Here is a 58,804-nt window from a genome sequence, read left to right as displayed (position 1 = left end):
GAAGAGACTGGTCACTCAGCACTGCAGCCTACATTAACTTTAAGAAACTGGGCTCTGTACTCCATTTGTTGAGCCACCTTGATGGTGAGGCTTCTTGAAGTTTTAGTATTGTATTGACCCTGAATAGCTGCCAATGAGGATTTCAAAATAAATACTGTTATACCTTTTCTGCTCAACTTTGGAATAAAGGAGTATCTTCAGACACAAATTCCAGTTTAAAAGTACACACAAGATGTGCATTTTTTTGGGCCTTTGCAAGATTGTTCCAGTGAGCTTTAAAAAAAGCCTCCGTAGCTGTTGCTGGACAGCAAATTACTTCCATTTTCTTTGGAAATCAAAGACCTTCAGACAAACAACATAGTGACTTGGGTAAGCATACTGGAAAACAAACAAAAATTGACATACCCGCTAATAACCAATGAATGCTGTTATAATAATTGATATTTCCAGCAGCAATAATGTTTTGTGTGGCTTACTGGCTGCATTAAATGATATAATTGTCCTGTTTGGTTGGTGTAAAAGATCAGATTTTGGCCTTTGACCTGATGGATGATGGGGTGAGCATCTTATTATTTTGAGTTCTTGGAGGACAAGGTCCAAAATAATATTGAATTTGGCATTATCTTCTCCGTTGAGGTTAAGGGATGTTTTTCTTGATCTAGATACTACATTGTTCACAATTGAAAAAACAAATTCTAAATCATTAAATGTTACCTCAAAATAGCAAATACTTAGATACCTTCTTTGCTATCTGATGCATTTCCACTTGGGCTATGAAGTTGTTAGATTTGTTTAGACTTGTCAATGAAGCCAGCTAAATTTTAGATAAATTGGATTTGTAATATGAAGCTGCGGGATGGTAATGGATGTTAATTATGGCTTTTTCAGAACAGTAATGAGCAAGTGTAGCTGGGCCAACATGTACTATCTCAAGCGCTGTACCTCAGATATTCAAAAAGTGGTTTCCAGATCGATTTATGGTAAATAAAGTTGCTTTATGCATCTGAGGGGAGGGGGTGCTGGGATGGGCTAGGGGGTGGTGAAAGAAGAGGAGAAGAGCTGAACCAGGGAAGAGGAAGATGGGAGAGGAGGGGAGAAGGGCCAGGACAGGAGAGAAGAAATGGGGAGGGGAGGGGAAGGGAGCTGGGTAGGGGGACAGTGGAGAAGAGGAGGAGAGGAGCGGAGAGGGTAGGCGAGGCAGAGAAGGGCCATGAGAGGAGCTAGGAGGGGGCAGGATGAGCCGGAATGGGACAGGACAGGAGAGGGGAGAGAGGAAAGGAGCTGGGAAGGCAGAAGGGAAGGGGAGAAGCGGAGAGGGAATGCTGTCTGGGAACTTAAGGTTCTCCAGCAGACTTCCAATGTTGTTGGTAGATCAGATTATGAAGGGAAGAAGCAAAGTCAATACTCAGGATAATTTGTCTCTTTAATACTCAAGTATTAGAGAACTAATGCATGAACTGTACATGGGGTGCATAGTATGAAAATGCATTTGTAACAAATGTATTTAATCACCTAATCAGCTCCTGATGTCTATATACAACAATGCCAAGGATTGGTTTGTAACGTATGTAGTACTGAGCAATTCTGTGACAAAATATAACCTACTGCCCTCAGCTGCAAATGGCCTGTTTGCCATCAGGTTACATGCCCTGATGTTATTAGTACCATGATCCTGTCTCTTTAGATATTTTGCATACAAGCTAAGAGACATAATTGCAGCTGCCACTTTCACATAGTCTTAGAGCAACACTACACATAAGTGACTTGTTAAATGTTCTTAATCTTATTCCACAAGCGAACTGCAGTCAATCTTAACTGCATCTAATGTTAGTTTCCCTCCATAGGGGATTTCCATCCTAGCCAAGGAAGGAAGAGGCATGAATGAAAATGAATCTTCTAAAATTTCATCATTATTCTCTGTTGCATTGTCCATCACATGTAGGAAGTTGGAAGGAATGTAACTGGTATTTTGGTTTATTGTGGGTTTATTTGAATCGGAATGCTGGTTAATGTCCACTGTGGGCACCTCTTCAATATATAAACAAGGGAGTTGGCACTTGTAATCCAGAATGTTCTCTTCACTGTTCCTTGGTGAGAGATCTCCTTGGCTGAGTTCCATTTGCTGTTGCAATTCAGTAGCTGTGGACTGAATTGGTAATAGTGATTGAAATCTACACTGATCTGGATCAACAATTTCCATATTGAAACAGAATTCCTGCTCTGGTGATATTTCCTCTACTTGCAGAGTCTCAGGATCTTCATAAGTTAATGATGATTCACTTTGGAAGTCAGAGTATGATAAATCCATCTTGCCCTGTAGTGAGAAAATTAAGCAAACTCAGGAACAGTACAGGAAGATATGATATCTTGAAGTGTAACTAATTATGTTTAAAATTGTAACAAATATATTTAATCACCTATTCATTTGGCAACATGGGGGCTAATAGGTTGTCTGGATTTTGTAATCAGTGTCAAAAGTGATAGCATTTGCCACTGACTTCCAAAAGCAGCCATCAGATCTATTGTGTGTGGATGCACAGATAGTTTGAACCTGGCACCAAGTCAATGACCTGAAACTGTGATGTTATCAAGTAGGGTCACTCAGTGAAACAAGCAAAGCTGGAAGTTAAATGCATAGATTATCAAAAAGAGAGAAATACATTGGTGTCTCTCACTTGGAATGAAGATAAAAATTGATACAATAATAAGAGATATCATGTCTTTAAAGCTTGAGAAGTTTGACATCCTGCAAAGAGTTCACAAAGCATCTCTATCGGTATCATATTTAATTTTGAATTTAATATGCTGTTAGAAACGGTTCCTGCTCATTCAACAAAATCCAATATTTGCAAGGCTCTTGAGCACAATGCAGGCTGACACTCCCATACTGAAAGGATGTAATCTTTTAGATGCTGTGTTACACAGTGCCCTTAGTTGGCTGTAACAGTTTCAATTGCATGATTTAAGACCTTACAAATAAACTACAAACTTATTTCTTTGTGACACCTTAGTCTGACAATTAGCTGCTGTAATAAGGGAATTGCAGCAATGCTACCTTGGGAACAATAGTCCCCAAGTCAAAAGGAAGGTAAAGATTTTAGCACGACAGGAATAAGCTATGGGTCTGATGTGGAGATACAATGCTAGAGCTTGGGCCCAAAGTAACTGAAGACACAATTGCTTATGATTGGGGGTGGAGGGTGGTCAGAGAAAAAAAGACGGTAGGGAGGTGGCTTAGACAAAGGAATACATAATGTCACCCTTTTCCTTTCTTAGGGATTAGTTTTTTTAAAAAAAAGCTTTTGTTTGTGCTTTCTTCATCAGTTTTGCTGCTGCTTTAGGCAGTCTCTCCTCTTCCCCCCCCCCCCCATTATGGAAAATATTCTGCAACATTAACAACTGTGAACTCTATAATTAAAGCAGCTACAAATGGATGATGACTGCTTTCTCCCCTCCTTCCTGGTTTGGAGTGGATAACACTTTGCATAGTGCTCCATCTAGTGACCAAAATGTTCAAAGGGCTACAAGAGGAGTGCCTTTAACAACTATGTTTGACCTAAAGAAACTGCAACTGAAGAACTTGACAGTATAATCAGGGTTGTAATGAGGCAGCCAGCCAATCAGCACACACTATTGTAATGGCAATACATCCTTCAAATCAGTATCACAAAAACAGCTTAAGTCCATGATGCCTTCCACATAGCACTGTTTTGATCCTTTACAGCTGTTTGAAAGGATATATGGAGGTCTCTGTTTATCTTGCACAAAGGACAAAACACAGTGGAAATGAAAGAAGCATTCTCCAACTAACTTATAATTACTATTGCAACTAATGCTAGCATAGAATGCAATATTCTTAGAACAAACCATTACCTTAATTGCAGTATATTCCTTTGCCCAAGTGCAATTAGCTGGATCAGGAATGTTTCTTACATATAGTTGAGCTAAGAGTTTCGACAATATAGACCATATCCTGCAGTAATATGTAATATAAATGAGGTCAGTATCTTGTGTATTCATGTAAATTAAATTTGAGCAAAGGCATTATATTGTCCATTCCCTAGTAACTTTCATTGTGGGAGTCATTTGTCAGTGCCACCTATAGGTAAAACAGTGACTGCATATGCAGAAACACAAGTTTGCAATGCCATTTGCAAAGATAGTAATTTCATTATTTTTTTCTTGTATTTCTAATTGCAGACTAAAATGAGAAAAGAAAAGAAATGTTAAAAACCAGTAGTATTGTTGCATATTTGAAAGCAATATAACTGGACACTCCTTGACGGCACCATTTACATAGCTGCTTGACCAAGCACTGGTTGCAGACAAACTGAAGCTGAGGGATTATAACCAAATGAAGCATAGGCTGGTACAAGTAGAACAGACTGAGCTAAGGCTAGTGACCAGTTACAAACAACGAAGGCCCTCTGTGATAAGTTCTCAGATAGTTAGGGCTGTGAACAAGGAGAAGCCTTCAGATCACCCTAGAAGCATTGTTTGCAGTAGTGAAAAAAAAAATACATGGAGCCTGAAGACCATCCGTTTACCTTTCCTTCAGCAACTGCTGTAAGCTGTGACTTTAAAAGTCAACCAGGCACCCAGCAGAAGCATCCAGAGAAGCACAAATGACAAGCAGTGGATTCTTTCTCTGGTCAGAATAATATGGGCTACAGTGGCTCCATGATCTCTGTGATCCAGGAACATCATGCACAAACACATCCTGGCTGAGAGAGGGGTGTCATGGTTGAGATGTCAGCTGTGCCGTCTGCAATCTTTGCCAGTTATCTTAGCATTGGCACCACTGGTTCAGTGAGTTATGGGTTAAATGACAATTAATTTAAGAATTGTATGTAGCTACTGCCCAGATACTGTAAGCCAATATGGAGTCCAATGCATGTTGGTACTTAGTGTAGCTAAGAATCATTATGAAACTTGGCAGGTTGCCAAACTGGAATTGGAAAATTGGTTGGAGTACCTGAATGTGATTCACCTCTAGCAACATTTTAAAACAAAAAAAAAAAGAGGGGGGATGTAAATATTTGGAATTAAAACAAGCAAGCTTTACTTCTGACCTGGAAAGTGTTTATATTAAAATCAGGTTCATTCTTCCTCCTTTGATAATGCTTTGCTTGTTCAGGTACGTAAGCAAGACTAGGCCACTCAGCCCTTCAAACTTGATCTGCCATTCAATAAGATCAAAGCTGAATTGATTTTAACCTCAATTCCACATTCCAGCATACTGTTGATAAAAAGACAAATGTTCATTCCCTTGGTAAATCAAGAACTTTTCTATCTCTGCCTTAAAGATATTTGAAGATTCTACATCAACTTCCTTCTGAGGAAGGGAATTCCAAAGATTTACAACCTTCAAATTCTGTTCCCCCTCATTTGTCCCATCTTGAGATCTTAGTGAAGGTCATTCAGAAGATACCATCAAATTAAGTTTCTTCTTCACTAATCAGTACAATTAAACAAAATTAAAGAAGCAATTCTTGATTGCTTTGAAAGACTGCAAGATGCTGAATAGTAAATCAGTGTTTAAAATCAAGTACTGCTTTATTTAATCTGCTGTTGGTCCTTTTATGAAGCCAGAAATTCACAACTGATAAACTGTAGGGAGAATTGCATTTAAAAAATAAAGGTGAATTATTTCACAATGAGTAAAGCACATTTTCAGATTTATTACCTGTTCCTCACTGATTGCCATAAACAAAATCCAGAAGCTACGACAGCAAATAAGAATGTTAACGCAACGACCACCATTATGATAGACTTGCCATCAGAGTGTGGAGGAATACCTGAAGGAAAAAGAACATTTCAGTTTAAATTCACTGATCAAAATAAACAACTTCAGCGAGCTAACCAACCTCATTCCAACTTAAGTTTCTAATTCAAAATGTTGAACTCCTTTGCCCTTCAACATTGAGAACTGGTTCCTCTTCTGCTCAAACAATTTTCTCCACTCCTCCTAAACCACTAAAGACATTTGATCAATGCTGGAATATGTCCACGCTCTGACATTTCATCTAACTGGTTGCCTTTCTCTCAAATATGGAGGGTTGCAGATGCTGGATAATTGCCCATCCACAGTTTGGCACACAGTCAATGTCAGGACAGAGGTCCCAATGTGTATCTCTCAGAGTACACCGAGTCATACAGCATGGAAGCAGACCCCTTGGGCCAACTTGTCCACACTAACCTGCTATCCCAATCTGATCTTGGCCTTTCTTATTCATAAACCCATCCAGATGTCTTTTAAATTTTGTAATTGTACCCCCTTTGTACATCTGGGCTCTGATGATCCAGAGATGGGAAGATAGGTATCTTATTCATACTTTTGTTTGATGTAGTTAGTGATCAAATAGTGTAATCTAGGAGTAAAATGGGGACGGGGGAGGAGGTAGTGCAGTGGGGGAACGTTTGTACTACACAACCACATGCTAAACATGCACATTTGTTCACATTTGAAACATTCAGCATTGTTACACTCACTCACTTTCACGGCTGTAATAAAACCTGTGATGTTCTCCATTTTTCCCTTCACCAGCTCTAGTTACTGCTGTCATCCACACAATATATCCTGTTCCAGGTTTCAAGTTTGGGATTGTGTAATTCTTGCTGTTTGGGTCAATAGACCCTATAATAAAAAAAATGATAAATAGATTATAGATTCTTAAATGAGTCTGTGCCACTATGTTCTTCTGCTGGCTTCACTGTTACATGAATTCATCTCCCCTTCCCTTCTGGTTAATGGTGACTCATGATCCTCTTGCACAGCAAGTTTGATCAGTAGAATCGGAAAGCTGCACAATTTATTTTTCTTCTGAGGTCACTGAAGTGAACTCTAATATCTCAACTTCTATCTGGAATAAAAGTCTGCACAGAGCGTTAATTGAACCTGGGAGCTTCCTCATCTGTATGACTAATCATTCGATCATGTAAGGGGGATACAGAGTCATGGGGCACCTCATTTCCATTTTTGTTTTGCATTCCAATATTAGTGAATTTTGTTTAAACCTATTTTCACTTTTCTCCCTTTTAGGTCACCACAGGTTTTGCAGTGTAACCAGCTGAAAGAATAGGTTGTGATCTAATCTGACTATTACAAACACCACAGAGAACAGAAAAGCTGAACTGTATTTTACTGAATGGCAACATGGTTTCTGCTGTTCAAAAAGGTACACGTGCAATGCTTGTAAGTCATTACTTTCTCCATACTTTGAAACAAATCTATTTTCAACCCAACTTCTTGTTCATGTACTTGATGAGCTGCCAGTGTGAAACATGCAATTAGTTAGTTGAAGGCTACTGGTTAGTAGATACTTTGTCTAGAACCTTCCCTCCTGTGACATCACGGGTCGATTTAGTGGCTTGTGGGTCAACTCTCTATTAATGATATCACATGCAGGGAAATTCCACACTCACTTGGGTACTTTTTAAATGAGTTGTTATCTGAAAGGAAAACAGGGAGGAAACTCAATCTTTCAGTAAGGCCTGCTAACTGAGGTTCTCTTCAATCCAGCACAATGTCTCTGATTTCTTTCATAAACCTTTAGATTATAAAAATGTGTAACAAGTGACTGAGAAATATTACTGGCTATAATTCAATTGAATTTCTATTTGGTCATAAAGCTTACAGATTGAATGTGTTCACCAAAATTTAGTTTCTCGTTAAAACTAAACAAAGGCCACATTTCTAACAATATCATACAAATCATTTTGAAATAAAAGGAATGATTACTAATTGAATAATTAATCATTTACGAAGTCACTATATTAAACGTAGTCATTAAACAACTGAGTAATGCAGTCTATTCAAAACGTTTTGCCTTTTTGGAATCTACCTCATGATGTGACAGAAGTGTTGTCCTCTGCTGATTGTGGACATGTTATCTGAAGTGATTCACCAAAATCTCAACCTAATTCATGCACACACTCACACTTGAGATCTTTAACTTCCCAGTTATGACAGGCAACACAAGTGGAGTCATCACTCTGGGTCACAACTAGGACAAGCTTGCATTTAATTCAAACGTTGGACACAATTTGTAGGAGAAATATTCCATTACCACCATCCCAGCCGCTTTAAGAAAAAAGAAAAAAAAAAAAACTTAAAATTTTGCTTACTTCCAAGGCAAATTAAAATCTATTTTACTTGTTTTAATTTTATTTTCAATATCATATATAATATTTTTGGAATTTTCCATTATGTTTCAGATGTCACAATTTGCATCAAACCCAAGAGATTCATTTTAAAAATGCATCGTGAGAAGTGAAAGCATTCACTGAACTTTTTTTCAGGAAGTGACAAAGATAATTGATTAGGATAGGACAGTGGATGTAGTGTCCATGGTGAAGCAATTGACAAGTTCATGGTAGGCTGGTCCAGAAGATTAAGTCACATGGGATCTATGGCAAGTTGGTAAGTTGGATACGAAGTTGCATTGGTCGTAGAGGCTAATTGCGGAGGGTGTTCAACAAGGATCAGAGTTGGGAATCTCTTGTTCAAAACGTTTGGATGAAAACACATGTGGTCTGATTAGTAAGTTTCAGACAACATGGAGTTGTGGATAGTGAGGAAGGTTGTCAAAGGGTACAGCAGGATATAGATCCATTGGGAAGTTGGGTGCAAAAATGGCAGATGGAATTTAATCCAGACAATGTGAGGTGATGAATTTTTGGGAGGTTAAATGCAAGAGGAAAGTATGTAGTAAATCTTAAAGTAAATATGCAAGCCAAGTTTTAATTTTAGAAACAGAGGGTGGTAGGTGCCTGGAATACGTTGCCAGGAGACGTGATGGCAACAGATTCAATAGCAAAGTTTAAGAGGTATTTAGACAGACACACAAATAGGGAGGGCAGAGGGATGTAGACCATAAGCAGGCAGATGAGATTAATTGAGAATGGCACCATAATTGGTGCAGACATGGTGGGCCAACGGGCCTGTTCATGTTCCAATTGACTTCCAAACTTACATTAAATCATTTCTTCTATATCGGGAGACCAGGTTAGCAGCTCAACATCACAATTTGGGTCCGGACCCAATGTGAAACATTTTTTGGAGGGGAGGGGTAACAGGGCAAGAAGAGATTAAACCTTTTGGACTCACTGGAACATGCGGGTGATGGGTAGTTGCACATGGCATATCTGGAGTTGAGTTTACCCACCCACATGCTGTGGAGTTGCTTCCACCTCAAGACAGTAAGACATGGGAGCAGAAGCCAGTTATTCAACCCATCAAGTCTGCTCTGACATTTAATAAGATCACAGCTGATCGCATTATCCTTAACTCCACTCTCCTGCCTTTCCCCCAAACCCTCTATTACCGAACAAAAATGCCTGCTTCAGCACGGAATATACTTAATGACCCAGCCTCAATAACCTTCCATAGTAAAGAACTCCACAGATTCTTTACCTCCTCAACTGTCTTAATGTTATTCTTGCCCAGGGTAAAGAACTTCTCTGCATCTACTCTGTCAAGTCCCCCCCAAGAATCCTCTATTCCTTGATAAGGTTGCCTCTCATTCTTCTGTATTCCAACAAGTAAAAGACCAGTCTATTCAACCTCTCATTTGACAGTCCCTTCATATCCCTCATACCAACTCAGTATATGAACATGGACGGAGGATTGTCTTTTACTTCTTAGCTAACCTCTAGCACCATGGCTCTTTTATTAATGCATGGTTTCCAATCAGATGCCTTAAAATGCAAATAAAGTACTGCTTCACCTTAAGTCGATCCTGCTTGTTTACCTCCTCAAAGAATTCTTATTAATTTGTCAGTCGTGATTTCCTCTTCATGAAGCCATGCTGAATCTGCTTGATCATATTACGTATTTCTAAATGCTCTGCTTGTATATCCTTTATAATAAATTAACATATAATTGACAGACTTTATGATTGTGGGTTGGAGATGAAACGGGAGGGCCAAGGAACTCCGAGCTCCAGATCCAGGGGCGAGAGGACATTAATGGGCAGTCTTAGGAACAGAGGGTGGACAGGGGAGTGTCATTGGGAAGAGGAGAGGATTTGGTGGCATGAAGCAAGGAAAAAAAAAAAGTGGATATTGGAGGAGAAGAGGAGGTGGTGGCAGAGGCAACAAAGAAACCAGTCTCTGAATAGTAAGAGGAAGTCATGGGTTGAGGCATGGAAAAGAAGAGGGTAGTAGTTGAAGGACAGGTAAAGGGTTGGGGAGAAGAATGGTAGTCAGAGAACAGTTAAGTGGGAAGCCACATCTGCACCTAGCAGTCCCCTGCCTCCTTAAAAAATTTTGTGCCTGGTTTCTTAAGGCCTTAAGAGTTAAATTGCTGCCCCTATTGTTTTTTCCAGTTGGAGCAGGTAACAATGCTGTTTTGGGATTGGACCTTTGTGGATCTCATGGCTCATTCCCACTCAATCATGAATCATGCTCTGAGCTGTCCAGTGAACCTTCAGACAAATTAATTCAGTTTAAAACAAAGGGAAGGGTGTTGTTGGAGTGATGAGAGAAATCACATTTCCTCTGGTCGAGAAGCTAGTGATAAAGATTCATGAATTCAGACTAACCCAAAAAATAATCACAAGGATTTGAAGATGTTTCTTTACAAAAATAAAAAGAGGGTTGTTTGAACAAGAAGATGCTTGTATATGGAGTTCTTGAAGCAAATTGGACAAATATTCAAAGTAAAGGAAGATTCAAAGCTGCCTATTGAGAATATGGCACGGAAATTAGTTTTAGATTATTCCAGCAAAGAATCAACAGTCCCAATGGGCTGATTAATCATTTAGGTTACTGACATCCATGTTTCTATACATTTCTAAGATCCGGATTTCCATTCACATAGATGTTTCTTTCTCTATAGGATGGGGGAGGAAAGCAGCATTAAGTGAAGTTCACCCATATTCTCATTGAATGCTAGAGCATGCACAAGGGTCCAGAAGGTCAATCCTGATGTTCTTAAAAATTTCTCTGGTGTACATACGATAAATTGAAGGGGGTAGCTCAGAATTTTCATCCCGCAAGTAGATGGTGTAGCTCTCTATGCAACCTTCTTTCTGGTCATGTGGAACATTCTTCCAGAATATTACAGCAGTGTTGTGCTTGGTGAAGGCTATAGGTCCTGACATTGGTGCTGCTGAATAAAAATTTGTTACAAATCTTGATTAAAGTATTCTCTCAATACCACTAGCACATGCTGGTAATTTTTCAAAGTTTTAATTTAATCACTACTTTAATTACCTTCTTGTGCTGAATAGCTTTGAGTTGACAGTGGTCTTCCGGCCCCACTTTCATAAATGGCATAAACAGAAATCTGAAAGCAAGCCTTGGGCTTTATATTTTCTGTAAAACAGTAGGATAAATAGTTATACTCAGAAGTATTCCTTTCTGTCTAAAGTATAGCATGGTTGGGGGTGGGGGGGGAGGTGGGAAAAAAAAGGAGAGAATGTGTGACAGCTGCAAAAAAAAAACAAAAATCATGCTATTGCTTAATTCTGCTGGGTGGGTTGTTATAGGGACACCAGGCAATTGCTCAGGCCCCTGAATGTGTTCTGCCATCTAATCAGATCACATGGACGGTCTAATCTCTACCTTCCCCTCTTAGTTCTATAACCCTTCATACAATTGCCTTACAAAAACAAACTTTGTTCTGGAATTTTCAATTGATAACTTCACGTTTATTTTGTGTGAACTTCTACTTTAAGTTAGCTTTCCTCGCTGCTCATTAAAAGGCTACAACAGAAAAAGAATGATGTCTCTGTGTTTTATCAATGTTATTACTGTCATTGTTTCTCTTAACTTTGCTCAATCATCACTCCCAAGCCCCAGATACATGTGCTTCCTCTTCTCCTGCACTTTTACTGTGTTCAAGTCAAAAGTGACTTGCTTATACCAACTCATTAAGGTTCTTGTACTGAGACAATTATGAAGATTCTCTATCAGAAGATCACTAAGTGAAAAACAGAACAAATCAATGTGGCAAACATGTATTTGTTTGTCTGATCAGGGTCACAAATGAGGACTCTGATCTGTAAAACCTGGGCCATAATTGATCTCCCTCAGTGTATTGTAAAATAATTCTTCAGGCTTTCAATCCTGAAGTTTAGAAACACTCCCAGCTGGTTGCTCAATTGAAGAGAAACATAGAAAATTTGGCCCCTCAACCCTGCATTAAATATGTTCATGGTTCATCATCCAACTCCATACCCTGGCCCTGCTTTCCCACTATTCCTTTTGATCCCTGCTCAAAGAACTATTTAATGGGTAGGGTGAGTGCAGATACTGAATGGGGATGATAGTGAAGCAGCAAAGAAGTTGCCTCAGGCAGAATCAATGGGCAGGATTGTCTTGAACTGTTTTTTTTTAAAAGAAATGTATATTTTTAACAACGGTCACTGCTACAACCTCACTCTGCTTAGCATTCCTAGGAATGTTGAATCCCAGAAGAACCCCATTTCCATTGTCGAGCCAAGTTATACATCAGGTCCATTGTTTTTTATTCACTTGCAAATTGTAGACGTTGCTAGCTGGCCAGCATTTAATGCCCACTCCTAGTTGCCTTTGAGAAGGTGGTGAGCTGCCTCCTTGAACACTATAGTCCACATGCTGTAGGTGGACCCACAATGCCTTTAGGCAGGGAATTCCAGGTTTTTGACCCAGCGACAGAGTGTAGAAACAGTGATATATTTCCAAGTCAGAAATGACAAGTGGCTTGGTGGGGAACCTGCAGGTGGTGGTGTTCCCACGTATCTGCTGCTCTTGTCCTTCTAGATGGAAGCAGTCATGGGTTTATAAGAGGCCATCTGAAGATCTTAGGTGAATTTCTGCAGTGCATTTTGTAAATAGTACACACTGCTGCTGAGATTTGGTACAGGAGGTATTGGATGTTTGTGGACATGGTGCCAATCAAGTGGGCCGTTTTGTGCTGGATGGTGTCAAGCTTCTTGTGGAATTGTAGCTGAACCCATCCTGGCAAGTAGGAAGTACTTTACAATATTCCTGACTTGTGCTTTGTAGATGATGGGAAGGCTTTGGGGAGTCAGGAGTGAGTTACTTGCTATAGTATTCCTAGCCTCTGAACTGCTTTGTAGCCACTGCATTTATAATGAGTTCAGTTGAGTTTGTGCTCAATGGTAACCCTACAATGTTGATAGTGGGTGATTCACTGATTGCCAAGGGGTAGAGACTAGTTTGTTTGGACCTATCTGGGCAACGTCTGACATTATTAGGTAGATACTAGTGTTGTAACTGTATTGGAATAGTTTGGCTAGAGGAGCTGTAAGTTTTAGAGCACAAGTTTTTGATACTGTTGCCGGAGTGTTGTCAGAGCCCTTAGCCTCTGCAGTATCCAGTGCCTCCAACTGTTTCTTCATATCATGTGGAGTGAATCAAATTGGCTGAAGACTGGCATCTCTGACATTGGGCGCCACTGGAGGAGGCCGAGATGCATCATCCACTTGGCACCTCTGCTAAAAATTGTTGCAATACTTTCAGCCTTATCTTTTGCATCAATGTGCTGGGGTCTTTCATCATTGAGGATGGGGATATTTATGCAGCCTACCATTCCAGTGAGTTAAAATTGTCCACCACCATTCATGATGGGATGTGGCAGGACTGCAGAGCTTAGATCTGATCTGTTGGTTGTGGGATCACTTAGCTCTGTTAATCACTTGCTGCTTATGCTGTTTGGTAGTCCTGTTTAGTAGCCTCAACAGGTTGATACCTTGTTAAGGTTTGCCTGGTGCTGCTCTTGGCATGCTTCCTGCACTCACATTGAAACAGGGTTGATCCCCTGGCTTGATAGTAATGATTGAGTGGGGCTTATGCCAGGCCATGAGGTTACAGATTATGCTGGAGTACAATTCTGCTGTTTTCGATGGCCCACAGTGCCTCATGGATGTCCAGTCATAATTTGCAAGATCTGTTCGAAGTCTGTCGCATTTAGTACAGTTATGATATCACACAACACTATGGAGAGTATTCTCAATGTGAAAGTGGGAATTTGTCTCCACAAGGATTGTGTGGTGGCCACTCTTACCAACATGGTCATGGACAGATTCATCTGCAGCTGGCAGATTGGTAAGGATGAGGTCAAGTATGTTTTTTCCTCGCCACCCACCACAGACCCAGTCTAGCAGCTATGTCCTTTAGGACCTGACCAGCGACTCTTAGGGGTAGACATTGGAATTTGAATTCAATAAACATCTGGAACTAAGAGTCTAATGATGACCATGAAACCATTGTCAATTGTTGGGAAAAACCCATCTGGTTCACAAATGATCTTTGGGGAAGGGAACTGCCATCCTTACCTGGTCTGGCCTACATGTGAGCCCAGACCCACAGCAATGAAGTTGACTCTGAACTGCCCTCTGGGCAATTAAGAGTGGGCAATAAATGTTGGCCTTGCCAGTGACACCTACATCCTATAATTGCCATGTACACTTGATTTGTTTTGTGATATACATATTTACTGTCCACTCCAGGAATGTAAGAGCAGAGTCATCTGGTTTTCTGCCCAACTGAAACAAGGCAATCTTGCCATTAAAATGAAGTTAACCCACTCATTACCTCCATTACTGGCTGTGGTGATGCACCCATGCTGGCCTACTGCTGTGCAGCCTTGGTCAGACAACAGTTCAATTTAGCTGCAGTTCAATTCATCCATTGTTTTCCAGACAATATTTCACCTCTTGCTAAGTGTTGCCAACCTTTCCTGTTTTTGTTTCATATTGCCAGCACCTGAGATACTTTGTTTTTGAATGAATTGAGCTGACTATCCTGTGTTAAGTGCTTTTCTTTCCAAACTCTGACAAGATGAAAAGTCAGGTCCATTTAATAAAATTACTTTTCTAACCTTCCCCCGCAAATCCTTGGTACTACAAGTTGGCAATAAAAAAAGAATCTCTTTGCTGGAACAGCAAAAACATAAATTTGTCACACAATAAAATGTGGGGAGCAACTCATTAGAAATAAGAGGTCAGACAATCAACTTTGAAGTTTTGTCACATACCACACCCAGTATAGTCTATTACAATTTAGAGAATCTTAAGACCTGAAAATGAACAGATGTTTGATCTATCACTCTCATTGTATAGAATTTGGTCATCAAAATCATGATGGTGCTTGACTGGGACAGATTGGGTGAAGGAGTCAATTGCTTCAACAAAAAAAAACTTTACCTGTTAATGTTGCTGAATGATTTTGAGGAGAAAGCTTCTTCCAATTTATTTTCAGATGATCTTTGCTATTGATATCTGCCCATTCCACTACATATCCTTGGATTGGAGTTCTTCGGAGATGTTTTTCAGGCTCCATCCACTTGACTAAGAACTGGTTGTTTCCAGCGTACGTAGCTGAGATATTTCTTGGTGCAGGAAGATCTGTCCGTAAATATATCCGTAGATTACAAATGAGTGAGGTTCTTTAGACACCATTTATTCTGTCATACAATGCACATAAGAGACTGACTCCTGTATCTGGTCTGTGGCAAATTATTTCAGCTAGTGCATGGTTAATATTATTGTTAATAACCTCAGCATCAACAGTTTGGGAGGGGAATTCAGATAGGCAACAATGCTGATTGATCATAGGAAATAGGAGCAAGAGTAGACCATCCAATTATCCGTACTTCAAAAAAGCATGACTAGGAAGCAATTGAACAAAGAGTTAATTGTTTTTCTTCCCCAACACTTGCCTCTCATCCTCCATCAAAATTAATACACTAGGCTTCTTTGCAAAATTGTAAAAACCATGGACTTTCTTTTACCTGTGAGATACGACACATGGAGTTGAGTAGGTGGAGAGTTTCCCTTGGAGTTATAAGCAGACACTGTAATGGTACAGTCTGTCCTGGGGATTTCAATAATATGCCAGGTGTTTGATGTCTGTTCCCAAATAGTTGTGTTTTTCTCTGTGCTTTTCTGAAGTGTTATATTGTAACCCAGGATTCTTCCTCTGCTTTCAAGCATCTTGAGGGGCTGTGATAGTAAAAGAAACTAAGTTTTCTTTAGGATTCAAGTTTTAAAAGATACTATATCACATTATTTTTTAAATGAATACTGTCTACATCTTTCCAAACCTCAATAATACTGTCCCTTCTAAGGATGTATATAAATAAATAAACAAACAAACAAACCTCACACAAACCAATCGAGTTTTCAGTATTTTTCCTCAAATGTGGTGAAAGAACTGTAGAATCACAAATATTACATCATTTGAAATGAGGCTGTACAGATAAACCTAGCAATTATGGACCAGACCAATCAGTTTCACTTCAGCAGTGGGGAAACTTCAAGAAACAAATACTCGGGAAAGAAACAAATACTCGGGAAAGAATCAACAGTCACATGTAAAAATGTGTGTTGATTAGGAAGAGGATCATCATATCAGCCATGATGACATTATATGGTGGAACAGACTCTGATAGGTGATATTCTGGATTTTTAAAAGGTGAAATGGAGACTAATTAACCTGAAGTTTTTGAAGAGGTACCAGGAAGGCTTAATTAAGTTAATGCTGTTGAAATGGCATACATGGATTTCTAAAAGGCATTTGACACAGTATCACAAATAGATTTGAGCCAAGTTATAACTCTCAGAATGCAAGGGACAGAAGCAACATGAATACAAAATTGGCTGAATGATAGGAACCAGTAGTGTCAATGGATACTCTTCAGGCTGGAGGAGGGTTTGTAGTGGAGTTCCCAGAAATCCGGATTCAGAACCTTGCTTTTCTGGACATATATTGATGATCTAGATCATAGTAAGCAGGGCACAGTTTCAAAGTTTGCAGATGAAATATTACTTCGAAACATTGTAAACTGTCAGTATCGTTAATTAGCCAATCTTCTATCCATTTTGATATACACTGCCTCCAACGCCATTGGCTTTGTCAGATTTCCCCTTCATGAAGCATTGTTGAATCTGCCTGATCATATAATGGTTTCTAAATGCTCAGTTATTACACCTTTTATAATAGATTAACATTTTCCCAACAATAGATGTTAAGCTAACTGGACTATAGTTACCAACTTTTTATCTCCTTCCGCTTCTAAATAAAAAGTATTAGATGGTTGTTTTAGGATTCTCTGGGACTTTTCCAGAAATAAAGGACCACAGGATTACTACCAGTGCTATGTCTGCAACTACTTTTTTTAATATCCCAGGATGCAATCCATCAGGTGAGTCTTTAGCCCCATTAGTTTCCATGGTACTTTTTCTCTAGTGATAGGAATTGTATTTATTTCTTCTTCCACCTTTGCCCCTTCATTCAGTAGTTTTGGAATGCTATTAGTGTCTCATGCTATTAGCGCTGTAGTGAATGCTCTCAAGTATCTGCTGCCCTTGTACTTCCAGGTATCATGTATTTGTAAGACACTGTTGAAGGAATATTGGTGAGCTAGCTCTAATTGGAATTATATCATAAGACCATAAAATACAGTAGCAGAATTAGGCCATTCAGCCCATCAAGTCTGGTCCACCATTCAATCATTGCTGATATATATTTCTTAAATGCATTCTCCTGCCTTCTCCCTGGTACCCTTGATCCCCTTACTAATCAAGAACCTCTCTGTCTTAAATCAACTCAATTACTTGGCTTTCATAGCTGTCTGAGGCAATGGGTTTCAAAGATTAACCACCCTCTGGCTGAAGAAACTCCTCTTCGTCTTAGTTCTAAAGGGTCATCCCTTTGGGTCCTTGTCTCTCCTACTACTGGAAACATCTTCTCCACATCCACTCTATACAGGCCTCTCCATAAAGTTTCCTTCAGATCTCACCTCATCCTTCTAAAGCTATCAACTCCAGACACAGCAACCTCAACCACTTCTCGTATGACAAGTCCTTCATCTCCAGATCATTTTTGTAAACCACCTCTGGAATCCCTCCAACACCAGTACATCCTTCCTTAGATATAGGGCTCAAAACTGCCCACAATATTCCACATGTGGTCTGACGAGACCCTCACGCAGCCTCAGCAGTACATTTTTGCTTTTATATTCTGGCTGTTTTGAAATGAATACTAACATTGCATTTGACTTCTTAATCACTAACTGAATCTGCATGTTAACCTTGAGAATCCTCAACTTGGACTCCCAAGTCCCTTTGTGCTTCAGATTTCTGAAGCCTTTCCCCATTTTGAAAATAGTCTACACCTTTATCCCTCCTATAAAAGTGCATAACCTCACACTTTCCCCCATTGTATTTCATCTGCTACTTCTTTGCCCATTCTCCTAGCCTGCCTCAAGTCCTTCTGCAGCCTCCTTGCTTCCTCAACACCACCCATCGCTCCACCTATCTTTGTGTGATCTGCAAACTTAACAACAATGCCCTTAGTTCCTTCATGCAGAATGTTAATAATATAACGTGAATAGTTATGGTCACAAAACTAACTTGTACAGAATTCCTCTCGTCACCGGCTGCCATTCTGGAAAAGACCCTTTTATCCCCACTCGCTGCCTTTTGCGAGTTAGCCAACTGTCTATCTATGCCAGTACCTTGCCCCTAACACCACGGGCTCATATCTTATTTATTTCCTGCATGGCACCTTGTCAAAGTTCTTTTGGAAATGCAAATAGATCATGACCACTGGCTCTGCTTTGTCAACTTGCTTGTTAGTTTCTCAAATTTGAGCAGGCATGACCTCCCCTTGACAACAGTATGCTGAGTCCAACCTATTTTACTATGCAGTTCCAAGTAATACACACAGTCTCATCCATAACAATTGACTCTAAAATTTTACCAACAACTGAGGTCACGCTAACTCGCCTATAAATTTCCTCTCTTCTGCCTTCCTCCCTTCTTAAACAGGGGTGTTAAATAGCCATTTTCCAGTTGTCTGGCACCCTCCCTGACTCCAGTGATTCCTGAAATATCACCATCAATGCCTCTACAATCTCCTCAGTTACCTTCTTCAGAACTCTGGGGAGTAGCCCATCTAGTCCAGATGATTTATCCACCTTCAGGCTTTTTAGCTTCCCCAGCACCTTCTCCTTAGTGACGGCCACTACATTCACCTCTCACCCCTAACTCTCTCGAAGTTCTGGTATGTTGCTGGTATCTTGCACTGGGAAACATTATACAAGGTACCTATTCAGCTTCTCCACCATTTCTTTCATCCCTATTTTGATTTCTTCAGCCTCATTTTCCAGCAGTTCACTGTCCACACTTGCCTCTGTCTTACCTTTTAGATATTTATACTCTTGCAATCATCTTTTATACTACTAGGTAGCTTACTCAACACACTTGGTCCTGTAATAACTGCCGTCTTCTCATGGTTGTCCTCTTTTCTGCTGTACCTGAAGTTAGATTCCTGACCCTTTCCAGACTGTCCAATTTCTTGTTCTGGAAACTTAACTTCAGCTGAGTCTTCCCCTCCTTTAACTTTTTCCGTTATTTTCCATTCAACTGAATCCATCCCACTGCAATTTAAAGCCCTATCCACAGCCCAACTTATGATTTGCAAGAACTCCAATCCCAGCATGTTTCACGTGGAGCCCGTCCCATTGGAACAGCCCCCGGAGATGGAAACTCGGAGTTCTAACTTAGTTTGGTTCTACAAAGGGCAGTGCTGTAGAATGGAGGACAAAATTCTGCTCTAAAGACTCTCCACGAATATAGATATGGTCTTACTATATTTGATATTGGAAGGCAAACTGCTTTTCACTTTAGGAATAAAAAAAAATCAGTGGAAGAAACACAGTCAGAAAAGATAAACAGTATACTTGAAATAACAGAAACAGTAGAGGTCCAAAAGACTTGGCATACACATACGCAAGTCATTAGCCTTTCATGAACAAGTACAGAAAACATAAAAAATATTGTACTCTATCCATCTAGATACAAAAGTCAAAGGGGTTAAAAGTCACACTTCATCCCTAGTTGCCCTGATGAGACTTGGCATCACCTCAGAAAGATGTATTGTTCCATGGAGTGCAACCCAGATTTACCAAAATGATACTTGAATTAATCTAACAAGAGGTTGGACTGCATTTGGAATTCCCTTCCTCAAAAGGCAGTGGGTTCAGAACCTTTAAATATTTTTAAGGCAGATGTAGATAGATTCTTAATTACCAACGGAATGAAAGATTCGAGGATATGCAGGAATGTAGAGTTGAGATTGAGGTTAAAATCAGGTCAGCTGTGAGTTTGAGTGTTGGAGCAGACTTGAAGGGCCAAGTAGCCAACTCTTGTTTCTTCTTGGTTTTGTATGTCAGTAGGAGATCTAAAGATGGAGACTGTTTCCATTTTATAAAGACAGACTTCCATATACTTCCTCTTTTGTATCATTCCGATAGAAATCAGGAATTTATAAAATGCACCAGCTAAGCTTCAACCTCCCAGATCAAAACTTCCTACCAATTCTTTTTTCTCTAAATTAAGAACCTTTAATATTTGAGCTCAGGATCACCAAATTGTTTAGTTGCTGATTTACCTTTTTGTAATCTTTTCTACTCAAGTATCAGTTGCTTAACTGTTCATCCAGGAACTTTTAAAATTGACTGAAGAATATGGTGCTATATATCCATGTGGAGTTGTTTTATTTCTTCCACAAGGATTTAATTTTATCCTGAAAGAACAATTTTTGAAACTCTGGTCAATTGCAGTATCATTTGAAATGAGAGAAGGTAATGGTAAATTTCGATGTAAGCAGGTTGCTGCATTAAGTTGTGAACACTGAAGTGCATAAAAACTATAAATCTCACATAGAAGACATTTTTCCGTTTGTCATTGTCTAGTTGGTCATGTTAAGTTTGTTAATATCTTTTCTAATGTTATGTAGAAACTTTATCATTAATTAGTGGCTATTAATTGTGTGAGCACACGGATCTAGGAAGCACTAAGGGCAAGGGGTGGATGTAAACAAGAATGAGTACTAAAGGGAGATGACTTGGTTTCTGTCTCACCGACCAGCTGGAATTGAAATTGATATTAATAGCAAGGGATTGTTGCCTAAAGGTGAGGATTGGAAATGGAGTTCTTTTCAGGCAGAAGGTTGCAATTTCAGTTGTGTTTGAAAAGAAAACCAGAAACCAAGTGTACAAGTGTCAGGTTATGATGTCCCACCAACATCTGTGAATAGAATACAGAAAAGAATAAAAAATTGTAACGTACTTTTACATGAAAAATACAGTGATGGGTTTCATAAGTCGCCCACCATGGCGCCTACATTAATGACACAAGTCATACAGTAGAATTTTTTAAAAAAAAGTTAAAATTAAGCTAAAGTTCATCACAGTTCAGTCAACAGTTGCTGGGCTCGGGGAAAACCGATGAAGGAACAATGGAATACCCTGAAGATGCAGTCCGGACAAGAGGTCATGCCGGGCTGCTGGAATACTGGGCCTGAAGCCTCTGAAGAAAACAGCCATGCCAGGCCGAGACCTGGAGGAGACTGCCTGCCAGGTTGCTAGAATACCTGGAAGATGAAGACCTCCATGCTGACAAGACTGCCACTTCTGGGTGCCTGAAGGAGGAGGCCTAGCCACAGACCTGCAGCCTTAGCCTAGCCCGCGAGTCTGGGCCATGTGAGTTGGGCCTGGGGAGGCAGTCCAGGACCTGGTCCTCACTCGCCAGGCTGGGGTGGAGCCATATCTGGTTCATTCTGGTGTTGTCACTGGAGTTCTCATCCCTCAACCACCACTCTCCAGACTGAAAGAATGAAGAAGAAAGGGGAAGAAGAAGAAAGAGAGCTAAACAAAAAAAAAAGAGAAATGAAAGCCGACAGGAGCGGATGAGCCTTGGACTCATCCCATCATCTTTGGATAAGAGAAGCTAAATCTTATGGTCAGTGGGAAAATTGAAGTGCCTATGTGGGTTTCTGCCATGTGATCTGGTTTCGTCCCACCGTTCAAAGATTAGGTTGATTAACCATGCCAAATTGTCCCATGGTGTTTAGGGACGTGCGGGCTAGATGGATTAGCCATGGTAAGTATGGAGTCATGAGGACAGGCAGGATTCTCTTCAGATTCAATGGGCCAAATGGCTTCTTTCAGCACTGTAGGGGTACTACACTTATATGGACATGGACACAGACTCCATGCTTATTAAAGAAAAACAAAAAGAGGACTGGTTGTGGCACTGGATCTCTCCCTACTAAAAGCAAAATTAGCTGCAAAGTATTGAGTTTGGGGCTCAAAGTTCGGCCATGGAGGAAGGTTTGGATGATTTAACATTTATGGACAACACTTACAAAATAGATTATTTATTAAATTCATGTGAGTTGGGCCAGACTTTGACAAATACTATTACATTTACACTTCTACAGAATTGAGAATGTAATTTTGAAAATAGTTATTCCAGTTAGGATAATGATATTTCAAGTCATATCTAAAACATCTGTTGATCACACAGTGGCCATTCCTCAGGTTCATCAATTATAATAAGTATATATTAGAACACATATTGTGCTAAGTTTAACAGACCAATGAAAGATTACAAAAATTCTACTTGGAAATTCCTAACCCACTGTTTGCCTTTCAATGCTGGACTATACCAAAAGGTGTCAAACTTGGATAGACTCCTGTTATTAACTAGTCAGATTTTTAGAAAGAAAGGAATAAACACACTTGAGTCAGAAAGGTCAAAAACCTTCAAAAAAGTAAAGTCCTCGGAAAACATTCATTCCAAGCATGAATCATGATTCCAACGAGTCATTTAGCAGCAGTATGAAGAATGGTAGTAGCAATGCGAGATTGCCCAGATACCAGCTCTAAGTGTCAATACAGAAGCAGAATCATAACTAAAAAGGCATGAGGATAGGAGGCGCCTCTAGGAATTACAGCAGACAATAAGAACTAAGGAGCTATAACAGATCAAAGACCTGGGGTTCATCTATCTTTATGATGTGCACTGATGATTTTCTGTGAGGGGGTTACATGGAATTTGGGCAATAAAATGAAATGTAACATAAATGAGGAGTTTAAAGATTGGTAGCCAAACTTCAGGGACCTTTAAATACATAGCATTAGATATCAAGCAGAACATGTTCAGAACATGTAAAAATCAGCAATTTTATTTAGAAAAAGTCAACAAATAGGACCAGGAATTTCACTTAAAAAAAAAAGATTCTACGTCCGAGGTGGAGTCAGACAAGTTACGTTCGGTCAGTTGAACTGGATGAGATCCATTACTACTTATGACCTATGGAATAGAGTACCATATTAAATCATGGTTCGGGAGGTTCTGAGAGCAAATTAAATATTAAAAAGGAACTAAATTTGGATAAATGTAATCTAAAGTATCCAGTATTGGGTGATCCAGAAGATTTGAAGCTCTTCACTTTTAAGCAACGTTTCACACACCAACCTTGCAGAAAGATATCCTAGAATGGCAGGGTTCATTGTATTCTTGGTGGGAATGAATAATGAATGTTGCTCTTTGGCCTGGGCAGCCAAGGCTATAAAAGATGGATAAAAAACACTTTAACTACTGAAACACTGGCACTAGTAGTAGCAATAAACTATGCAAGTATACGTGTCTTATATATTATGCAGATAATCACTCTTTGGAACAATTTTCATTTGATACGAGGTATTGCAAAGAAAAATTTGAGAATGGATCTCATGAGTGTAAATGAAATATTGGAAAGAGATTTCAAGAAAGTATGTTGACACAAGTCACCAAGTGTCAGACTGTTTTGGAAAGAAAAGAGAAATGCTTGGCCTAAGCAATTTAGATATCCCTGAAGAGTGATATGTTGTGTTATCATGAGAAGAACATTGATCACGTTACAAGAATAAGGTTAACAATTTTTTATTTAATTACTTGTATATATTTTCTGCAAAAAAGTTTAATAAGTTAAAATTAGCTAATATGGGATTTGTTAATGATTATAATAATGTGTCTCAAAGAAAAAAATAATTACATTTTTAAGAACTTTTGGGAAGACTATAATTAAAAAAGTTTGATTTTAAGAAGTGAGGAACCTGTTAATGTATAGTTAATTGGATTCAGTTGGTATTTTCCTTATTTATAGAGTCTAAGGGTCAGAGTTATACAACACAGAAACAGACCTTTGTCTAACTTGTCTGCACCAGCTATTGCAAACTGATCTCGTCCCATTTGCCAGCATTTGGCCCATATACGTCTAAACCCTTCCCATTCAATATACCCATTCAGATGCCTTTTAAATTTTGCGATTGTACCAGAGTCCTCCACCTTCTCTGGCAGCTTTTCATACACACACCATCCTCTGCATGAAAAAGTTACTTGTCGGTCCCCTTTCAATCCTTCCTGTCTCACCTTAAACCCTATGCCCCCTAGTTTCGGAGCCCCCTACCCTGGGATAAAGATCTTGGCTATTTACCCTAACCATGCCCCTGATGATTTCATAAAAGCTCTATAAAAGATCACCACCATCAGCCTCCAATGCTCTGGGTGAGTGGGGGGGAAGCCCCAGCCTATTCGACCTCTCCGTATAGCTCAAACCCTCCAATCCTGGCAAGATCCTCGTAAATCTTTTCTGAACCCTTTCAAGTTTAACAACATCTTTCCTGTAGCAGAGAGCCCAGAGTTGAATGCAGTATTCTAAAAGTGGCCTCACCAATGTCCTCTAAAGCCACAATATGACATCCCAACTCCTATATTCAATGCAGTGATCAATGAAGGCAAGCGTGCCAAATGCCTTTTTCACCACTCTGTCTACCTGTTCGACAACACTCCCCTTAGCCCTACTATTAAGTGTATAAGTCCTGACCTGATTTGCCTGTCCAAAATGCAGCACCTCACATTTATCTAAATTAAACTCCATCTGCCACTCCTTGGCCCATTGGCCCATCTGGTCAAGGTTCCATTGTACTGAGATAACCTTCTTCACTGTCTACTATACCACCAATTTTGGCGTCGTCTGCAAACTTACTAACCGTACCTTCTATATTCACACACAGATCATTTATGTAAATGACAAAAAGCAGTGGATCCAGCACCAATCCTTGGGGCACACTGCTGGTCACAGTCCTCCAGTCCAAAAAGCAACCCTCCACCACCACCCTCTGTCTCCTACCTTCAAGCCAATTTTGTACTCAATTGGCTAGATCCCCCAGACTTCAAGTGATCTAACCTTGCTAACTAATCTACCACGTGGAACCCTGTTGAACACCTTGCTGAAGTCCATATAGACAATGCCTACCACTCTGCCTTCAATCTTCTTTGTCACCTCTTCAAAAAACTCAACCAAGTCAATGAGACATGATTTCCCATGCACCATGCCATGCTGACTGTTCCTAATCAGTCCTTGATTTTCTACTTGCATGTACATCCTGGCCCTCAGAATCCTCTCCAACAACTTACATAAGACGGACAAAAGGCTCACTGGTCTGTAATTCCCTGGCTTTTCCTGACCACTTTTCTTAAATAATGGCCCTTATACTCCTCTAGGGATTCACTCAATCCCAGATGTCCACACCTGACATATGCCTCCTCCTTTTTCTTGACCAGAACCTCAATTTTTCTAGTCATCTAGCATTTCCTACACCTACCAGCCTCACCCTTTACCAACAGGAACATACGGTCTCTGAACTTTCACTGTCTCATTTTTGAAGGCCTCCCATTTTCCAACCATCCCTTTACCTGCAAACAGCCTCCCACACATCAATTTCTGAACGTTCCTGCCTAATACCATCAAAATTGGCCTTCCTCCAATTTAAAACTTTAACTTTTTGATCAGGTCTATCCTTTTCCATCATTATTTTAAAACTAAGAATTATGATCACTTGTCCCACAGTGCTCTCCCACTGACACCTCAGTCACTTACCCTGCCTTATTTTCCAAGAGAATGTCAAGTACTGCTTATGTTCTAGTTGGTACTTCCACATATTGAATAAGAAAATTTCCTTGTACACACTTTACAAATCCATCTCCATCCATGCCCTTAACATTATCACAGTCACAGTCTATGTTTGGAAAGTTAAAGCCCTTACCAATACAACCCTATTATTCTTGCAAATATCAGAGATCTCCTTACACATCTGCTTCTTAATTTCCCCACTGGCTATTGGGAGAACCTATAGTACAATCCCAACAAGGTAACCATCCCTTTCATATTTCTCAGCTCCACCCATATAACCTCACTGGACCTTCTCCCATGAATAGTCTCCCCTAAGTACAACCGTAATATTATCCTTAACCAATAATGCCACACTCCCTCCTTTCTTGTCCACCCATAGCATCGACACCCAAGAACATTGAACTGCCAGTCCTGCCCCTCCCTGAGCCATGTTTCTGTAATAGCTACGATATCCCAGTCCCATGTTCTGAAGCATAGAACATAGAACAGTACAGCACAGTACAGGCCCTTCGGCCCACGATGTTGTGCCAAACTTTTACCCTAATCCTAAGGTTGTCCAAGTTAAGCTGCTTTACCTGCCAGGCCTCTTGTCTTGAAATAAATGCAGTTTAATTTATCATTCTTGTTACGTTCTCTGTTGTGCTTTTGCCTGCCTTGACTATTTAACTTGCTCCCTTTATCTATTGTATCAGCCTCAGGCTTCTTTCTTTGGGTACCCTTCTTAGTAGTTTAAAGCCTCCCGAGTAGCACTAGTAAGTCACCCCTTCCAATTCAGATGCAATTTGTCTCTTATACAGGTCATTTTTACCCCAAAAGAGATCCCATGGTTAACCATGATTTAGAAACGACAGCGATGGCTATTAATTGCCTGAGGAGACATAGGGGTGGGGATGTTGGTCGTGACAGAAGCTGTAACATTGAGCTTATTGACGACTCAATCCACAAAAGGAAAAAAAAATTTTGTTTTTAGTTTCATCAACTGTCTTGTATCCAAACTGACACTACAGAGTAGGAGTCCTGATAAAGGGTCTAGGCCCGAAACGTTGATTCTCCTACTCCTCTAATGCTGCCTGACTTGCTGTGTTCCTCCAGCCCCATGCAGTATCGACTCTGATGCCAGCATCTGCAGTTCATGCTATCTTCTAGGGCAGAAGAGTGCTGGTGTACTTGTGTGTTCCTAAGCAAGTAATGTAGAGGCCCACACTAACACAGCAATTTAGGATACAGGAATTTTAGGATACAGTAACGTTGAGCCAGAAAATATAGGTTCAAGTTCCACCTGTCTTGGAATGTACAAATAAAATACCCAAGCCATACTAGTCTGAAAAACAAACCACATCTGAGCTTAAAAGCTAAACAGACTCAGGTCTGGTTAGAACTTAAATCGATACCTGAGAATACCATGTGCATGAGGCTTGGGGTGGAGACAATGTTGCATGCAGCAGTCCTGTGCTGATGCAAGCAAAAACTACACATTCATATTTGCAAGCAACTATAAACTGAAAGGCTCTCTGGTTTGGATTTACACCAAGAAGTTACAGAACACTTGGTGAAATTCATCACCTGATCTTTAATATGATCCGAGTGTGAATCTAATCTTCAGCAGTATCTTAATTTCAGATGATAAGAATTGTTACTTTTAACAAAGGGCTCTTTTGCTAAATGAACAATTTTTACAAAGTTTACATCTAGTGCTTATCAGATGGAATGCTGACAAACACTCAATCTTCTAAATTTCTATTAATCCTGTAAAGGTCAGTTCAAGACATTTTTTTCATATACACAATTACTGTCAGCATAGCTCCAGGTCTGAAGGATTTCCTAACATAGCTTTGAGTCTTGGGAATTGAAGTCTCATGGACTGTCAGCTATAGGGGTGGAAAAATGAAGTATGAGGTTGTAAAAGTTGGTGAAAGGTGGCGACTACACATCAAGGGGAAGGAGGCAGCTACATTTGGTGAAAAAGGAGGTGGCTTTAAGAGAGGGAGGGCAAAGAAGGAAGTTGCAGTATGGAGGCAAAGCAGGGACTGCAAAGCAGGGGGAACAGGGAAAATGGCAAGTAAATGGCACTAAATCAATGTTCGTTGAAGAGCCAGTGCAGATACAATAGACTGAACAGTCTCCTTCTGTGCAGTAACAATTTTGTGATAACAGTCAAACAATCTAGTATGGATTGAGGGCTAAATATTTGGCCAGTGCACTGAAGTTAAGACCCCTGAACTTTTTACCATGGACTCATCAAGTCCAATTAGATAGGGGTCTCACTTTAATGTCACAAAACAGACAGACAGCACCTCTGACAGTGCAGCATTTCCTCAATACTTAAAATGGTTTGAACAGCCTCTTACACTATATCAGTGTCTTGTAGGACAACAGGAAAGATTTGCAGGGAAAAAAAAACTGCAAGAAAATAAGAGATGGAATCACAGAATTGTTACAGTGCAGAAGCAGATCATTCCACCCATCACATCCACATGTGACTAGGTAGGATGATTCTGCAGAAATGGAAGATAAAAAAGGTTTTTTGACACTGGACTGAATCCTCCCAGAAACAACAGGTACAGCAAGGTCAGACAGAAGATGCTAACAGATCACTGCTGTGAGCACAATCCCAACAAGATTTGGATTAAAATGCAACAGGAGACCGCAGGCCTCAGGCCTCAAGAAAAGCTGCCAGGCAGAAACATTATTTTGTTTATAAAACAACTTTCTTTAGATAACCTCAAAATGTCTTACAGTATATTATGAAGTACCTTTGAAGTGGTCACTGATGCAATGTAAAATTTACAGAATGACTTAATAGCAAGTAGCTACCTCCTTCAAACCAGGTCATACAAACATTGAACTGCTTATAATGCATTATATGGCAGCAATGGCACAACCGCACATCCCAAAACCTGGGACGGCTACTACTGTTAAAGATACTTCACACAACAAATCCTGTTCATGCCAACCTCAGTGCACGATGCATACTTACTAAAGCTCACATTGATGTTTTGAGCATTTTGATCACATCAAGATGTTGCAATTTTAAAAAGGCACCCAATATTAATATCTCCAGGATATTAGGGCAGCACAGTGGCTCAGTGGTTAACACTGCTGCCTCATAGCACCAGGGACTCGGGTTCAATTCCACCCTCGGACGACTGTCTGAGTGGAGTTTGCACATTCTCCCCGTGTCTGTGTGGGTTTCCTCCAGGTGCTCCGGTTTCCTCCCACAGTCCAAAGATGTGCAGGCTAGGTAGATTGGCCATGCTAAACTGCCCGTAGTGTTCAGGGGTATGTACATTAGGTGGGTTATAGGGAGAGGAGTTTGGGTGGGGTGCTCTGTGGGTCAGTGTGGGCTTGTTGGGTTGAAGGTCCTGTTTCCAAACTGTAGGGATTCTATGATTTCTATGATAATCAAAGGCAGATGAGCTGAATTGGAGAAGGATCTAGGAATTGGTTCACTTTGTGGTGGCACCATTGGTTACAAGAGCATGGAGGGAACAGTGGATTGGTAAAAGACCCTGACTACAACCATTTGTCACTTGTCCATGCGATCACTAACCAAATTACAGTCAGGCTTGGTATTTAATAGACTGAACTATTCCTGTGAAACTAAATCACAGGAATGAATCCCCTCTCAACATTACTCTTTACTTTTATTTACTTGGTAAGTATAACTAGGCATTAAGTTATTTTATAAGTGATTCAATATAATAATTGAAATATCTTACTTTCCACATAAGTGTGACTTGCAGATGGTTGGTATCTGACAGATCTGTTGTGTACCAGACATCCAGTTGCCCTGTGGGAACTATGTAAAGACAAAAACAAAAGGAACCTACTGAAATATCATAATCTGAAGTAAAAAGTTTATTTATGTTCATTGTAAATGTCCAACATGTAAGCTTTACCACACCTCACCTTCGAAACACAGTAATCCTACACTATCAGTTTTGATAGTGATAAAATAGAAGGATCAATCAACATCAGGCATATTTATGTACAATGTCAATAACTTAGCCATCTTTCTTTTTGATATGGAAGCAAGGTTAGACAGTGATAGGAACTTCCCCTCAAAATATTGACAAAAATCGGGTGCGACAAGCAAGGCTGGTGCATACTTGCTGTGACATCTCTATTCATGACTAGTAGGACTACTGCTATATTCTGCACAGGATATCACATTTGGAATGCATTCTGATATGCAGATGGATTTCAAATTTTAGACGTCAGCATACGCATGCATTGCTGCAGTTATTGGATTATACATCAGAATTGACAGGAATTGAATTACACCCACTAAATTCCAGTGTATTTACTGACCACAGTGTGATTTTACTACAGCATTACAAAGTCAAAAGAATTAATAATGAAAGAAGTGTTTTAAATGTGTTTCACACCTTTGGTCAAATCATTAATTACTGCATCATAAGGAAACTAACAAGGTCAGCAATTTGTTTTGTAACTGATCAGGAGTTTCTGAGTCAGGAGACAGGGTGTGAAAAGTACAGTACAATGCCTCTTTGGAGGTCATTTCAGCTAGTACCATTCCCTGAAACCTACCCTCTAGGGTTTTGTTCCCTCACCTAGAAAACCCTAACATTTCTGAAGCTTAAATTTTACAGAAATTTTGATGCCTCATCTGATTCTTTATGCATGAGCCAATACTTTGAACATTGGCAGAACGTGTTTATTGAGAGCATAATCTGCTCCACACCTAAGCTCCAACATACACGTTCCAGGAAGACTCAAAACGGTAAGGATTAGAAGCAGGAACCCAGGGACACTATGTCCCAATCAACAGATCAGTTACTTCAATGAAAACAAAAAAAAAACTGAAGTCATCTTGCCGTGCGTAGCCCCTTAGCACTAAGCTTATAGCAGATATGTTCTCCAATTTCCTTTTGTCTATTTTTCTTGTAGAATAAAAAAAAGTCGATGCACATATTCATCAACAAGATAGATTGATGCTCACACAATAAAGGAATTATTCCATTGAATTGGTTTTGCATCAACTCCAACAGCACAGCAATGGTGGGGAACTTTACCTGCCTCTGGTGTCTTGCTTACAAAGGAAGGGCTCCACTCACTCCATTGTCCTTGGAACTGATCAAACTTAGAGCGAACCTGGAACTCATATTCTGTGTAATGCTCCAAATCAAACACATCGCAATGTGTAAAATTGATTAAGAATTTCTGAAATCAAAACAGAAGAAGAAGTAATTATAAATGGAACCTGGATGAAGAGTTGTTTGAGTCTCAAACAAGACTGCACATTTTGGCTTAATAAAACATATTTCAATAAATTCTTTGCAATGCTTGGCAGTTGCTTCCACTTGGTGGAATAAATGGCAGCAATGCAAGAGATGACATGGTGGATTTTGTAAACAATGGCATGTTAGTGGTGGAAACAGGACTGATCAAGGAGTGGCCAAAGATACCAATCATAAGAAAGGTCACATGTACTACTATGACCTGAATTGACTTTTCAGTGTACAGAAGTTTATCCTCTTCATGCTCTTCAAGTGGTTGGTCAGGCAATGTAGGTAAAACACATCATCCCTCGACTCCTGCTTATAGCTTTTGTTGAAGGAGGAGTGGTAGGTAGTGCCATTCAATGGTGTAGCCTATGCAGTATGGCTGCCTTCCATTATTTCTAAGATAATCCCACTGCGTCCTATTTGAAGGAAGGGAGTTGTAGAAATAGTATTCCACAAATATTAGAAAGACAAATTAAAATAAAATGTTGTTGGCAGAAGCGCAATATCATAAACTCTTTTAGAAACAAAGACTGCAGAAATCCTCAAAGTGCTTAACATGCCTGGCAACCTTGAATGCCCATTTTATATGGGCACAATGGAAAGCAGGACAGTGTAACGGTGTCACTGAATGAAAAGGCAGTGGAGAATACAGTATAATGAAATGGTGAGAATCTGGTATAGCTAATCTACAAGACACATGCACTCGAATACTTTTGGAAATTCAAAGAGTACTTTGAGAGAAATTCAAACTTTTCTAAGTAGAATAGCCAGTTTAAAATAAAAAGTTACCTTTTCCCATTGACTGTTGGTACTTTGATATCGGATTTCAAACAACTTTGTGTTCTGATGGTCTTGCCAATATATTGTACCAATTAGCTGTGAGCTGCTGCTAAATTCTACCTTTCTGATACAGGGAGGATTGGGTGTCACTAAAAAACAAAATAGATTAATGCTGTAGCTACTTTGTGGATATCAATATATTTGTTTCATAAGTGAGATCAGATATGATTAAATGTAGAAATAAAAATATTCAGACTAACAGCATCATAGAGTCCCTAAAGTGTGGAAACAGGCCGTTCAACCCACACTGACTCCCCAAAGAGCATCTCACCCAGATCCATCCCCCTACGCTATATCCATGCAACCCTGCATCATGTAAAAACCTAAACCATATTCTGTGGGATGTTTGAATACAAATGCACTGACAATAGTTAATTGATTTTCAATGTTAACACCCATCTTTATAAAGACTAAGTCTCTATTTCACATTGGAGGTTTAGTACTGATGCATGACTCGTAACACAGAGACCCACGTAAAGTTCTGGAGGCCCAGGCTCAAATCACACCATAGATGGTTAAATTTGATTTCAATAAAAATCTGGAAGTAATGTCTAGTGATGACCAAGAAACCATTGTTATAATAATCCAACTCGTCCACTAATGTCACTTAAGGAAATCAGCCATCCTTACCTGATCTCGCCTACATGACTCTAGGCCCACAGCTATGTGGCTGACTCTTAACTACTCCCTGAAATGGCCTAGTAAGCCACCCTGTTCATGAACAACAAATGCAATGTCCACATCTCAAACAATTAAAAAAAAAAAAATCACTTGTCAGAAGGTGCAAAGGTTTGGAATTCTGGGTTGCCATACAGTGGGATATACTTGTCTATGGGTTGAGAAACCACAAAAACATCTTCAGCAAGAAATGGCAAGAAGAAATAAAAACACTGTTTGTACTGGAGTATCCACAGTATGAACTGAGGGTTAACAATACTCAATTTTACCTTAAATACTACACTCAAACCACACAACGTGATTATTTCCTGCACAAAATTCTGCGGTTATTTGAAAGTCATGCAATCACAAAAAAAAAAATCAATAATAATGTAAGTTAAATTGGATAATCTTAGCCTAATTATCCAGCAAGACCTAGTACAATCCACTATATAAAAGTGTCCTTGTGGTACATTAGAGACTGTACCAATGTCCCAGGAGGTCCTGGATCAAGTCCCACTTGCTCTGGAAATGTGAAATATCACTTAACAGGTTGATTAGAAAACATCTATTGACCACCACAGCATCCAGCTGTTTCCCAGACAATTTCATTTACTAATCTACCTAGAAACCCCATGCAGCTGTTAACCATTCTTTATGTCAAAAAGTTGTTGACAAGGATCTAAATCATTGAGAGAAAAATCAAGACAACCTTTCTTTATGGATAGTATTTTTAGCTGCTGCTCTATGCCTGGAATCTGATTGATGTGGCAGCGAGGGAGAGAAGCAGTTTGTGTGCAAGTAGGAAGGGGAGAGCAGGCAGTGTGGTGGCTGGAATGGCATAGCATAGCAGGTGAGGAATATCACTTGGCAGACACCACAAGGAGAGCTTCGTCAGCCTTGGCCTCCACCTCCAAGTAATGAATCATCGTTCTGGTGCCAACTACCCTATTTCCTCAGAACTCCAGTAGTGCCATCATTGAAACTGGCTGCTGCTTTTAGTCACTTAAGAATGGTAGAGTGGCTCTGCATACATCTGTGCTCTTTGAGTCAGTGACAGATGGTGTTTGCTACAAATGCAGTCATCTACACACCCAGAGAAAACAATGTGGTGAAATATTAGCTTCGGGCCAGTATTGTGCAGCTATTTACAAAAACAATATTGGCAGAATGCTAGGATTTAAGGAAGAAGATGGACATCCAGTCTCTTTTGCCCCAGATTGATCTATCGTACAGTGCACATTTAAAACAGGTTTTAAAAACCTTCCACACACCGATCTCATCCAAGGTGAAGTTTATGACTGCTGAAGTTCGATTCCCTAGTTGATTTGAAGCAGTTACCCAAGCTGAATAAACCGAGGATGGGTTGAAAACATGCCCAGATTCACTTGCAAAGTGCAGCAGCCTTTGGACCTCTAAAGTCTTCTTCTGCTTTGTGCAATTTCCAGTTGACAACGTTGCAGAGGTTTTTGATGCAAAGAAACTGTGTGACTCATTTTTGAACCTGAAAAACATATTACATGATTTTTAAAAACCAATCTTTGCATTTGAAATGAAAAGGTGCAATATTTTATTCTGTGCACTAAGAGAACAGCAATAGCAATAACCAAGGTGCAAGATCAAGTTCAAAATGACTCTACAAAACACAAACTATGTCTAAATTATTTAACATTCACATGATTGGTATCTGCTAAGCTGCTAGATATGTTATTAGGCAGATGAGAATTTTTTTTTGCCAGACAACCTACGTTCTGTACAATATCATTATACCAAGACCGTGCATGTTGGACAGTGTGAGTGTGCAGTCATAGTGTGATAGATAATGGTCTCTCAGATGGCTGATGGCTCTCAGATGGTCCCATTGGGAACACCCAGCATGGGTTCATGAAGGGTAGGTCATGTTTAACTAATTTGGTGGAATTCTTTGAGAACATTACCTGCATGGTGGACAATGGGGAACCTGTGGATGTGGTGTATCTGGATTTCCAGAAGGCATTTGACAAGGTGCCACATCAAAGGCTGCTACGTAAGATAAAGTTGCACGGCATTACAGGTAATGTATTGGCATGGATAGCGGATTGGTTGACCAGTAGAAAGCAAAGAGTAGGGGTAAATGGGTGTTTTTCTGGTTGGCGATCAGTGGCTAGTAGTGTGCCTCAGGGATCAGTGTTGGGACCTCAATTGTTTACAATTTACGTAGATGATTTGGAGTTGGGGACTAAGTGTGGTGTGTCAAAATTTGCAGATGACACTACGGTGAGTGGTAGAGCAAAGAGTGCAGAAGTCACTGAAAGTCTGCAGAGGGATATAGATAGTCTAAGTGAGTGGGCGAAGGTCTGGCAGATGGAGTACAATGTTGATAAGTGTGAGGTCATCCATTTTGGTAGGAATAACAGCAAAATGGGCTATGTTTTAAATGGTAAAAAATTGCAGCACGCTGCTGTGCAGAGGGACTTGGGTGTCCTTGTGCATGAATCGCTGAAGGTGGGATTGCAGGTGCAGCAGGTAATTAAAAAGGCAAATGGAATTTTATCTGCCATTGCTTGAGGGATGGAGTTTAAAAACAGGGAGGCTATGCTGCAGCTGTATAGGGACCTGGTGAGGCCACACCTGGAGTACTGTGTGCAGTTTTGGTCTCCTTACTTGAGAAGAGATATACTAGCACTGGAGAGGGTGCAGAGGAGATTCACCCGGTTGATTCCAGAGTGGAGAGGGTTGGATTATGAGGAGAGACTGAGTAGACTGGGATTATACTCATTGGAATTCAGAAGAATGGGGGGAGATCTTATAGAAACATATAAGATTACGAAGGGAATAGATAAGGTGGAGGCAGGGAAGTTGTTTCTGCTAGCAGGTGAAACCAGGACTAGAGGGCATCGCCTCAAAATAAAGGGAAGCAGATGTAGGACTGAGGTCAGGAGGAACTTCTTCACCAAAGGGTTATGAATCTGTGGAATTCCCTGCCCAGTGAATTGGTTGAAGCTACCTCGCTGAATGTTTTTAAGGCAAGGCTAGATAAATTTTTGAACAGTAAAGGAATTAAGGGTTATGGTGATTGGGCGGGTAAGTGGAGCTGAGTCTCAAAAAGATCAGCCATGATCTTATTAAATGGCAAGGCAGGCTCGAGGGGCCAGATGGCCTACTCCTGCTCCTAGTTCTTATGGCTGATTGGTGCATTACCATATACGTTTTTCCTGATGTCAACAGATCAACATTTAAAACCATCACAGAGAGAGGGGGAGAAGACAGGTTTACAGAAGTTGCAGTTGAAGCAGAATGTTTCACCAACCGGCATGGTTAAAGACAGAACCATTGCATAGTTTAAGGAGGAAAAAAAAAATCTACATAAGTAGTTGAAACAAGTCAACACATGGGGTTATAGAAAAGAAAAAAAAACATACAATGAACAGGGGTATTAGTGGAGTTGCTCCAGCAAAGTAACTGCTTTCTTTTGTGCTATAAATATCTTATGTTTTATAGGATGTGCTAGTTGCTGCCTGGAGGGGATAAAGAGATTGTTGAAGATGGAAGACAAGGAGGTGAATGATAGTCAGATTCCCATGCAGGAGTTCAATCATGAACTAGTCAAGTTTGGACATCAAAGCATTTACAAAATAGATGCAAGAATATTCACAGCATATGTTTTGTTTTGAAGGTACAAATTTCAAGGCAGAGTGGCCTTACATTCTGATTCATCTCCATCATTCAGTCATGTTTAAAGGCAACATCAGTGTTAAAACTAGAAAATCTCACCACAATATATGATTTGTACTGATGTGCATGATGCGTCCTATAAACCAGCTGCATGATACATCACCTTCTCTTCCATTTTGAATGCATTTCAAGTTTTGGGGCTGATCTGGAGGATCTGAAACAACAAAATTTGGAATTTTTGATGCAGAATTATTTCCTAGAAATTTTTAAACATTTGTCACCATAAGGCACATAATGCAATGAACTAGTGAATGGTAGTGACAGGCATGAGAGCTATTTTGCACCAGTAATGCTACACACACAGCAAAGATAACAATCTTAAAAATAGAAAATGCTGCAAAAATACATCAACTAGCACGTGTAAATAAAAAAAGGACAGTTTAAGCTTTTGGTGTAAGATACTTCCTCAACTCAAATTTGTAAAGTAACCAAGCTCTTAAGTAAGATGGCATGTTCTGTATTAGAAGTGGAGGCAGTAACACTGGTGAGAGAAACAGAAGAACTTCCAACTTTTCTCCAAGTTGTAAATGGAGTCCTTAGTGGCCATCTTAAATCACCAGTACAGGCAAAAGAGAGTATTGGTTTAAAGTCTTTGAACTTTCAACAATGCAGCAATCCATCAGAATCTGACAATAGGAGGTTCATTGGAAGAATGCATTCTTCCAAGGAGTCATTGGAGAACCAATCCCACATTAAGTGCTGCCACTCCTTTGCACAGCTGAGAGAGTCAAGTTTGTGTAACATGTATCTCTGTATTAGCTGTTGGTTGATAGGGGGCCAGTAAGTTACAAGCTTGCAACAATTTAAAAAGAGGGTGCACTTTTGAATGACTGTAGAGGTTGCAGAAGATACCAGAGTTTCAGCAGAGTTCTGAGGTTCTCATAAATAGACAGTTAAGAGGAACAATGCCCATTTTCAATGAATATTTGGGTGGTGTCAAAGTTAGTTGGTGATGGGGCTCAAGTGCATGCAAACAGCATGAAGAAATTTAGTGAACTTGCTAGGAATGCCAAAATTTTCATTAAATTAGTTTATTAATTTTTGCAAAACTCTGTAGGATTCCACCTTTTCTTCAGGACTAATAATCCTTCATCCACCACCTCCCCGGTTCTTCAAAAGACCAGGGTAAACTTAACTGCATCTTCTTTCTGATTGAAGGTTTTGAGTACAAAAGTCTTCACAACATTTTCTCCCCTTTGCTCATACTTGTTGCTGGTTTCTGTCATCATGCACATTACAGTAAATTGGCTAAAACATGGTGAGAGTTGAAGGCCCTTGCTTGGGACATGTATTTAACCATATCTAATTTTCTTGCAGGAATGACATAGCAGCAGTGAGGGGACCAGGGTCTGCGAGAGAAACTGCAAATTTACTACTCCTGACATAATCTGAAGATGCGCTTCAGTCAGTATCTGAGCATTGGCCCCTATTTCAGGATAATGTTATGTAGCATAAGGAAAAACATGATCAAACAGGATACAGTGGGCTTTCCTGCAGGAAACCACTAGTGTGCTGTAAAAATCTGAACAATTGTTCAAGGATTCCAAAAGATCTACTCAATGAAGTTTCTAGGTGACTTTCCGATGAACTGTAGCAGACTTCAGTTGCTGTTGTTGCCACCCTTTCAATTAGCTTCAAATCAGACAGGACATACAATAATGGACTAACTTGAATCAGACAAGACAGTTTTACATCTCAGTTTATCTCCCACTAAAAGTGAAAATCCTATTCAATTTAGACGATTCATTGGTTGTTGTCAGAAAAGCTGTGTGGGACTTTAGGAAGAGATGTTTTTCTTCCACTATTAAGTCAGTTGTTTTTTAAAATTGTTAAGGGCATTGAAAAAGTCTCCCATTCCAATATTCTCAAAGTTGAAGGATCTGACAATAGTGTTTGAAGCAGCTGTCGTGGAAGGCCTGTGACTGATGGGTGGAAATAGAAAGTTGGGATAGTCAGGCAGTGAGGCTGCAAAATGGTAGTGGCACCTTAAATGACATTGTTTCACACACTCCCTGGAATTAAACTTAATTTACCCTTCTTTCCTGAAAACCAGGTTGATAAGGAAAGTGTTGAATTTTATCAATTATAAGATTTGTGGGTGACAATATTTCATTTCCATCTGGCATCATTCCATTTTGAGGCAAATGGAGAGTTACAGAAAGCAAAAATAATCCCTATTGATTTCCTAAGCCATTACAACAGTCGGCAAACGATCCTTGGGCTTTGAATCAAGGAGCAAAGGAAGGTGAGGTACAGATAAATAAAAGGACAGCAAAGCAGGAAGTCCACTCAGCTTCAATACCATGCTCCGTGATTTCCAACAGCACATGCTGCAACAAAGTCTATATTTGAAAACTGAACTCTTCAGCCACTCATGGTGTTAAAGCTTGACAGTGACTGAACTGTTTTGCCAGTCACACCATCCCCTTTTAAAACGTTTAGTTGTCATATATATAGCAAACCAAAGACAAAACCTAACAAAATTTATTGTTAGCATACAGTATATTCATTTCAATCAATAAAATTAAAAATACCACTTACAGCCAGCTTTAATATCAATTCCGCAAATCAAGTGTTCCGTATTGCAAAGCTTACAGGCAAAACTGGACTTATCGTTTGTAAACTTTGGAATGTGCGCAATAACTGCATTGGTGAGGATCTGTACAGTATGTAGCGGTATGGTGTTGTCTTGAATAATACATAGCTGTGGAGCTGTACATTCATTGCAGATTGACCCCTTTAATATACATGATACGTTAATGCTTGATCCAAATCTAATTATGGATGCAGGGCTGACTTGCATTTCCCCATCAGCACAGGATTCTGGAACAAGATGACAACATTTTCAAAATCATTTTAGAAGCTAGAAAAGCTTCAACATTTAAAGAAAGTGCTTTTCTGTTATATTTCTGTTTGCTAGCGATACCCTGCTTGTTTGAATTTTGTTAACTTTTGCCTGCTAATATTACCAGTGAAATTTTAATTTTTATGTCCTTACAGTGCAGATCTTTCCATACATTAGTACAGTTCAAGAACACCTCAATGCTTGTGGAGCATTTTGGGATGTTCTCACATTGTTCACAATGTTACCTCAAAAGCTGTGCATGTGTGCAGCTGCTCTGGGGAGGTCCACGCATGCCAATCAGCATGCCGATGATGTTTGTAACAGTCTTCCAGATCCAGACCCTGGACGTCCATCTGAAGAAGGGCCCCGACCCGAAACGTCAACTTTCCAGTTCCTCTGATGCTGCCTGGCCTGCTGTGTTCCTCCAGTTCCACACTCTTATCTCTGACTGCAGCATCTGCAGTTCTTACTATCTCTGCACTATAAATCACATCTTTTTTTTTCATTCCTTCTTTCTGTCCATGTGAAGGTGGCCTCTGTGTATTCAAATATTCATTTGGCTGTGCAGAACTTCAGTATTACTGAAAAGCCGATAGTTTGTTGAAACTTTTCATCTTGTATTCATCAGGAGACTTTGCAAGAGAAAAGGAAACTAAAAACTTTTTATATATACACACACATGAGAAGAGAATGCTGACTGATTGCTAGAGGCATTGCCATGGGCAAATTCAACAGTTAGGTATTGACTGAGTTACCTCCTAAAATTTGGTAAAATTGAAATAAAGCAGGTTGCCTCTGATTGGTCAGAGCATTGTCCTGAGAAATGAACCGGAGAATGACCGTCATAGTCAGATATGTACAGCACAGAAATAGACCCTTCAGTCCAACTCCTCCATGCCAACCAGATATCCTAAATTAATCTAGTCCCATATGCCGGCATTCAGCCCATTTCCCTCTAAACCCATCCTATTAATGTACCCATCCAAATGCCTTTTAAACGTTGTAATTGTACCAGCTTCCACCACCACCTCTGGCAGCTTGTTCCATACGCGCACTACCCTGTGTGAAAAGTTACCCCTTAGGACCTCTTTGAATCTTTCCCCACTCATCTTAAACCTGTGCCCTCTAGTTTTGGATTCACCCACCTTGGAAAAAAGACCATGACTATTCACCTTATCTGTGCCCCTCATGATTTAATTAACCGCTACAACATCACCCCTCAGCCTCTAATGCTCCAGTGAAGAAAGCTCCAGCCTATTCAGCTTCTCCCTATAGCTCAAACCCTCCAATCCCAGCAACATCCCTGTAAATCTTTTCTGAACCATTTCAAGTTTCACAATGTAGTGTGCGTTCCAAGCCTAATAGATCAACTAGATTCTAGATTGACTACAGAAAAATAAATGCACGCTCAAAAATAGATTTATACTCAATTCCTCAATTGCAAGATTGTATTGTTAGAAAGTAATAACACATTACCAATCCTAAGAGTTATTTACTGAAGGGTTATTGGGAAATGTCATTAACAAAGGCTAAACAGATATCCACTAGTGTCACACAAGGTCAAGTCAATGCCATTTGAGTTGAAAACCATCCCACCTACATAGTAAAAACTTATGAATAAAGTCCTAGCCTGTGTAGATTATTTAGGCAATGTCACAATATACAGTAACACACGGGACGAGTATGTAAGGATTCTCTTTTATTTTCATGAGCCACATGTCTCAAACATCATACATTTAAAGTCTGTACCTTATCTGCAGTTCCCTTTATGGCCTTTCTCCATCCTAGCACTGCATTCTCAACTAGCTCTCTTATCCTCTATCAAGTTTTTTGTTTCCAAGTCCAAGTTTCCATAGATAGTCCCTCATATTCCTTTTCCATCAGTGACTGAGAATTTAACAGCTCGATCAATCAACCAACATTACATGTTTAGGATAAAAAGATAATTTTGCAAAAAAAAACCCAAGTTTGTCTTAAATCTCCTATGGCTGAGACAAGTGAAATTACACAACTGTTCACTTTGAATCAACAGCTGTTTATTTTGCATAGACAAGTGCAAGCTGACCTCTTATACCAAATACATTCCAGCTAAGACTGCTTTGTTGATGTGAAACCAATGCAGCGAGAGAAGAACAGGGCCCTGTGTATTAACATATAGCTTACATTATGCATGAATATATCACATTGCAAGCACCAACTGACAAATCTAAATTGGTAATCTTAAACAATGGCAATAAATTTAAAGTGTAAAATTGCCATCTGAGTTAATGGGTGGGGTTAAGTACCCATTATGTCTCAATTTCTCACTAAATATTGTTTTCTGGAATTGCAAGATAACAAATTAAATTTATTAGTCTCTGGATGACATGGGGCTAAATGAACCATGGTGTTACCAGCAAATATGGATCAGGAAGCTTATATGTACGTGCTGAGCTAGTTGATCGTAGGAGAAGCCATATTACGCCAAATGAAGTCAGCCAAAGAACTTTTCTGAAAAGGTAGTCAGTCATCGATACCTGCTGTTTTCAAGGGGAACGTGATTTGGCACTACAGCGACAGCTCCGGAGATTAAATATTGAATGACTAGTCAACGTCAAGGCCAATAAACAATGCCAGAAACAAAAACAAAGTGCTGGAGAAACTCAGCACAACTGGTGGCCACCATAGAGAAACAGAGTTAATGTTTTGAGTCCAGTGACCCTTTGTCAGAATACTGGGATCCGAAACTTTTACTGTTTCGCTCTACAGATGTTGCCAGACCTGCTGAGATTCTCCAGCACCTTCTGTTTCTCTTTCAGATCTCCAGCATCCGTAGTCTTTTGGTTTTAATCCAACATGACGTTGTCAAGGGAAGCAAATAAAACAAAAACAATGTCAGTCCACTTGAGCAATACACTTTAAACTCAAACGATTTACACCACAGTAAAATCAATACATATAATCATTTAATGCAACTTACCAGCCGCCTTGTTCTCGCACAATAAGATGGCAATTAGTTTGGTTAACAAATATATTCCAACAAACTCCATCAAACAAAACAAGGGAAGCTTGGGATCTTGAAACCCCAGATTGTAGGCTGGTCCTGTAAAGTGGTTATGCAACAGTCTTACTTCCAGATTTCAGATCTGATCCACATTTGCCAGCTGCACATATTTCCACCTTGTTGTTCCACCACCAGTCAGTCAATCTCAGTGCAATTTCTGGTGCTCACCGTATAATTTGATCTTCGGCTGCCTCAGAAAAGATGCAAGGATGGAAATAGAAATAGTAGACTTGTACTGTCCTTTCCAATTGATGTGCAAAGAAACATTGCCATTCATCCCTGTTGCAGGGTCAAAACTCTCGAACTCTCTTCCTAACAGCACTGAAAGCAAAATATTGATCTAGTTAGGAAATTGGTTATGTGTTAGAAGGTAATTATTAAGTATAATGCCCATGGACACGATTCAGAAGAAAGTGGTTAATGATATTCCATGGGCCATCTGAATTTACACCTCAACTATTTATCATAATTAATAACTTAAATAATTCAGAGCCATACATCCAAGTTTACAAGTCATATAAAAATGGGTGGTCTAGCAAATATTACACATGCAAGTATAAAATGAGAGTAATGTTGATTTAGTGATTTGTAAAACTATGCAGATGGATTTCAATGCTTTTAAGTGTGATGTGGGGATGGACAAGAAATGTTGGCCAGCCAACGTCGTCCACATCCCAGAAACGAATAGAAACAAAAAAACCACAGATTAGCATTGCAAGCAGGAACTGAGACTGCATCATCAGGAGCCGGCCTGACTCGTTATTCTGCCTTGATAAAAGTTTGATCCCAAGTCTCTAATCAAGCCCAGGATCTATTATGTCTTATTAACCACTTTGTTGAACTGCCCTGATACCGTCAATAATCTGTGTACATACACCTCCAGGTCTGTCTGCACCAGCACTCCTTTTATTTTGTGGTGCTTTCAATCAAAATTTATCACTGTACGTTTCTTTGCATTTAGATTTTGCAGCCTTCTGCCTAATCCATCACCCTGACTGTGTCTCTTGAAGTATGTCCCTATCTGGTTCAAGATCCTTGCAGCTCATCTAAAATTTGAATTGTGCTCTGTACACCCAAGTCAAGGTCATTACTAAGACTATGGATTTTCTTTATCTATATTAATGACCTCTGGAGAACCCACTGTTAATCTTTGTACAGTCTGATAAACATTCATTTACTACTACTTTGTTTCCTGTCACCTGCCTGACTTTACATCCACGTCACCACTGTTATTTATACTCCATGGAACTCAATTTTCTGATAAACCTATAATATGACACTTCTTTAGAATGCCTTCTGGGCCTTTGATTGTATGTGTACACCACATCAGCTCTTTCCCTTTGCTGCATCTAAAATCTCAAGTTGTTCATTAAAGCATGATTTCAATCCATGCTTGATTTTCTTAAATAAGATGACCTGGGATGAAACAATCCAGATGGGTTAACTTCCTTCCTGATCCATAATTATGACCTTGGATGCCCTAAATATTCAAATTTACTGCTGTGTTTGGGTGTTCTGTCTGTTTAAGTCATAAAAGTCAGTGATAATAAAAGTCTTGTGATTTATTTCTGAATGCAATTTTCAAAAGCTCCATTCTGTCATTTATCTTATATTAATTTCACCTGTTTAAATTTTCAGTCGACTGATGTTTGCTTAAAAAAGTCACTTGAATTTCCTTACAGGTCTTACAGGAAATTTTTTTTTAAAATATATGTAATCATGTTGCAGCCAATGATATAAACAGTTCAATAGTATTGCTTCTTATTCAAACAACAGAACCTTGCAGAAAACCAATCTGAAGTTGGGAGTATTTATCAGTGAGTTTGTTGCACAATAACTGCAGATAGAGTAAGGTGTGAACAAATTTGCCATGTACTCTAAACACAGATGAAGGGCAGGCTTGAATCTTTTGAATTCTAAACCATGTTTGTTAGCATGCAGGTGTGGGAATATTTTTAGGATTATTTTTGAATTTTCAAATAAAGTCAGTTTTCATTTCAAACAATGAAGTCAGGATTTGAAGTTAGGGAGAAGGAAGATAATGAGTGTTTATTCTTTTTTTAATAGGCAACATGCCAAAGCTAGAAAACTATGTTATGCTCACTTCCCCAGCTGTGCAAAGATGTCTGTCTCCAGTCACCATTGTTGTTTAAGTTAGGAAAGGGGGAAGAGGAAATTGGAGATAATTTGCACACAATTATGTAATTAATTACAAAATAAGTTGCGAGAGAGTCTGTGGAGAAAGATGAATGGTAACTGGAGGGGGTAACTTTTTGGCTTCAAGTTAAAGTTTAGCACTGGGAACGCTATCCAAAATATAAAATAGAATTTAATTTTATTTATATAGTCCTTCTAGTCAATCAACCTTTTCATCGGATCTTGTGGCCCCGAGTCAGAAGTCCTGGCTCCACAATCCCAACCTTTAAAAGCCATTGTTAAAACATCAGGCTTTTGGTCAGTGTGGGAGCTGTGCCATTTGGCAGGAAAACCCCATAAGAGTGTTCATGTCCCTGATGTGGGTTGGGGAGAACGTCTGCCTGGGGGAGCATGCTAAATTTAAAAGTAAAGATTCGGTTAACGGTTAACGGAAAGATTCTTGGCAGTGTGGAGGAGCAGAGGAATCTTGGGGTTCATGTTCACAGTTCCCTGAAAGCTGCCACCCAGGTGGATAGAGTTGTTAAGAAGGCGTATGGTGTGTTAGCTTTCATTAATAGAGGGATTGAGTTCAAGAGCTGTGAAGTTATGCTCCAGCTATACAAAAACCTGGTTCGGCCATATCTGGAGTATTGTGTCCAGTTCTGATCACCTCATTACAGGAAAGATGTGGAAGCATTGGAAAAGGTGCAGAGGAGATTTACCAGGATGTTGCCTGGAATGGAGGGAAGGTCTTATGAGGAAAGGTTCAGAGAGCGAGGGCTTTTCTCTTTAGAACGACGAAGGATGAGAGGTGACTTGATAGAGGTGTACAAAATGATCAGAGGTATAGATAGAGTAGACAGCCAGAGACTTTTTCCTAGGGTGGAGGTAGCTTTTACGAGGGGGCATAGTTTTAAAGTGAAAGGAGGTAGATATCGGGGAGATGTCAGAGGTAGGTTCTTTACTCAGAGAGTGGCAGGGGCGTGGAATGCATTGCCGGAGAGGGTAGTGGAGTCGGCCTCATTAGGGGCATTTAAGCGGCTATTAGATAGGCATATGGATGATAGTATAAGGTAGCAGTGGAGGTTAGATAGACCTTAGGTTTCGGGTAAAAGTACGGCACAACATTGTGGGCTGAAGGGCCTGTACTATGTTGTACTGTTCTATGTTCTATGTCATTCATACTGGACCAATAAAGGGCACAAAGTACATTTTAAAAGAATATGAATCTAGGAACAGTAGAGAATCAAAGAGATTGAGGAGTCCATATACACACAGTCAAATGTAGTGGCCAGATAAAAATAAATCCAGAAGGTTAGCAAATGTTTTCCGTTACAGCTAGGGGATTAGAACAAAGGAGAAAATGGGGACATCAAGCTTAAAAAAAACACCAGGCTATTCAGGAAACTTCAAAAGTATTTTATTGGCTGTGAAGCAGCAGGGAGTGGTAGAAGCATGGAACTCTTTCCTACAAAGAAAAATGATATGTGCTGTTAAAATCCCTGATGAAGCACCGAATTGTGTTTCCAAAATGGTCAGGGATAAATAACAGTGTTTTAAAGTAGCAACAACTGAGACCCAAGATCATTACTAAGAGAATATAGCCACAATATTCCATGGTTTGAACAAACAAGTTTAAACTTTGCTACACAAGGTTATTAAGGATGAAACAACACAACCTTATATTCTAATCTCCAGAACTGAAGCAAGAGAAATATGAGTTAACAGACAAATTGTGGCTGATAGATGCAGTTAAAGCAGATCCCATCAATTATTCAGCTTACCAACTAAATGGTAGATATACTGTGGATCACCAAATCTCCGTAAAATTCATTTTTGCAATTCATTCTAAGTGTCCTTTGAAGGCCTGACTTTGGAATTTCCCTCAAAAGCCACTTCACAGATTATCTCAATTGATCACTCACAGCCTCCTAGTTCATTCGCTTTACCTGATACAGTGTTCCACTAGACTCCCACTATTACATTCCAGAATCTACTCATGGGAACAATTCCAGCTCTTTCACAGACCATAAAAATACACCCCTTAGTCTTAAAACCTTCAGCCAATTCAGTGTCTCAGCTGCTGAGACAGTCACTGCAACCTCAGCAACATCATTACCCTTGATGAAGACAGATGTAAAAATACTCATTTAGTACCTCAGCTGTGCTGCCACCATGTGCAAATCTTCTTTTTGAATCTTTGTTTACCATCTTTTTACAAGTTATACATCTACAGAAGACTTCCTTTCATGTTAACTGCAAGTCTTTTCTTATACTCTTTTTGCTTCTCATTTGTTTTTTTGACTTCCCGTCTGAATATTTAATATTCATTCAGTCTGGTTCATACATATATAGCACCACAACATGCAAGCTCCCCTCCAAGCTGTACACCATACTAACTTGGAATTTTGCATCATTCCTTTACTCCAGTAGTTCAAAATTCTGGAACTCTCTCCCCAACACCACTATAAGTTTACTTATACCCCATGACTGTAGTCATTCAAGATGATGGCAGACCATCACCTTGTCAAAGGCAGTTGTATTATCAACTTGACATCTGTAATAAGCAGAGATAGTAGGAACTGCAGATGCTGGAGAATCCGAGACAACAAGGTGCAGGGCTGGATGAACACAGCAGGCCAAGCAGCCTGCTGTGTTCATCTGTAATAAGCAGCCTTTTTCCTGATTCATTTGCTTTCTCTCTTTCATCATTTGGATTAGGTTTGTCCTACTTCTATACCACCTGGGAATGTACTTCAACTGAAAATCATTGCCTTAAAGGCCAACTTATTGATCAATTATAGTTTTGCTTGATTCAAATTTATCTGGACCACATCAGTTCTCACCATTGAGATTGGACTCACTCAATTCATTACTATACTCTGGAATTTTCCACACATGTAACCTGGACTTTTTGATACTTCGTTTGCTGGCCCTTGCATGTTTTTCCAGACTTTTAACAAAAAAAATCAACGTGCTCAGATGTATCATCTGCTGAAGCAGGTGGGACTTGAACCAGGTCTCCTACTTACAATTGATCCACTGGTTTCAGCTCATCCCCCAGAAACAGAAACTGCCTCTTTGGAACAGAAATATACTAATGTAGACAATTAACGTAACATACTTTACAAAGGCTACTTAAAGTCCCCCATCTGAAGTCTTCTAATCTGAAGTTTTTTCTGCATCAGTCTATCATTTCCTTGCAAATTTGTTCCACTATCTTTCTCACCAGTTGGTTCCCTTTGAAATACACAAAAATGTAATGGATTTTCTACTATTTCTGTTCTCAGCAATAAAATTTTGTCCTTGAACTTCAAAGATCATCCTCACTCTGCAGCACTGTAATATTATTCTTTATCAATATTGTCATCCTGTCTCCTTCCTTTCCTGAACACCTTGCATCCAGTTATTGTTTTGAGCCAAGCATCCATTATTGCCACATCATACTTTCGCTTGACTACCTACATCAGCAGCTCACCAACATTACTGTTTGCACAGAATGTGATTAGACACAGTTTGTGAACCCAAATCAGGCTAATCACATTTCCTCTTGTTCTGAAAGCCACCCATGCCTTTTTTTTAAATTTCTTTTCTTGTGCCAGCTGCTTCACCCAATTCTTTGTGAATCTTGCATTCCCTTTCTAATGATTCCCAAACCCCTCCATGTTAATTCATTCCTTCTACATCTTTCTTGAAATAGCAAACTGTCACTGGTCCCAGTTCTATTCAGATGCAACCCATCCAACCTAGTCGAGGTCCCAGCACCTCAAGGACTAGCCCCAGGAATCTAAGACCTTCCTTCAAGCACCATCTCTCAAGCCATGCATTTGCTTTACATTGATTTCTAATTTTGCTAATGCATGGCACAGGGCATAGCATTTTCCAGACTATCTTTAAGGTCTTCCTTGCTGGTTTCTTTTCTAGCTACCTCCAGTCTACTTACATATCCCTCTTTTTACCTATGTTCTGATCCAGATCATGGCTACTGTTTGTTCATCTACCCCTTCAGGATGCTCTGCAGCCACTCAACATTCTTGACAGTTGGACCAGGAAGGCATAAATTCAATGATCATTGCAATGCAAATGTGGCAATATAGTAACAGATTTAGAGCATTCAAGTTTACTTAAAGATTACTTGAACTGCCAGTATTCCATTGACAGGATAAACAAAATACAAGCTTTCTGTAGTGTGAGAAACCTGATATTTTCCATTCTAATTGAACGGTCCCAGAAATTAGGGAATTTTGGATAATTTTTAAAAAAAAAAACAATGCATTAACTCGCTCACCAGCTACTTTTTTTTTAAGACCCAAAATGAAGTCTTAGAACCTGGGGTCTTACCAGCCTGCAGCTCCCAACAATTTACTCATTAGTGACTAATTTTCTGGTGTTCCACCCTCCGTCCCTTTCCTGATTTAGAGCTAGAGCAATTTCTACATGTTACTTGCATCATTTTTCTTGTTTCAGGATACAAAAAAAACTGTTCATCTGCTAACTTCTTACCTTCCATTATTACTTCCCCTGTCTCTCTCTGTCGGACCAACACTCATCTTACTAACTCTTATTCTTTTTAGGTATCTATAGAAACTCTTACTTTTTAAACATTTCCAGCTAGCTTTCTCTCAATCTAATTTTCCATCCCTTAAATTTTTTTGTAAACCATTGCAAGTTTTCTTATATTTTATCATTTTATCTTTTTGCAATTATTAGCTTCATTTAATTTGACACACTCAACTTTTTAGTTAAGTATGGATGGTGGGTCCTCCCCTTGGACTTTTTCTATTGAATGTATCTACCCTGCATATTCTGAAATATCCTCTTAAATCATCTGCTACTGCATCTCTAAGGATCCATCAATCAACCTAATTTGCCAGCTCATGTCAGCTAGCTCTGATGCATACATTACCCAAGGCAAGACATACTGGCATTGGAGACAGCCCAGAGAAGGTTCACTTGGTTCATTCCGAGTATGCAGAGAATTTCTTATGAGGAGACGTTGTGTAGACTGGGTCTGTACTTATTGGAGTGTGCAGAATGAAAGGAGACCTTTTGAGCATAAGGCTATTAAGAAGCTTGACAGGGTGGATACAGAAAGATCCCCCCCATGCGAAAGTCTAGGGCAAGAGGGTAACATCCGAGTAAGGGTTTGCCCATTTAAAGACAGATGAGAAGGATCATTTTCTTTCAGAGGGTAGTCAATCCATGCAAAAATCACAGAGGGCCGTCAAGACTGGGTCATTAAGTATATTCAAGGTTCTGATAGATATGTTTATTCAATGAAATCAAGGGGTTTGGGAAAAAGGCAATTAAGTAGAGTTGAGGATGATCAGGTCAACCATGAACCCATCCAACAATGGAACAGACCCAATGGGCAGAATGGCCTTCTTTTGCTTCTTATGGTCTTATTTAATCAAGCTTTAATACTATTCTTGAATACACTACATACTCTCAAAATTATGACTACTGCTACATAGAAGCTCCTTCACTAGGCGTTCATTAATTAATACTGTCTCACTTGCACACTATTACCACTGGTTGGGGATTCTAGAGGTAGGGGCTTTACTATTTGATAGCCTACATGCTACAAACCTGCTTCCATGCACTACCCATAGTGACAGGCCTGAGCCTGCAATGAGTAACCTCCTCATTGCTGATAGTGCCTGTGTCCCTGCAGGATTAGTACGTCAACAAAGTAAAGTAGACCTTTTAAAAAAAAAAGTAGCCATTCTGCCCCTCAAGCCTGCTCTGCCATTAAACAAGATCATGGCTGATCTGTGGCCCAACTCCACAATGCCTACCTTTGGCCCATATCCCTTAATACTTTAAAAAACTTTTATCTCTCAAGATTTAAAATTAACAACTGATCTAGCACAAACTGTGGAAGAGAGTTCCAAACATCTACCATCCTTCGTGTGTAGAAGCACTTCCTAACATCTCTCCTGAATGATTTGGCTATGGCCCCTCCCTCTAGAATCCCCAACCAGTGATAATAGTGTAAATAATGATAACCTATCTTTTCCTGTTAATATCTGGAAGACTTCAATCCGATCTCCCCTTAACCTTCCAAATTCTGCAGGAAACATGTCTAATTTGTATAATCTCTTCAAACAATTTAACCACTAAAGTCCAGGCATCATTCTTGCAAACCTAAGTTATATTCCCTCAAAGGGAATATCATTCCTAAAATGTGGTGCCTCGATCTACTCTCAGTACTCCAAGTGGAGTCTAAACAGGGTTTTTGTACAATCGCAGTATCAAGTTTGAATTCTTATATTGGGATCCTCTAGATTCAAAGGTCAGCAATCCATTAGCCACCTTAATTATTTTCTCCACCTGTTCCTGACATCTTAAAAGATCTATGCCCCTGAACCCCAAGCCTCTTTGGACACCCACTGTATTTAACGTCATGCCAACCAGAAAATACCCTGGTCTATATTTTTTTTCGGTTGGCACTGATGATCAGAGGAACATTTTTTTTCTATACTGCTTTTTCCACACGTCATCTATATAGTATACTTCTTTGAAAATGAATGAAATAAATGAGCCGGCAACGAGATCATATCGTGGTCTTTACTCCCTGCAGATTGTCGAGAAACCCTGTTTTATTATCACAGAGCAGAATGAGAACATGAAAAATAAACATGGTTTACCTACCTGTAATTTAATTTCAACTAATATTCGCCTACCCTCGCTCATTTTCCAATTTTTTTTGTGAATACATATCCGATAAATTTATTTGGTTAAAAACTGATATCGCAAATTGGAACGAAGTCACCAACAGCATTACAAACTGTCGGAACTTTGGGCTAACAAAGTGTAGAGCTGGATGAACACAGCAGGCAGGGCAGCATTAGAGGAGCAGGAAAGCTGACGTTTCGGGTCTGGACCCTTCAGAAAAATCTAAAATATCCTCCAATTCGGAGTTTGAAAATCCTGGTGCTGTATCATTGAGACAGTTTTCCGCTGTAAATACTCTCCAACTTTCTCCCATGCCTCTCACTAATGCACCTAATGTACATTCTGTCCACGTTATTCCGAGACACACTATCTCCACCCCAGAGAAACCATTGCATTGACAAAACAAAATGAGAATGTAAAGTAAAACGAGTTCACTCACCATTCAAATCAATCCCGGATTGTAACTCATTCCCCACGTGTTAGCAGTAAACTTTCCCGGAATTCATTGACGGATACCGGCCAATCAGACCACACTAGAAAGGCGGTGTTAAAAGACACAGGGTGTCTTTTAAATCATCTATTTAAAGTCTGGGGAAATAAATCGTCCTGATAAAGTTTAAACTATTGCGTGGCCGACCTTTAAACCACAGTTGTGTTGCTTGCCCAGAATCGTGCTCCTGTGATTCTATTTAGAAGCTAGGCTCCAACCACACGCTTTCGCACCTTTGAAATGTGTGATCCTTCTCACACACAGTCATCAAAAAAAGTTTAAATGCAGTGGGTTGCATGCGTTTTAATTTGTCTAGACTTCTTGTTGTATTGTGTTTGAAATGGAAACCTGCTTTCCGAGAAAGCCCTGGGCTTGGAAGAAGTGCTTTAGAGCAGATTAGGAATGTACAGCGTTAAGTAATTCACTGTAACATCTTTCATTCAATTATAAATGTTTTAGCACATTCAACCTCATTGTTCAACAACAAAAACAAGATTGCTGGAAAAGCTCAGCAGGCCTGGCAGCATCTGTGGAGGAGGAAACAGAGTTAACGTTTCGGGTCCGGTGACCCTTCCTCAGAACTGATGGTTGCTGGGAAAACGTCAGTTTATATGCAGAAAATAGGGAGGTGGGTAGGGAGTAAACGATAGGATAGAGCCCGAAGAGAGAGAAAGACAGAAGAAGGGTCTAGGCCTGAAACGTCAGCTTTCCTGCTCCTCTGATGCTGCTTGGCCTGCTGTGTTCATCCAGCTCTACACCTTGTTACCTCAGATTCTCCAGCATCTGCAGTTCCTACTATCTCTGAGAGAGAAAGACAGTTGGACAAAGGAGTTGCTAACGATCAGGCTGGGAGGGTGAGTAGTTGTTAATGGGGACTGTTAGTGACTAACAACAGGGGCTGTGTAGTGGCAGGCTATGTGATAACAAGGCCTGGTGTGTGGGGTGGGGGACTGGGACATGGGAGAGTTTAGGCCCTAAAATTATTGAACTCAATATTGAGTCCGGAGGGCTGTAGGGTCCCCAAGCGGAAAATGAAGTGTTCCTCCAGCTTGCGTTGGGCTTCACTGGAACACTGTAGCAAGCCAGAGACAGAGATGTTGGCCAGGGAGCAAGGTGGTGCACTGAAGTAGCAGGCAACAGGTAGTTCAGGGTCTTTTTTGCGAGCAGAACGTAGATGTTCTGCGAAGCGGTCGCCAAGTCTACACTTCGTTTCCCCAATGTAGAGGAGACCACATTGTGAGCAGCGAATGCAGTAGACTAGATTCTTGGAAGTGCAGGTGAAGTGTTGCTTCATCTGGAAGGTATGTTTGGGCCCGTGGATACTGGGGAGGGAGGAGGTAAATGCACAGGTGTTGCACCTTCGCCGGTTACAGGGGAAGGTGCCGTAGGGCTGTGGGGAGGTGTTGGGGGTGAAGGAAGTGTGGACCAGGGTGTCCTGGAGGGAACGGTCCATGCGGAAGGTGGACAAGGGAGGGGAGGGGAATATGTGTCTGGTGGTGGCATCTTGCTAGAGGTGGCGGAAATGGTGTCTGATGATCTTCTGGATGTGGATGCTGGTGGGATGGTAGGTGAGGATAAGCGGAACCCTATCGCTGTTGCGGGAGGGACGAGAAGGGGTGAGGGCAGAAGTGCGGGAGATGGGTCAGACCCGATTGAGGGCCCTGTCGACAACAGAGCTGGGGAATCCTCAGTTGAGGAAGAATGTGGACATTTCGGAGGCTCCCTTGTCGAAGTTGGCCTCATCTGAACATATGCAACGAAGATGGAGGAACTGAGAGAATGGGATGGAGTCTTTACAGGAAGTGGGGTGTGAGGATGTATAGTCCAGGTAGCTGTGGGAGTCAGTGGGTTTGTAATGGATATTAGTGGCCAGTCTATCTCCAGAAATGGAAACAGAAATGTTGAGTAAGGGAAGGGAGGAGTCAGAGATAGACCAGGTGAAAGTAAGGGCAGGGTGGAAATTGGAGGTGAAATTGATGAAGTTTTCCAATTCTAGATGAGAGAGGGAAGCAGCACCGATGATATCATCGATATATCAGAGAAAGAGTTGTGGGTGGGGTCCAGAATAGGACTGGAACAAGGAATGTTCCATGTACCCCACGAAGAGACAGGCATAACTAGGGCTCATGGGGGTACCCATGGCAACCCCTCTTACCTGAAGAAAATGAGAGGAGTTGAAAGAGAAGTTGTTGAGGGTGAGGACAAGCTCAGCCAAGTGGAGGAGTGTGGTGGTGGGTGGGGATGGTTCAGGTCTTTGCTCCAGGAAGAAGCGGAGAGCCCTAAGACCCTCCTGATGGGGAATGGATGTATAAAGGGATTGCACATCCATGGTAAAGAAGATGTGGCTGGAGCGGTAAACTGGAAGCTTTGAAACCGGCGTAAGGCGTCGGATGAATCATGGATGTATGTGGGTAGGGATTGGACCGGGGGGAGAAGACTGAGTCAAGGTAGGAAGAGATGCATTCTGTGGGGCATGAACAGGCTGAAACAATGGGTCTACCTGGACAGTACTGTTTGTGGATTTTTGGCAGGAGGTAGAAACGAGCTGTGCGGGGTTGGGGGACTATTAGCTTGGAAGCGGATGGGGGGAGATCACCGGATGAAATGAGATCCATAACCGTAGTGGATACAATGGCCTGATGTGCCACGGTGGGGTCATGGTCCAGGGGAAGGTAGGAGGAGGTATCTGAGAGCTGGCGCTCAGCCTCTGCAAGGTAGAGGTCAGTATGCCAGACTACAACAGCACCACCCTTATCGGCAGGCTTGATGACAAAGTCAGGGTTAGATCTGAGTGCACGGAGTGCAGTCAGTTCGGAGGGAGATAGGTTGGATTTGTTGAGAGGGGCAGTGAAATTGAGGCAACTAATGTCAGTCGACAGTTCTCAATGAAAAGATCGAGTGCAGGTAAAAGGCCGGAGGGAGGGGTCCAGGAGGAAGGAGAGTGTTGGAGTTGGGCAAAGGGGTCTGTGGGATGGGGAGAGGACTCTTGTCCAAAGAAGTGAGCACGGAGGCGAAGATGGCGGAAGAACAGTTCGGCGTCATGTCGTGCCCGAAATTCGTTAAGGTGGGGATGCAGAGGGATAAAGCTGAGGCCTTTGCTGAGTACAGAGCATTCAGCATCGGAGAGCAGAAGTTTAGGAGGGATGGTGAATACCCGACAGGAGGTGGGGGGTTTGGGGGAGGGGATAGAGTCAGAGGGAAGGGGAGGAGAGGTAGGTTCCAGTGCCATGGGTATTTATGAGTTGTTGCATCTTGTGGGCCTTGATGCCTGAAAGGAAAAGAGAAAGTTTCTTGTTAGCACGACGAATGAGCCGGAGGATGAATTGGAACTGCGGAGTGGTGCAGCCCTGAGCCAGCACATTGTGATGCTGTTGGAGAGAGAGGTTGAGAGTGCGCATGTGACACCGCATGGCACTGAGTGTGGATCTCAGGATACGGCGAGAGCAGCTGTTCATGGAACGTTGAACATCATGGAGATATCTGTGATCCTGGGAGGATTCAAAACATGAGGGATGAAACTTCAGTTGGAATCCACGTGGGGTGAGTCTGAGCCGGAGGCAGTCCCTGAGGAATGTGATATGGCTGTGGAAACGAGTTTTAGCAAATACCTGGTCAAACACCAGGAGTGACAGTGAAATTAAAGTCGGTGGGCAAGAAAAGAGATTGGAACGGAAATCCTGTCAGAGAGAGGAGCAGAACTTCTTCAAGGTGGGCATGCCTGGAAGAGATGTGGCAGTGAGTTAAGTACTAAATAAAAACCAAAAGAACTGCGGATGCGGTAAATCAGGAACAAAAACAAAGTTGCTGGAAAAGCTCAGCAGGTCAGCAGGAGGAGAAAACAGAGTTAACGTTTCGGGTCCGATGACCCTTCCTCAGAACCGATGGTGGCTAGGAAAACGTCAGGTTATAGGCAGAAAATAGGGAGGTGGGTGGGGTAGGGAGTAAACGATAGGATAGAGCCCAAAGAGAGAGAGAGAGACAGTTGGACAGACAAAGGAGTTGCTAACGATCAGGCTGGGAGGGTGAGTAGTTGTTAATGGGGACCTCATCAGTCCTCGAACAACCTCAAACAATGACCTCAAACAACCTCATTGTTCAGTTTGTTTTTGTCTGTCTGCTGACCAGCCTGTTGCGATCTGGGTCAATTTTTATGCTCCATAAAAACATTCTTCCCATTCTACTCCATCTCAACCTTTCTCCCTTTTGTGCTGACCTAACCTTCCCATAAACATTTTATATTTGGTGTGCATTTTAAGTGTTTTAAAAATTAAAAAAATGACATAAGGGCATAAAAAGGAACCAGACGAAACATTTCAAGTGTTAAAGTCTTCGGGGCCTTTGCAATCCATCCCATTAATCTTTCCTAGTAATGGAGGAAGTGGTCGAGCGAGGGAACCATGGTTTACTAAAGAAGTTGAATCTCTTGTCAAGAGGAAGAAGGAGGCTTATGTAGAGATGAGGCGTGAAGGCTCAGTTAGGGCGCTTGAGAGTTACAAGTTAGCCAGGAAGGACCTAAAGAGAGAGCTAAGAAGAGCCAGGAGGGGACATGAGAAGTCTTTAGCAGGTAGGATCAAGGAAAACCCTAAAGCTTTCTATAGGTATGTCAGGAATAAAAGAATGACTAGAGTAAGATTAGGGCCAGTCAAGGACAGTAGTGGGAAGTTGTGCGTGGAGTCTGAAGAGATAGGAGAGGCGCTAAATGCATATTTTTCGTCAGTATTCACACAGGAAAAAGACAATGTTGTCGAGGAGAATACTGAGATACAGGCTATTAGACTAGACGGGATTGAAGCTCATAAGGAGGAGGTGTTAGGAATTCTGGAAGGTGTGAAAATAGATAAGTCCCCTGGGCCGGATGGGCTTTATCCTAGGATTCTCTGGGAAGCTAGAGAGGAGATTGCAGAGCCTTTGGCTTTGATCTTTATGTCGTCATTGTCTACAGGAATAGTGCCAGAAGACTGGAGACTAGCAAATTTTGTCCCCTTGTTCAAGAAGGGGAGTAGAGACAACCCTGGTAATTATAGACCAGTGAGCCTTACTTCGGTTGTGGGTAAAGTGTTGGAAAGGATTATAAGAGATAGGATTTATAATCATCTAGAAAGGAATAATTTGATTAGGGATAGTCAACATGGTTTTGTGAAGGGTAGGTCATGCCTCACAAACCTTATTGAGTTCTTTGAGAAGGTGACCAAACAGGTGGATGAGGGTAAAGCGGTTGATGTGGTGTATATGGATTTCAGTAAAGCATTTTATAAGGTTCCCCATGGTAGACTATTGCAGAAAATACGGAGGCATGGGATTGAGGGTGATTTAGTGGTTTGGATCAGAAATTGGCTAGCTGTAAGAAGGCAGAGGGTGGTGGTTGATGGGAAATGTTCATCCTGGAGTTCAGTTACTTGTGGTGTACCTCAAGGATCTGTTTTGGGGCCACTGCTGTTTGTCATTTTCATAAATGACCTGGATGAGGGCATAGAAGGATGGGTTGGTAAATTTGCAGATGACGCCAAAGTCGGTGGAGTTGTGGATAGTGCGGAAGGATGTTGCAGGTTACAGAGGGACATAGATAAGCTGCAGAGCTGGGCTGAGAGGTGGCAAATGGAGTTTAACGCGGAAAAGTGTGAGGTGATTCACTTTGGAAGGAGTAACAGGAATACAGAGTACTGGGCTAATGGTAAGATTGTTAGTAGTGTGGATGAGCAGAGAGATCTCGGTGACCATGTGCATAGATCCCTGAAAGTTGCCACCCAGGTTGATAGGGTTGTTAAGAAGGCGTACGGTGTGTTAGGTTTTATTGGTAGAGGGATTGAGTTTCGGAGCCATGAGGTCATGTTGCAGCTGTACAAAACTCTGGTGCGGCCGCACTTGGAGTATTGCGTACAGTTCTGGTCACCGCATTATAGGAAGGATGTGGAAGCATTGGAAAGGGTGCAGAGGAGATTTACCAGGATGTTGCCTGGTATGGAGGGAAGGTCTTATGAGGAAAGGCTGAGGGACTTGAGGCTGTTTTCGTTAGAGAGAAGAAGGTTAAGAGGTGACTTAATAGAGACATGCAAGATGATCAGAGGATTAGATAGGGTGGACAGTGGGAGCCTTTTTCCTCGGATGGTGGTGGCTAGCACGAGGGGACATAGCTTTAAATTGAGGGGTGATAGATATAGGACAGATGTCAGAGGTAGGTTCTTTACTCAGAGAGTAGTAAGGGCGTGGAATGCCCTGCCTGCAAAAGTAGTAGACTCGCCAACTTTAAGGGCATTTAAATGGTCATTGGATAAACATATGGATGATAATGGAATAGTTTAGGTTAGATGGGCTTCAGATTGGTTTCACAGGTCGGCGCAACATCGAGGGCTGAAGGGCCTGTACTGCGCTGTAAGGTTCTATGTTCTATGTCCTTTGTTTGACTGTAAGTCGCAGATAGGTACAGGTGATGATGTGCGGTACAATGTTTGGTTCAAATATTCAAACTTGCTTCACCTCCCGACCTGAAACGTCAGTTTTCCTGCTCCTCTGATGCAGCCTGGCGTGCTGTGTTCCTCCAGCGCCACACTGTGTTATCTCTGACTCCAGCATCGCCAGTTCTTACTATCTCTCAATCCAAAGTCTATCCAGTTCACTTTCTCTCAAGATTAAGCAAGCACAATCTGCCATTTGGATATGAACAAGACATCATTTAGATTTTTATATCGTTAGCAATAGAACACCATGTGATATGCACATCTGGTTAAATGTAACGCATAAAATTTCATTCTGCTTTCAACTGCAACCTGTAATTTGCAATATACTTTTAAACAGAGCAAATGAGGTAGCTCCCCATCAACCTACCCCTTTTTGTTTTCTTCTCGTAGTTCAATCTTGATCTTTTTCTCATATTTTTACTTTTAGACAGCTGCTATTTATTATTCTGTCAGACTTCCTCTAGAGATATCTTTTATTTCTTTGGCCCTTCTATTATTGCTCCCTTTGGCTTTTCTCCCACCAACTTTTATGTCATTTGTGTCTCCTATCATCCTACCTATCAAAGACTTTCTTGATATTTCTCCAACTTCTCCTATTTTATTGTTATAAATTTGATTACTTCTCCAAATTTTCTAACATTTCTGATGACAGGTCATTCATCTGAAAAATTAACTCTCTTGCTCTCGCTGCACCTGATGCCAACCAATGGAGTATATCTAGAATTTTTCATGTTATTTCCATCTTTTCAACATCTGCAAGATTTTTGTTTTCTTGTAGTAAGCTCTTTTCCGTGTTAAGGTGATGATACCCTTCACATGTTAAATGGAAACAATAGATCCCAGTTTGATCTTTATTCAGTGACTCCAGCTAGAAAGTATTTGTAAGACCTTTAGATGAGGAGAGGTCCAGGTGCATTTTTCATATACCCCATGCCCTCT

General features: G+C 40.5%; 1 protein-coding gene across 4 annotated transcripts; it reads right to left on the bottom strand.

The window, feature by feature from the left end:
* Nucleotides 1-1,783: 1,783 nt before the first annotated feature.
* On the bottom strand, nt 1,784-51,521 carry il12rb2 (interleukin 12 receptor, beta 2a). Of its 4 annotated transcripts, none has more exons than XM_048602294.1 (17): nt 51,360-51,521; nt 42,275-42,427; nt 42,023-42,145; nt 38,760-39,041; nt 36,258-36,372; nt 33,779-34,008; nt 31,797-31,936; nt 30,795-30,942; nt 29,478-29,557; nt 15,743-15,953; nt 15,156-15,356; nt 11,218-11,319; nt 10,961-11,113; nt 6,497-6,637; nt 5,687-5,798; nt 3,874-3,973; nt 1,784-2,314 (listed from the first exon to the last, which is right to left on the bottom strand). In XM_048602294.1, the coding sequence occupies exons 2-17, from the start codon at nt 42,381-42,383 to the stop codon at nt 1,784-1,786; spliced, it is 2,778 nt and encodes a 925-aa protein (XP_048458251.1). In that variant the 5' UTR covers nt 42,384-42,427; nt 51,360-51,521. The 4 variants fall into 4 exon arrangements, with proteins under 4 accessions (XP_048458251.1, XP_048458252.1, XP_048458254.1 ...); XM_048602295.1 differs by having other exon boundaries at nt 10,961-11,110; XM_048602297.1 differs by lacking the exon at nt 38,760-39,041.
* Between the last annotated feature and the right edge of the window lie 7,283 nt (nt 51,522-58,804).

This window comes from Rhincodon typus, chromosome 10, assembly GCF_021869965.1.
Source record: "Rhincodon typus isolate 14 chromosome 10, sRhiTyp1.1, whole genome shotgun sequence".
Classification (NCBI taxonomy): Eukaryota; Metazoa; Chordata; class Chondrichthyes; order Orectolobiformes; family Rhincodontidae; genus Rhincodon; species Rhincodon typus.
The sequence above is the reverse complement of the archived record's forward strand: the minus strand, read 5'-3'. Positions and strand labels throughout refer to the sequence as shown.

What these genes read in the sequence shown, in the direction of transcription:
- il12rb2 (XM_048602294.1), bottom strand. Translation starts at nt 42,383, where the DNA reads ATGAATGGCAATGTTTCTTTGCACATCAATTGGAAAGGACAGTACAAG. An exon ending in GCCGAAGATCAAATTATACG is followed by an intron (nt 42,146 to 42,274) that starts GTGAGCACCAGA and finishes ACCACTTTACAG; the next exon opens with GACCAGCCTACAATCTGGGG. An exon ending in AGTACAAATCATATATTGTG is followed by an intron (nt 34,009 to 36,257) that starts GTGAGATTTTCT and finishes TATGTTTTTCAG; the next exon opens with GTTCAAAAATGAGTCACACA.